Raw genomic sequence first — 72,089 nt, forward strand, 5'->3', positions numbered from 1 at the left:
GCCGAAGAGAGCAAACCTTCGCAGGCCATGCATGGAACACGTTCTACAACGTGCCGCTCTGTGTCCATCAAACTGAGGCATAAGTGTTTAGCCTCATATGCCTGTAATGACACACCCACGGCCTTCAGACCTGAACACAGCATTACAACAATAGAGCTAGTATTTCCCCGGAGGAGCTGTCACTAATAGCTCTATTAATACTGTGTGTCAATTACTGTAAGAAGTACCTAACATATATTATGTATTAGCAGTTCCATCTCAAATTGATAAATCGCAATCTCATAATCATCATCTCATTTTGAGTCTAATAGGTTTCATCATTTCCCTTTGAGTTCTAATAGGTTTTACTAGGACAATTTTTTATGAAGTGAATTAAAATATAATGTTAGATAAAAAGAAGAAAGGTAGGTTGTATATTATATAAGTGCATTTGTAAATGGGGTAACTACCTACTTAGACACTACGTATTAAAAGTATTATTACTCATAGAGCCTTTGGAGAAATAATTATATTATGTGATTTCAAGTAACATATATTTCAGTTCAATATGTAAATAACCAAAAAATAATGTCAATCATAACTATATTTGTGTAATTATTAACTGCTCTAAAAGAACAAGTTTTTAATTTTCATAAATACTAGGCCTGCATATTACTTCATTGGCATAGGTATGCTGCTAGTATTGCGACCTTATGTTTTTACAAACCTGGATATTACGTAAAATATGAAATAATCCTACACGTAAAATAACTACACGTAAAATATGAAATAATCCTCTATGTAATTTGATATTATTCTTATAACGACATTAATCTAGCTGGGTTCTCGAAGTTTAGCCCTGATGTCTTTTTTCGCTAAATTTGGGACAGCCTTTTATCTACTGCTCATAAAACTGGTCATTATTTTTTCGGGTTTTCGCAAGTCAGTTTTATTACTTTTAAACTATGTGATGTGTCGCTTATTAAAAAAACTTTGTGTTACATTTATTTATTCTTTTCGTTTAAGCTAAACTCGCGCAAAAGAATTTTTAATTTATTGCCAAATAAATGTCCAATTTATCATTGTACCTAATCCTATATATCTTAAAATAATACCTAATAGGACAACGCTCTTAATCCCTCTCGTAGGCTTAGAATGATTAAATTGAGAGAGAGAAGACCTGTGTGAAAAAGATAGAAAATTGTTAGGTAAATTATTTCTTTAGATTTAACACATTTAATGCTTCTTTTTTCCTACAAAGGGCAATATTATAATATCACTAATTGTGCGTCGCGTTTTCTGCGGGTTGACAAACAAAAAAAACAAACTTTTCAACGTCATAATACTATTACTTGTACAGGCGATGAAACTTTTTGTAAAACATTTCAAAAATCGGCTCAGAATTGAAGTTCCAAGAGGTATGTTATATGCGTGTATAATATACTAATTCGAGCTTGAATTACTTATCACCTTTGACCTCGAACTTCGCAAACATAGCCAATCGCATATAACCGCCTCGGGGACCTACCACGGTCTCATCTTCTCTAAAAACTTTTCATTCCTTATCACAAAAAATAGGGAGTTACAACAAATATAAAAAAAAAACTTATACTACGACATTATACACATCTCCACCTAGCCCCAAAGTAAGCGTAGCTTGTGTTATGGGTACTAAGATAGCTGATGAATACTTTTTACGAATATAAAACACAGAACTACTTATAATATACAAAAAAACACTCACTGAAAAACATGTTCATCACACAAACATTTTCCAGTTGTGGGAATCGAACCCACGGCCACGACTCAGAAAGTCGGCCGTCAAAAGTATTAGTCGAGTATTAGTGGGTAATAAATTTAGGTGAACAACCTTGTAGGTTTACAGGAGAATTTGGCCTCCATCAGGAATGTTAACAAAGAAATCTAACGCTATATGAAGATGTGTAGATGCATGTATCAATTATAGACACAAAAATAAAAAAAAACACAGTATGAGGAAACATTACGGAAACGGTAAAATTTTTAAAAGCATATTTAGAAGACTCAAACGAAGAAAAATCTCTGTGTCAGCTGTATCAAATCCATTTATTCTATAAAGTCACTTGCCAGAAGAAATGCAGTGCTTAATGTGTTTTAAGTTGTTATAAAGTGACTTCAGTGTCGCTAATTCACAAGCGTTTTGTAGATTTTCTTGGATAGACTTGGCAAGAGCCAGAACCAAAGCTTGCGTCGTTTTCTAGAAGTTTTCAGCCGTTAATTTAAGGAATTTCCGTAACATCATATCCAGTTTAGAAGTATTAGTGTGCTAGACAAGGATTTTAAGCCCGGTGTTTATTTGATGACAAGGGAGTTCTTGACTGACGTGAAGCAGTGATAGCCACTGGGCTCCCCGAAAGTAAAGAAGACTACTTTACTTTCGGGGAGTCAAGTTCGTGTCCCAACACATACCTCTAATTCTCATTTAAAATATCAATTGCTTCAACGGTGAAGGAAAACATCATGAGGAAACCGTGCAGGAACCGTTTCCTGCCTGACCGTTCTTCATAAAGTTCTCAAAAGTGTGTAAATAACAAAAAACTATAGGAAATGAAAATTTAAACTGATTTTTATCTGAAAATAACTGGGTTCTGAGGTAAGAAACATAAAAAAAAATTCAACCGAATTGATAACCTCCTTCTTTTTTGTGTCGGTTAGACAGAGCCACGGCCTTCCGGAACTGCGCTTATTTGGTGTCTGCCCTACTACTAATTGACGTTTGATTTTTCTCATTCTCACTTCTACCATCGGATACTACTCATTCCTGAAACGCGCTATAGGTAGAGCTTCCTATAATGTAGAGACCTTAAAATCAAGAGTGAATAAGCATCTTCTAGGCTAAACATGCTGTATCATCAATTATTTCTATCACATGTAATTGCAGTCTGACACTAATATAAAATTTCAACCTCGATTATATCACGTTTTCTCAAACACTCAAACTGAGATTAACGTAGTTTATCCCTTGATTGAATATTTATTAGGTGGGTAAATGTTTTCGGGTCGGGATTAATATTGCAATTAGATTTCCAAGTTTTACTGCTAGCTTAAGAAAGTTGCTGGAGAACAGAACGAGGGCTTGCTTAAACGAATCTTAGGTAAATTTGTTAGTATTTTGTTCTTGTGTTATGGATGCAATCTTTATACTGCATAACATAATAATAATAAATGCTTTAATTTCAAATATATGACAAAAGATTTAAACAAAAAATACGGTGGAGATAAGCAAATAAAGACTATGATAATATAACTTAAAGAGAATTGAAATTACCATTAAATCCAAAAGAAAATATATATTATTTATTACTTAGATATGTATTCTTACTGTAAACATGATATACCTAAGCGTACGCAAATTGAAAACCAAATTGATTTAAATAATTGCCATCCTAATAATACTTTAAGCTGACAATTTAGTTTAGCGTCAATATAACAGAGTTAGTTAGAGCCAAATCTTACGTAATTTTACTGTGTGTCTTTTAAAACTTAAATACTTTTCAATCATTAATTTAAAAAAATAAATATCGTTTAACACTGTAGAATTCAGTTAAATAACTGTTTATTTGGTTAAATTATTTATTGGAAAATAATTAATAATTAATTAATAATTCGGCTTGGAAACAATTAAATTAATATTCGGTTTTAGGATAACATGAGATATCGAAATTGGTTCATCTAGAGATCTGTGACAAGCAGACGGACAGATAGACAGCAGAGTTACATTAATAGAGTTCCGTTTACCCTGTTCGTACAGAACTCTAAAATCATCTCTTTAGATAGCTACTTAACCTACCATATTGCTACATGACTTTGTTTTGCTAGCTAAAAAAGGAGCCAATCCATTCACTACCTTTTGTCGCGTTTAAACTCTTTAACTCCTAAAACACCTCCTAAACTCCTTAGTGGTTGTACAGAATATGTATTGTATTGCCACTAGCTGTGAAACTCATATGTATGTCAGCAAAAGTGCATACACATGTCGCTGCTCATATTATATAACCGCAGAAACGGACTTTGGCTCAACAACTTTAGCTTGGATTTAAGGAATTTTGGTTGGGAAGACAGCTTTGGTAATACTGCTTTAAACATAAATAATAATATTACATATTACTTCACATTATACACCTTATTATACAAGGTTTATATAAGTAGGTTCATGTTTTATTTCCTTTTATAAATTTTAAATGATATCGTTTACGGTTATGGCGTAATCATTCTGTGCAGTCAGCAATAAAGTATGACGCTATTGAATATAATCCAAATAAGGATCCTCTTCTTGCTAAAACCATTCTATCGTAGACTTCCAAGTTTGGATCATCACTCAACATCAACGTCAGGTACGATAGTGGTCAAGCGAAAACGCAACAAACACCGACAAAGAATTTGTATTGCCAGTCACGTACTTAGATAACTTCAAAATTAAGTATGGAAAATTATGAAGTTATGGTCGTTTAAATTCGGTTACCAAAATTTACTATTCAAAAGAAGTATGAACTGAGAAAATCGACAGCAAATTCAACGGAAGTTTTCTCGTTTTTTAGTAAAGGTAAAAATAATACGTTAATAAGTTCCAGACTTTTTTATTATTCACGTCTTGTAAAATATTACTTTAATGTCATTAAACCAATTTATACACAATTTTCAACGCTTGTCTCAGTCTTCTTACCCCACAGGTCAGAAAAAAAAACTTATCACTTGCGTATCGACGGTTATCTCCCGAAATTTTCTCTGACGGCTGTTAAAATACGCTTCTATTTTTTGCCAAACATTAAACTCAAGATTAGCCTAAGTATTCGGGCTATTAAGGTTGTCTGTTCTTGTAAGTTACAATGTGAACTTGGGTAAAGGTAGAGTACAGGTAGGTAAAGTATCTAAGAGCTTTACAGAATTCTACCTTATTTGCAGGAGCGTCGTGCTGTGATGAAGAATATAATCTTATCCGACACCTGATGCAGAGGTACGACGCATCTGTTCGGCCAGTGGAAAACTCATCACATCCTCTGCTTGTGACCTTCGGCGTCTCGCTGCATCACATCATCGATGTCGTAAGTGCTCATATCTTTATATTTTTGCATGCCAACCTGCAATGAAATGGCTCTTACAAAATTGGGTATTCGGCTAAGGAATTTTTAGTGCACAAAAATATTTTACTTGATTTACTGATTGATTTTGCTTGACATATTAAAAAGGTTCATTAATTTATCTCAATATTTGGACGTAGCGTCGATGGGAACGACATGATAGACTTAAAAACACAAAATGTTAACATCTATTTATATAAGTGTTAGTTGGTAAGGTTGGGAAATTCAAAAGTCGTGAAAGACAACTTGGTTCTCGATTTTTCGTGCTCTAAATAATAATCATCGACAATGTAAATGTAGATTACGTATAGTGGGTATATTCAAATGAACTGATTCATCGAAAATATCGCTTTGATCGCAAAAAACTCTCAATAGTAGGTACTCGGTTCTTCGTCCGGGAGGTACACAACGGTGCTCCCCGAGCGTCTAACAAAGCCAACAAGATGGACATGCCGTGGTGGTTTTTAGTTTAGGTATACCCTCTTTAAAGTCCTGCCCAAGGTTCGGAGGTAGCAATAAAGCTTTTCCACCACGCTGAAAAAAAAGGTACTCGGTTCTTGGCCTTGGATCAGAATTCTTCCTTAACTGATTAATGTAGTAAATTTGAAGTGCATGGAACACACTAAACTTTGTCACCCAAAATTACCACTTCACTTTTCGGCATCTTGTAACAATAATCGGTATTCAGGAGATTGGAGACTCTTTTGTCATACTTTCTCGTTACTTTCGCTACCTGTGCTTTTCAATGCATTTTTTTCTTTTTGAACTTTGAATCTGCTACTGCAGGCAGCTAGAGTAATTTGAACAGCAATATGTCTTCAGAAAAAGTGTTCTTTTTTTTTAAATTATTTTTTGGAAGTTCTGTAATAGATTCTATTAAAATGTTATTACCTCCCAGGTTTGTTTTATAGTAATAATTGACGGAGCAAGCAACTTTAGAGTAAGTGTAATACCATCGCCTATAAACAGAGCTACACTTGCAAGAAAAAAGTCCTGTGTCCATCAATCCGAGACGTAGGGGTTACGGGGTGCCTGTTATTAGACCAGCAACCACACCTTTCGACCGGTGCTGCTTGGTGGTAGAAATATGCTTGGTGGTAGTACTTAACCGGACAAGCTCTGTCTCAAAAAGCTCAGCTATTATTTATTATATCTTAATCGAAGAGAATTATTCTTGTGATTTAGTACAATAAATTGTTTGGAAATGAAATCTAAAATCAAAACAATCTTTAATTCAAATGTACCTAAAAGTAAAGAAATAAATTGAATATTTACGCATACTGAAGTTCGGCGTAGGTTAGTTTTGTAGCTTTTCATAACCGACCTAAATAAAAATCAAAATGTTATGTTTTAATTTTTTTTTTGCTTTCTAGTCGCTTTAGAAGAATTGCAAAATATTTTCAATCAACCGATTTTTATTTATTTCATTCCTATAACCTCTTGACTTTTTCCTGAGCCATTAATATCTCGAGTGCTTTTCACAACTTGAATGAACTGGCACACGTAGATTTTAATAACGTCTTGGTGTTTGGAACAAGAAACCGAAATAAAGCAATGAATTATATCAACAACAAAAAATATTTAATAAAAAAAACCGCATTTCTAAAATAACTAAAATGTTATTAATTAACGATATGGTCATTTTATTTATATGTATGGTTCAGTTTCAACAAAAACAAATATTTAAATATGATATTTCCGGTTTGATAGTAGATACCTACCTATTATATTTTTAGGTTGGTAGACTTTAAATATACATTTTCTTGTGACCTTCGTGTTCCGGTTCCGGTTATCACCGCCATCGCAGGTGTTCTCCGCTCTCATAATGAGCCAGCATGTGAAAACAAAAGAGCGTCTGAGATAGAAAAATCTTAAAGCTTAAGATATAACAGTCAATTTGTAAGACAAAATATTAATCCTAAACAAAAAGAAGATATAAACAGTCGACTTACAAGAAATATTCATAAATAAGTGTCATCTGCATATCGTTGGCGAAAGGTACTGAAGTCATTTGTAGGATTGAGTATAAGCTTTTATAATATGATTTCTAAGATAATTTTGGACCTACCAATGCATAAGTTTATAGAATATGTTATAACACATGTATTACAGCGAGATAATAAACATTTAAGAGTATTAATATATAATTGATGAATTTCTTAAAAACATTCATTTTAAATTGAATGTTAAAATATAAAATGTAAATTGTTGATGTTGGAAAAAGCAACTGCTGAGTTTCTTGCCGGCTTCTTCTCGGTAGAATTTGCCTTCCGAACCGGTAGTAGAGTCACGACAAGCAGAGAGAATATAAGGCTAACTTGAAATAAATGCATTTTGAATTTGATTTCAATAGTAATTATATATGTACCAACTGATGTAGAGCAGATAACCCATCGATTTATTTATATGGACCATAAATAGTCACGAAGCGAATTATTTTAATTTAATTAAAAAAAATTCTTGTAAATTTCATAACTTAACTTGACGGGAAACTCAAAATCGAATATTTTTTCTAGTGGTCGAATCCCGAGTCGGGCCAAAACTTTTAAGTATTGGGTTTTTCTGTTAAAGAATTCTAAGTATCCCGTGCCTCGGCGAGCGCGTTAAGCCGTCGGTCTCTGCTATTATCAATTACTTGTGAAAATAGTCGTTATAGCCCACCAACCCGCATCTAAGCAGCTAGGCGGGTCCAAGCTCTTCAACTCCTTCCCTTATGAGAGAGGAGGCCTGTAGCCAGCAGGAGGTAAAAGCAGGTTGAGGGTGTTATACCTTCAAATAACGCTTATTTCTGATTCATATATATATCCTAAAAAAAATTGCAACTTTAACTAATTTTAATGGCTTTTATATGTGTGTGAATTAACGTTTGTGTCTATTATTAAATTATAATTAAAAAGTGTTACATGATATTCAATTCTAGGCTTGAATTTCGGGGTTGAGATATTTTTGTAGATAAGTTCTGCCAGTTTACAAAGTTTTTAGATTTCAATTTGCCTAGAAATCCCAACGACTTCATCAGCCAACAGAGAACATAATTAAATTCCATTATTTTCTCTGGCGACTGATGAAGTAGCCATAATCCTAAAGGTTTGAAACTTTCCGAATATTTTCATGGTTTTACTATGTGTAAAGAACCATCTATGTAAAAATAAAATAATGCAATTGAATCTTGCCTTTTCGGGAAAATGCGCTATATTTGTGATGTTTTATCTATAAAGGTACATAAGAAACGTTTATAACTATATGTTACCATTACTGTGAGACGATGGTGATAACAACTATTGTAAACTTAAAACTAAAGGGTTCCAAACGCGACCTGGTTAAGAAGAGCTTACATAAAACTGGCCCGGTTTTTTTTCGCTATCACTATTTCAGTCAAATTAATATTTAGCTGTGAAGTTAGAGCAATCAGTACCAATGCTTCATTCATGTAATCTAAACCTTAATGTAATCATCCGTAATATAATAATAGCGTTTTTCTATAGGTAAGCGTTAGGTTTACGTTTTATATACTACTTTGAACTTATTGAGGGACATCTCAAAATACTTCATCCGGCATTTTGTGGTAAAATAATTAATAACGCTTGAATGTAGCCTATTTTTATGCAGTCTCGTAAACGGCACTACAGGTTTATTTATACTTCTTATATTTATATTGTTACAGTCCACTTTCTATCCTATATTTTTAACCGCGTATGCTACAGAGCTAAGTGTGCTCGATTAATTATTCATATGTGGACCTCATTGAAGCTATATCATGTAACGTTATTCTTAGAAAAAAATAATTTTAGAAATCGTAGAGCAATACTTTAGTAAGTTTACAAAGGCTTGTTGCAGCCTGCTACAAAGGTATCTAGGGCAGTGGTGTTGACTGTCTAGTAGATATCAATAGATAGATAAATAGCATGTTGAACTACGTATCGTAAGGTACATAACTGGCTTTTTTTTTCTTATTTTTTTTTTGTTGCTTTACCGATGGTAAATTACTTACTATGGCGACTGGCGATCCCAATATATTGTTACTTAACTCCTTTTTAACGACTGGAACGATTTGGATGAAATTTTGAGGTATATTTCAATGATTTCCTGGATTGTTTGAAAACACATTAAATTTACCCGGTAAGTGGCCTCCCGGATCGGTTTAATATATAATTGGAAAAAGGACTATTTCATAAGGTATCCTACACATACCTAGCCAAAGTATAACCACTCCAACATACCTTTGTGATTTATAAAATAATGAATATCAAAATGTATCAGACCTGTAAATCGAATCCGGTACATTCCATAGCGTGCACTACGTATAGATTATGTTATAAACCAGTGAAGACAACCTTAATTACATAAAATAACACAGCAATTCATCTTAATCCAGTCTTGACAACTAAATGAAGCATTTCTACCCCTAACGTTACTGTTTGAACAATTTTCAACAATAGGTAGGTAATCCATTTTCCAGTGCCTCATTACTTTTGCTTTCAAGCGAGTTCAAGTATATACATAATTTGCGATTTTCTATTCGTTTCGATTTAGTAGGTATAAGTATGTAAAATAACACAATCTGGCTGTTATACTTTTGGACAAATCTTCTTCTATGAGTCTCGCATTACCGTGGTGGCAACCGTACCAAAACGGGTCAACGGATTTTTATGGAATTTTCTGTGTAGGTATATTTTTTTGACTAGGTCGTTAATTGTAATGCCTAACATATATAGCATGTATATATTTATAGTTCATTAGGGTGTACCTATCCAAAAAATACTATATGTAGGTAATATTTTTTGGCAAAAATTATTTCTCGTCTGCAAAAGTACCTTATGTGTGTCTCTAGGATGCAGGCTATATCCAGGATTTAAGAACATAAAGAAACCGTGTGCACGACTAATATTGAAGCATCAAAAACCACTCCACTTTAGAATGGTTTCCCGAACAAACGGCTAGTCACTTCTTACCATTTAGCAGATGACAATAATTATTTTACTTCAAAATGCTCTAAGCGTGCACCATAAAATATGAAAGCTGGAAAAGTTTCTGAGCTAGCAACATTCTGTGGGTGTAAAGTGAGACGTGCGCTGGGCGTTTTCACGGTATGAAAAAAGCTATGCAAGTCTATATATATGAACTTTTCAACGCACTAAAGAATTTGCAAATAAATAAATAAACAAACAAAATTTGCAAGTTTGCAATATTATTGTATACAATATAATTTTAATTTCCGAACTTTTTAGCGTAATCCGCTTATAATCTTTCACAGATTTCATTCACAAATTATGGAAATATTCAATTCTTTTTTACGTTTTAAAATGTATGAAGGTAATCAATCTTCATCTCAGCCTAGCAGTAATCTCGAAATAATCTTATCTCGAGGAATCCACTTTCATTCGTAATTTATTTCTAATTGTCTCATTACTTCCCATTTTAGATGAGAGTGAAAAAAAATCACTTGGATATACACCACTTAAACACGTGCGTACCGATAAGTATTTTTTATTTGTTTGGTTTCCTTTTTTTTTATTGTACAAGATTATTATGGTACAACCATAGTCCAAACAGAAATAATAGTTAGACCACGATTCCTGAATGATAAAATGAACGTCAAATACTCCTTTTATTCAGAGGTTTCAGATTTGAGGAAATCATTGATTTAAAAGGTAAATTTTTTTGAAGTTGGTTAGTATAATGCATCTTGCTTGTGTGCCTTAGCGACGTGAGTCCATTTCTCCGAAAATCTGCAAGGATTTATTTTTAAAAATACTGAAAATAAGACACAACTAAACCAATCTTTTTTTAATAATGATAGTTTGCATCCTGGAGATGGACTTTTTATTCCTGGTACCTACTAACGGTTCTTGCGTGATTACTATTAAACTGAAATAAAATGCGGACTAAGTCGCTCGCAAAAACTAGTTTAGGTTTCTCATATATTTTAGTACAATAAAAATAATAATACCATTGTTCATAAAGTAGGTAATCGGTACGGTTTGAGTGTACTGACCTCTTTTACTAATCTTCGAGACGTGATTTTCTGAAAGGAAAATTGAACGTAATTGAATTTTAATTAAGTTCTTAATTATAGCGAATAAAATTGTTTATATTATTTTATTCGAAACACACGAATCATCTATTATTATTAAATATCTAATGTCCAATTTTGTTCACAACAAATCTTTAAAATAAAGTAAATTTACGTGTCCCGTGAATAAATAACGAGGGGTGTTAAAGTTTGACGTTTATGTGTGTCTGTGTGTTTGTGGTAAGTGTGTGTCTGTCTGCGGCATCGTTTTTCCTGATTTTGATTTTGCGTTTTTGAGGCACATGGCGGATTACATATTATTTCACTACTTCTTAAATATGGGTAAGAAATGAAATGGGCTAGTAGAATAATGTACACCATATTGAAAGACGGGGATTTGAAATTTTTAATTAATTAATTTATTACACTTGTCAGTTTAGTTTAGTTTAGAAGTTTGCGTACCTTAGCGCGTAACAGAATTGTTTCTCACTAATGTAGTTATCTGTATATTATGACTAGCTATTTATGTATATTATTATCAAAAATATTCATATGCAACTCAGTACCCATAAAACAACCTACGCTTACTTTGGGGCTAGATGGCGGTGTGTCTTGTCGTAGTTTCTTTATTTTTTTATTTATATCTGTCCTCATTAATAGGAATAGTAGTAATTTATTTGAATACATTATTTAACACATTGGTATGACTTGGCACTATTAGGAATGGATCCGTAGTCGAACATGCATTAAGTCCAGTAGGGCTAACATTCGCTGCATGAGTATCTTTTTTTTTTTTCTTTACCGTTGCAATTAATAGTATAATTCGTACCACTATTGCCAACATTGCAATCAATTAAATTAATTAATTTAAAATCTTTTTTATCATTATTACCTATTAGTACAGAGATGCAATCAAAATCCCAAACGGTGATTTAAGGCTACCCATTAATTGATTGATGTTTTAATAGTTTTTTGTATTTTCAAACTTAGCCGAAACGCGTTTCAATACAATAAAGAAAAAAGCGGACATTTGACAATTTTTTGTCGAACTCGAGTTTTTTGCCTTTCTGTTTCACAAAAACGAGTAAGTAGTTTTTCAGCATACTTGTCCGGAATCTGCAAACTCCTTTTGCAGATGCAAGACTAGTCTATAACAAACCTTTAGCAAAATATCAAACAGTCGCCCTTTCCATTATCATGCCAGTAAGTATGGGCATTGTCTTTCACACCATTGCCCAAAACGCCTTTGTGGCACCGGTAACTTCAACATTAACAGCGAAAACTTTGGGATCCTGCGTCACAGCCCATTGTCGTAATAGACGAAATATTAGTTTACCATCACTGTACAAATGATAAATTGATGTTGTCTCAAGAGAATTATTTCTTGCTAACAATTTAGATATCATCATCTTGACAGTGATAATAGTGATAATAATTAAATCGTTACACTATAATGATGAAGTAAGTATGCATTATTTAATAGATATATGGATAGAATTGTTACCATCAAAAGATGTAGCAACGGATCAAGGTATGCGATTTTTTTTAGTAATTATATCTATATTGTTTTGTTTAACTCCTGTTCACAATAAATTAGTTAATTTCAACGGGAAACCCCCTCTTCAGGCTGAGACACAGTAATCCTGCTTAGCTGCAAAAATAAACATGGCGGTAGTTCGACGGAAGAGGTCTGTCAGAAGCTCTGTTACTAAAAAGGTCTGTTTGCAGCGTGAACTCTTGTCATTTGCGTTTCACATCCAGTGGATGTCTACCGTTCTTAGAAGTTGGATATTGAACAAAGCACATTATCGCTAAAGAAAATCAGTTTTAAACGAACAAAAGCCAGCCGTCATTCATGAGATTTTCCTTAACTATATTGACAGGTGGTTCATTGTGTAAAGCGTGGGTAGGTATTTAAACTGCTAATTAATTTCAATTCAGCCACACGAGTTATACAGTTGCGCAGCTTTCCGTTTACGGGGGAACAATTCTGTGTAATGCGAGTCATTTTGGGAAAATATTTCATCGCACGAGGAATTTTGTTGGTGTGCTCTAATAAAAGTTACCGTACTTACCAAAGGAGTGAGCTTTTGATACAGTACCCTTAGTTAAAGATATGCTCGCTCGTAATCGTGGAGTCGTTTTCGAGTTTAGAACATTGGAGTATAATGGATTGTATTAAATCTTATATTCACCTACAATTCTTCAGCTCATCCTTTTGATAGTACAAACACTGAACAGAATTCGACTCTTAACGTCACATTAGGTTATGCAGTTGTGTACACACGGACAGTACCTTTCAAAGGTCAGAGCGTGAAATAGAAAGTCGGTATATCCACCAATCGAACACCTTAAAAAAACGTGATATAACGTCAGAATTATTATGCAGTATATTGTGAGCACCTTTCAAATGTCAGAACTTGACAAAACACTGTATAAGTAGATCCAACGCTCCACCGCGTTTAAAAAGGGAGCCAGGGTTTATCAAACGTATGACGGCTCAGGGCCAAATAGATAAAATAAAATAGCTAAACATTTTAATTCACTCAAAATGAACCTGCTAATTATTAGGGTTGTATCTTCATGAGTTTTCGCTTCCTATTCAAACTCCAATCTCATTCAGTCTCCGAGCCATCTTGCACATCTCCAATCCTGTCACTCGGGTTCTTAGTAAATAACACAGTTCTTCAAACCTCCCAGAGTGACTCTTGGCTTTCTTATCAGACGCCTTGGTTGCTAACCGCCTTGGATGCCTTCGGAGTCGCATCAAGCGTGAAACGAATATAAACTGCTAATTAATTTCAATTCCGCCACACAAGCGTAGCTTTTGTGAAAGAGCAGGAGTGAATTTTGTAAAATGCGAACCAATGTGAGAACGCACGGGATTTTTTTTCCATTTTCTGTTATCGCTTTTATGTATCTGGTAATCTTCCTGGCGCAGTGGTGGCGCTGTGTTCTCGGAGGTCCGTGGATGTCCTGGTTCGATTCCCGGCAGTGTCAGTTACGTGAGATGTTACCACCCTACCGACAAACACTTTCTGCAAAGAGATTAAGCATTCCGGTGTGATTTAGCGTGAAAACCGATTTGGGTTATAGGTTAAATATAACTTGCATAACCCATAGGCTAGTCCGCTATCATCCTTAGACTGCACCATTACTTACCACCAGGTGAGATTGCCGTCAAGGGCTAACTTGAAGTGGAATAAAAAAAAACCACTGACAAAGCTTCATCCTAAGAAGGACTAGAGCAGTACATAAAAATAAACAAGCGTCTTTATCAGGTCATCTATCCTCATCTCATCTCACACGAATGGGACGAGAAAATAGTATCCATAATTATCTCTTGGCGCATATGTGAAATCTGGATATGATTCCTATAAACGGTATTGGGGGCCAAACCAACTTTGTTATGGTGTCCGATTATAATGGATAGATAATTAGGTACGGTATCTTGAGTGTCTAACTCACTTTGTTTGGACGGCATAGTTAAGTTTGCTTTAAAGTCAAAACTTTCTTCATTTTGTGTTTGATTATATTGAGGTGATGGTGAATTAAATTCTTGACATAAAACTAAAGCTAGAAGGGTTCCGAAAATTATTCGCTCCAAGAGTCCATAGTATTTTATATTTAGTACTCCGCATTGTATTTTTTTATTGGCCTTTCCTTTTTTATTAACTTATTCATTTTACTAGCCCTATGAATGTTAGTCATTTAACTCTCTTGTCATACTGTTTTAATAAAAAACGGCACCTGGGTTAAAATTACAAATTATAATTTCTGTAAATAGATACTACGACATTATACTGTAACAGGTTTTTTTCTCTAAGCTTATGTTTAAATTTGCATTTATAAAGGCTAGTTGCTATCTCAAAAACTATACTAGTTGATGATTTAATTAGTTTGTTAGTTACTTTATTATATTATGCCTAAGTTCAACGGATTGTATTCGCATCTCTAATTTTATAGGACCTATTCCTTTTTAACATTGTGCATGCATTGTCCCATAACCATTACAAATCCAATTAGAATAGTAGTAGTAGTAGTTTTCCCGGTTTTCCGAGACACAGTCTCAACTAGTTCGGAGAAAAGGTACACTTTTTATTTGTGCAAAATAAAACAAAATTTGTATATATGTTATGTGTTATGTTTAAGTACTTTTGATTCTGTTTTGTTATTCTTTATGACAATAAAGCATTTTTTTCAATTTCATTTTCATTTTCATAGTGATAACGAATAAGGATATATTTTATTTACGGCGTCTGAGTCTCAATACAATACTAAAGTGTGTAAATAATACACTCATATTTATATCAAAATACACACTCAATGTCGTGAGCATTTGCTGTGAATCAAATATAATTTTAACATTTCTTGAAAACTATTTAATAAATTGAATAATATTAAGCACCACATTTTTAAAAAAATGCAAATCAATTAAATAAAATATCTGGCACATATTATGAAATTATAGTTACGAAATTTTTTATTATTTACTAACTTTACGAAAAAAATGTAACAATAGAGTGGTAAACCACTTTTTCTTATTTTTCAAAAGTTAGATGTGCGGCATATCCAGATTAATTCAGAGCTGATCTTTGCAACTTTTAAATGTTCAAGCTATTGCGTGCATCACGAGTTCAATTATTTGAAACGTCCTTTTTTAGATCCTTATTAGAAAATCTCTGGAGGGAAATTATAAACAACCTTTTTAAACCTCTCCCCTAATGTTATAAAAGACGCTCGGAAATGGCAATTTCAACATACTTAGGGCAGGTATTATGACTATAAAATTGAAGAAAGAAAACTCTGCATGAAGAGGTCTCCTCCGTTTTCACTTTATTGCACAGAAACATAATATTATGTATTATGAAAATTAAGCTTAATTTGCTATACTCCGCGAGAAGCAGGAGAATCTGTATGGGCGTAGTTTATAATTTCTTCAATCTTTATACTTCACACTTAACAGATCTTGGGCAATGTATCCTCTACGCACGTTTCGCTTCCGGAGCATCTTAAGGAGATGTTGACTTAGCAATGAATAAGTTTAAAGTTACGTACACTTTGTAATGAATAAGTTTAAACATCACACTATAAAGATTCTCCTGCTTTTCGCGGAGTATAACAAATTAAGCTTAATTCTCATAATATATCATGGAGTTCCGCAAAGTATATAAGTATAGGATACATTGCTTCTATCCAATAATATTATGTATACGCTTTGTAAACAAAATAACTCTATCAGGGAATAATTGTAAAGGGGAACTACAATGTTTCCTACTAGATGGAACTACAGTCGCTATAAGACTAAAATAAAAAGGTATATAATATACTAATTTCGGCATCGGCGGCAGGAAAGCCGTAGCTTAGTGGCCAAAGCGGTTAGGCCTCGATTGCCAGAGAGTCGCAGGTTCAAATACTGTCGGTTCCGTAATTATTATATGCATTTAAAAAAAATATATATTTGATATTTCCTCCACGTGTAGGTAAAAACACTAATCAAAATTATAAAATTGTATAAGAGGTTTTGTACGGTGACCAGTGGCGTGCAATTAATACATGCACGAAAGCACTTCCTACTCTAAAATTTATATATAACTGGTATAAGAGGAGGATTTTTGCCGTTCTATGCAATTTTTCTGATGTTTGCACGTGCACTGGGTTTCTTACCAGGGTATCCTGGTAAGAAACCCAGTGCACGCTGCTGACAGTGACCCAGTTAATTTGCCCACCTTAATCAACAGCTTATACTAGTCAACTGCTGGACTAAGGCCTCTTCCGACGGGAGGGTTTGTTATATAATCACCGTTAGGTATAATCAACGTTAGGTATAATCACCACGCTGGGCAGACACGTAAGTAATCGCAGTAGATAGTAGTAATAGCAGCGGATCTACTGCCAGTTCTCCTTTAAATTCCCTACTAGGGGTCCGAGTAGAATAACGACTAGTATTAATTAACAAAATGTAAGGGCTTATTCTGTTTTGTTATACTTTACAAATGGGTATCGGAATAATTATGCGGTAAATTAAGGGTGTAAGATTTCGTCAGGACTTCAGGGTGAATTACGCCGTTATTTCATAATTAGTCTCATAATTTTTCATTCATAATTAGTAGTTATATTTTCCTTAACACGTTCAGAAAATTGTGAACCACTTTATAGAAAGATGAATAAATCTATGTCTTACAATCGATGAAATAGATATACTATAAAGTTAGGTTATGGACTAAACAGATGGGACTTTCTTATTCGATACGTTTTTTATGAATGTTTAGAATATTTTTTTACCGTTTTTTTAGCCGATTTGTTTATTTAAAAGAAGATGCCTTCGAGTATGTTCCATTAATGCTCGTAAGTTAGCCAGTGTATCGGTGTGACAAGATGGATTATTTGGAAAAAACTGCTCGGAAACTATGGTGGATTCCTTCCTTTTTTTATATACATGATTTGGAACTGTGTTTCGCTTAAACACACGTGAATAAGCATGGTTTCTAAACTAATGCGTTCCATCTATACATAATATAAGGTTGTCTGGAGGAGATCGCTTCAAGCGATAAGGCCGCCTTTGCGCATATCTATTTTTTTACCTTTTGTTTTGTTAATTTGTGTTTTCTTTCTGTATGTGCAATAAAGACTTTCTATGTATAATATCTACACTTGTGGTGACGCTGTTGGAAAAACATGGTGGACATCAGTAGTTAAACTATACTTTATCCAAAACAGCAATCTTTAATTGAGATTAAATTGAAGCCTTATGCTTTCCTACAGATAATTAAAAATAAACTTGACTTTGCTGACGTAGCTTTTTCACCTTCAATAAAATAAAAAACTACAACTTCTTTGTAATAATTGTGCTATCAACACAATTATATTCTCGGGCGTGAAATAACTCGCCTAGTTCAATAAAAGGCATAATTGTGACTACTCTGTACAAAGCGTTATTTTGTCGTCTGATATAAATACGGTCATGAAAATAAAGCAGAGCAAAGATGTTTTCTTTACGCTACAAATAGAAATTCTATTCAATAGACAGACCTCAAAAGTAGCTTCAATTAAATATCTACAACGAACTTTATAGTCAGTCTAATTTGACATTTTTTTTGGTTCCTTGGTAAAAAAGCCATAATATGAAGCAGATACTAGGCTAAATGAAATTAGTAATTCAATCAAGGGAAATTGTGTACTATTTTATAACAAACCACCGGATGAAATCTTTGAGATGTCCCTCAATAGGTTTACAGTTTAAAGGAATTGTAAGCTTATAGAAAAATCCTAATATTAAGGATTACTTAAACGATAAACAGCTCGGGTGTGAATTGCTCTAACTTTATAGCAACATATAAATTGACATCTCACAGATGGTGATAACAAAAAAAAAGTGAGTTTGTTGTAGGTTCTTCTTAGACAAGGCCCGTTTGGAGCCCTCGTAGCTGTTGGCTAACGTTGTTATTACCATCACCTCACAATAATGTAAGCATGTAACGCTTCTTAAGTGCCTGCGATAGGTCTACATGAATGAAGAATTTTTGAATTTGGTCTTAGAATAATACAGATGTACTTACTTTTCACCTTGTAAAAGCAACTTAGTTTATTAATGTGAAAGTGAATTCGTTGGTTTGCTCTTTTCACGCAGCAACGGACTCATTTTGGGAAGTAGACTGTGCATACGGGCGTTCTAGTTAATGCGTTACTAAATTTTGAATAAATTACATAATTTACACGAAACGTCAATTTCATAAAAGCACGAAATGTAATTTTCAACCACATAGCGTTAGTGCGGAAATGTTATTAGGAATATCTCTGCAAGTTATATGAAACTCATATTATTAAACACATTTAAGGTATCTTTGTTGCTTTATATAAATACTTAAATAAAACTGTAACTGGAAGATTCCTGTACGTTTAATATATTTAAAAAATTTTGGCCAGGGGATGCTTTTTTATTTAATTTTTGTCTGTCTGTCTGTCTGTCCGGGCATCGCGTGAAAACTAGTGAAAGGATTTAAATAAAATTTGGTATCGTGGTAGCTGATATTCCGGGTCAACATATATGATACTTTTTAGACCGATAAACAAAAAGTTTCCTCCGGGAAATGGGATGAAAGTTTTTATCAATTTTACTTCGTAACTCCGTTAAATTTTAAACAGATTTTAATAATTCTTTTTTATTTGCAAGTGTTTACTATTATACATGTATTGTCTAATTTTAAGAAAGATCTGATAAATATTCTTGGAGATAAAAGGCATAACTCTTCACTGATAACAGCGAGTATATAATAACAAGGCATATGGGACAACGATCGAATGCATGCGTACCATCCTACTAATATTACAAATAAGAAAGTTTGTTAGGATGGATGTATTGATGAACCGATTTAGGTTAAATTTGGCAGAGACATACAATACAGTCTGGAATAGCTCATAGGCTTATTTTTATTCCGGAAAAGCAAAGAGCTCCTACAGAAAAGCATCGCTATTTTTTCTGCATTTGTCTTTCAAAATGTTCACCCAACGGAGTTTTAGATTGACGTGGATAGGCGTAGTTGAGGTTAAGGTTGAGTAGGTGGCGCTGCAATTAGGTTCTTGGATTCTTAAGATATTAAACCCGATAATAACCGATGTGGTGCAGACGAAGTTGCGCCGGTCAGTTAGTTTAGAATAATTCTATAAAGTATTATAAAAATTATATATACTTGTAGATTTAAGTCAGAAATGAATAATTAATTCAATCTAATATTAAATTAGATAGCAGATAGAATGAGGTAATGCTACCTATCCTTTTCCTACTCTACCCTGTAGATATGGATAGGAGTTATAAATTCAATCTGCCATCTAAATATTTTAGGTCGGGTTAGTCACTTTATCCTTGGTCTCCATCGTCACATCTTTGTTTATATTACATAATTTATTACATAATCATCAAATCTACCTTCAACCTCAGTTTTACAATATTTTCAATGGTTGTTTGATCGGATCAACTGATCTCAACACATTCACACTTAAAGTCTTTCTATAGTGATATTCTAGCAACGGATTCTTTGAACAATTATTGAAACCATGAAATTTTACCGTGAGATTGTTCGCATCTTAGAATTGTTATATTCATCATCATATCAACCTATTACCGGTCCATGGCATAGGTCCTTACAGGCATGGGTCTCCTTCTGCAATGAGAAGGAAAGTCCACCAAGTATATTTTACTGCTCGGCATCCTATCAGTATGGAAAAGGCGAATAATGCCGTTAAATCAAATCGAATTGTCCTGACTGGGAATAAATATAGCGTAGGGAATTTGGATTTAAGATTTGTGTATTGAAGATACTTTCTCAGGAAGATATTAACTCGGCAATGGATGCCACAGTGAAGTTTTTATTAAACTGCCAGTGACCTTTTTAAATCTTACTTTTAAAAAGTTCGCAATGCAGTTATCAGAGCTATTTATGATTCATTGCAGACCGGTTACCCATACTTTTCACTCTAGACAGATTTTGTTCTTATGCCACGTTTGTTATGGCTCATATTATTTTATGTGTGAAGCTAAACGATTGTGAAGAATCCGGTCAAGTGAGTGTCGGGTTTATAACTCAAACAACTTTAAAGCTCAATATTTCGCAAACGGATCCCTGTATCGAAAAAAGAGTCCCACTCCCCGCCCGACCTCGGCCGAGGCAATTTATGATTTCTGTTTTTCTCTGCTTTGGTCTGTAGACTGCTTTAAGCTAAAGCAGTCTACAGATAAAGACGTGCGAGCGATGTAGCATTCCGGTTAGATTTCGCGTAAAAACCGATTAGGGAGTAAGTATGGGTTTATTAACTGCCATACCCCTAAACAGGCTAGCCCGCTACCATCTTTGACTGCATCATATCTTACCATCGGCTGAGATTGCAATCAAAAGCTAAATGGTAGTGAAATAAAAAAAATTAGTTCAATCTAACAAACAAACTTCACATTTGTAATAAGTACTGATTCTCCTTCTTTTGTTATTGAATTTTGTGTTTTATTGCAATAAAGTAATATTGTTTCTTATATTTGGCAGGAGGAAAAAGATCAGCTGCTGACCACTAACTGCTGGATCACGCAGATATGGACCGATCATCATCTAAGGTGGAATACCAGCGATTTCGATGGCATCAGCGTAATCAGAATACCTTACGAAAGAGTATGGAAGCCAGACATTATATTGTACAACAAGTAAGTGCTTTCGACAGCATAAAAATAGCACAATTTATACCGTCTTTGTGAGATTGTATATTTTACCATACTTACGCAATCATAATTTTTAGACATACCCTTACTCATCTATCATATTTTGTATGTAGCTTTAAAAAACCTACTCAGAATTCCGAGCGCTGAACGGTGAATACTGCTATACGGATAAGCCAGTTTTGGGTTTTGTTATATATATGATAATATTTCTATAATGGTGTACTTGGTGTATAAATTTAATAAGTTTTTTAATTTTTTAAATTGATTTAACAGTTTAATTGGATACAATTTACCGATAAAACGGTGCAAACCAATTGTATGTATATAACACATTAATAACACATTAATAACATTACCCTTCACTCTAATATCGCTGTGTAGAAATTGTAGCTTCTACTTTGCCGTACCTTGATCAAGAAAATCTATTGTATTTGTACTTTTTTATTTTGCTGTGTACACCACAAAGATAATGACTTTGACTTTGACTATTGTACCTATACTTTAGTGCAGATCCAAACTACCGTTCTGCGGTGATCAACACGAATGTGATAGTGAAGAACACCGGTGAAGTGACTTGGCTCAGTCATGGGATTTATGTGTCAGTGTGTGATATCAATGTGGAGCAATTTCCGTTCGATGTACAGCTATGCACCATGAAGTGGGCTTCTTGGACTTATGATGGCTTTCAGGTAAGCAGTAAGTCTCTTACCGTAAACGCCTAAAGGTAAGAATTAAAAGACTTTTTTTTTTGTGTTATCATGATATGATGAAGTAAAGACAGTTTGTGTTGAGACCAGCAATGAATTATGACTCCAAAACATAGTCTCAAACTATGGGCCTGCCAAGAAAGCAGAGTTATGAGTAATCAAATTTGAGGGGCGATAATAAATTAAAATTATGAGTTTGTCAAACGGTTAATTGCGATTGTGTTTGGAGTTAATCGATTTTTTATGTTTTAAATAAAGAAAATAACTTTTTTAGTGGAATGAATAAGTTGTCTCAAGCATTTTCGTTATTTTTATCGGAATTCACCTTAAACAAACTATGACAAACTGTATAAATTAATGATCCGATGATGATAAAAGAGCATGTAGAAGAACCTGAATTACCGACATTGCTCAACAGGTTCTGCAACTGAAGCGAAAATGGGCGGGGTGTGTCACTTTAAAGACCGATGGAAGATTTAGTTTTTAAACCATTTGCTGCAGTTCTGATGTCGCACAGGAAAACTAAGCGTTAGTTTCACACCAGTTAGACAGACGGCATCAAATGTTATCAACAAGCAGCTCAACATCGTGGAATTAGGGAATTCCTCTAAAATAGGCCCAACAGTTTACTCACATCGGTGATAACGCTGCACTAGTGCCTATCACTTAAATACGCTAGACAGAACTCTACCTTTTTCTGGGAATGTATCTGAATACTAGTATTTAATATAGTAGTTAGTGGCGTTAGTAGGGTCTTGAATATGAGCGAACTCAGGTACCTTCAGGACTAATTTGACTAGTCATGACCTCTTAAAGTTAGGTACCTTGTTGTGCCAAATAACAAATAATATTAACTCATCTTTGACAAACACTACGATTAAGGTCAACACGCGAATTATGATGTGAAATTTGGATTGCTTCTGTGCACTGTTTGCCAGAATTAAAAAAATAAATAACAGCACCACAAGTTTTTCCGCGAATTCTGGTCTATTTTGAAAATTAAGCTTAATTTGCTATACTCCGCGAAAAGCAGGGGAATCTGTATGGTGTAATTTAGAATTTCTCAAATCTTTATACTCCACGCCAAACACATTTTCGGCAATGTAGGGGTACATTGCCGAAAATGTGTTTGGTGTGGCGCACCTTTCGACGCATGTTTCGCTCCGAAACCGGAGCATCCTCAGGACTTTAACAAATATTAATTGTAAAGTCTCATCACTTTTATGGGTTATGAGATGACTACATGAGTATGAGAAACAACACGAGTCTAGCGTAGCGTCAAAAAAAAAAAAACAATAATTAACTCGTTTTAACGCAAATCATAACACGCGTGAAGTTGTTAATATTCGCTTGTTGGTCATCTGTAAGAACTTCAACTCGCAATCTTGCATATTGTGTCCATACTAAATTATTAAATAATCTAGATCGTCTCTGCTAAATACATTAAATTTAGCCGAGGAGTGTCAGCCATCCAAAGCGAGAGATCTTCGTACACATCAGTCATTCTACCAGCCGGTTGCTACCACAGAGTCTACCTGCTAGAGTTACTTAGTGTTTGTATACACATTGTCATTTTTGAGCTTTTCGGCTTCTATGGTAGTACCGCCACTGTGTATAATGTGCCTAATGTTAGTTGTCACAACTATAGAATTACCTCTAAACGTATCACTACTATTATTGACCAATCGAACCAGTAGAATCTTTAATATCTCTTTTAACTGCTTCTATTAAAGGAACTCTAGATCTTTTATTTCGCCACAGATGCCCGGGCAGTTTACTTTAGCTTTCCAATAAAGCTCGTAGATAAGACAGTTCGTGTATATGAAAATACTTGTGGATATAGACACCGTGTCGTATTCATTAAATGCATACTATCCCTCACTGTGGTAGCCTACTAACCAGGTTCTACGTCAGGTTTCAGCCTGCCTTTCGGGAGCTTCGAGTTTGATTCCTGGCACATACCTTTCGAGGTCATGTGCGATTTCAAGTTATATCAATTAAAATATCACTTGTTTCAACGGTGTAAAGTCTGCCAAACTAAGCCAGCGTGGTGGATTACAGCCTACCCTCTCACTCTAGCTGTCCCAAAATATCATTAGACTACGAAGGTAAATTGCAACTATCTACAAGTTTATAATTGCTCAGGTGGGAATCCAGATATTTTTTTTCATATATTTTATATTTTCATTATTTTTTCCACCAGTCCGGGTGGAAAGCACCTCTATACTTTACCGCGGGTGGTAAAATATTCAAAATATTAAGTCAGAACAGCCAATAAAGTACTATTTTTCATGTATGGTAAAGAAACGGTTTCCTAGAGATTTTTCAAAACCTGAAACGATTAAATTATAATAAAACTGTAACTGGAAGATTACTGTACATTTAATATATTTTGAAAATTTGGACCGGGGGATGCTTTATAATTGATACTGAGTCGAAAACAGATTTTTATTTAATTTTTGTCGGTCTGTCTGTTTATCTGTCTGTCTGTCTGGGCATCACGTGAAAACTACTGAACGGATTTAAATATAATTTGGCATAGTGGTAGCTGATACTTGGGGTCAACTTATAGGATACTTTTTATATCGATAAACAATAAGTTTCCTTCGGAAAATGGGAAGAAATATATATTTTATCAATTTTACTTCATAGCTTCGTTAAATTTTAAGCTACTTTAATAATTAGAAAACGATCGAATGGATGCGTCTACTAATATTGTAAATGCGAAAGTTTAAACTGAAAATAACCGATTTGATGCAGACGAAGCTAGTCTAGAATAAATTTAATAAAAGTATATATAAAATATGACATAGCATGGAATATTGTTATTCATTTTATTGTATGGATACGAATTGCTTGATGAAGTAATTAGCGCTGCTAGTAGGTAATACTCACATTGGCTTTATCATAAGCCCTGAGTCTATACCGCCATAGAAGGTTCATTTAATATTCTGTTGCGTGTTAAAGGGATATATGAGTAAAATCCCTCATTAAAATTTTAAACGCTTTTTGATATTCACAGGATTTTTTTGTCATCATAATATCATAAATGGTACTTCTTCTAACCCCAGTTTTGTGCACGCATAGACGGATTTCCCCTATATTACTTTCTAGATAAATTTCTAGGTATTTGTGAAATATGATCAATATCAGTCCAGACCTACAGAAAAATAGCTCGACTGATATACAAAAAAAACATTTATTTGCCTGAGCATAAGACGTTCTTAGTTCAAAATTAGAGATAGACACTTATTTCTTTATGGAGTACTATCAACATCCCTTTTCAACATCCGTCCATAAAGGAATGAATCATGCTCCCAGCTTTGCCTATTGTGTGCCGTCGAGGCTTTAAATAAATCGCAAAGCCTATTTTCAGCGAATGAGTTAACTTACTAGTATCCAAGTAATGTAAGTAATTCAGCAGAACTGAACAATAAACAATACAAATTCGACTGAAGCGGCAATGACTGCTGAATTGAACATGCTGCGTACTGTTCGCTTTAAAAAGATTTTATGTACAATAGAATTTTTTGCCATCTCAATTTACTTAAAATTTTAAGTACGGTGAGTCATTTTGATAATTAAAAAAAAACTAAACGGCATAACAGCAGAAAGCACTTCACCGACGAGCGGTAATTCGAGCTTTAGTTAAATAAAAAATCTCTTAGCATCTCCAGAGGAAAAATGAAGAACACTGTCATTTATTAATGGTCTTAAATCACAGTGGATAAATTTCACTAAAGTACTGTAAAAGAATGCCCTCATTTCATGAGAAAGAAGTTCTTACTTTATGAAGTTCATTATTTGAAAGTAGGAAGCTGCTTCATTAACATTGCATTCAGTATAAAATTGAAAATTACATTATGTAATAAATATTGTTATTTATTAACCGTAATCCTAGCATGTTAACCTGTCGCTGCCAGTTCAGCCCCGAAACTAGGAGCGAGCAAACCGGGTAATCTGCCCAGGGCGGCGGTTTAAGGGTGTGCCAATCTCGTGTTTACTACAATAATTTTTTGTCGGTATTACGCCTAGCACTGTGAATATATCTTATAATCGATTATTCATTTTTTTAAACGGACAATTAACTTTGAAACGCGTGCTTTTGTTTATGGCAGGGGAATTCCATTTGGTTGAAGCCTAGAAAAAGAAAATCCAAAAAAAACTAAACTGATAGTATTAACTATCCAGTACAAAAGTAATTATTTAAATCGGTTTTCAACACACACACTTCTGTACTGTTACATCCCCCGCGTAGCTGGCCAGTCTCTCTAGATATTGACCCCATTGTCCATAATCGGTCAAGGAAACTGTTGTGTGTGTGGTAAGGTTCTTAAAACAGGTCGAAGAAAGAGTTCTACTGACTAAAATATAGTTCCGCTTTATTGTGATAGTAGACTTTAAAGCAAAAAATCAAAAATAACGTTGTTGGTACTTAGATTTTTATTTTATTTCCATTAAAAAATCTTGAACTGGACATCTCGAACTTTTAAGCATCGGAATAAACTTTTGGTACAGAAAGTATGACTTGAATATAAACTTAAAGAAAAGTTGGAGATGTTGAGATCTTACAGCCCATTTGTAAGTTCTATTTATACAAATATCATGGTTGAGTTTATCCAGCTCAAAACTTTTTTAATAAAATTATACAAGGTAATCTAGGTAGGCGGAGCTACTCTACACCACTTGTAGAAAATTTTACTTTTATTCCCGGAAATCATAGTACAAGTTTACTAATAGGTGTTCAGTTTAGAGATTTTTTTTATGATTTATCTGATAAAGTAACTAAAAAATGTTTAACCATGACGAATTGAATTTAAAATTTTAATTCAAAAATTATTTTATCTTGGCATATCATGCACTTTTTACGTTCATACATAAATGTTTCCATTGTTGTGATTACTTCATTCGTTAACTAAATACTGATGCTAGGCGGGTTCCAAACGCGCCCTAAGAACACAAACTTAGTCGGGTATTTTCTTTTGTTATCACATTTCCACAATAACCATTTGCCATCACATCTAAACGAGTATGTGAATCATTTTTTTAATATAATATGACAGTTTTGTCTTCTTTTTGTTGCTAATAGATGATATTATGGTTGCCATCGCGTATTTTTTTTTAAATAATAATAATAATTTTTTTTTTATTGTGGTAAAATCCCAAAAAGTAAACACATAAACATTAAACATTCATAATTAATAATTTAAAAATAAATGAATATATTCTTTCTGTTATAAATAACACTGAATGTCTATTGATCGCAGGAAAAAGTTTTTGAACAAAAGTGTTCTTGAACACAAAAGCCCTTTTTGATGACACTAAAAGCCTATTAATCCTTTTCTAACTTACAACGTATTTTTTGCGTTACCTTGCCCTTTTTCCGAAGAGGCAGCGGTTTTTATTACAATTCGAAACTCGGTACGTTTTTTTGGTGCTACACCTTTACAGGGGAATGTCTGAGTATCAAATACGCTTTTGGTGTAACTTTTACGAACGTCAAATAAGTATTCCACATTTTTTACGAGTGTAGGTGACACAGACAGAGTTCAGGGTGAAGATTACTGCAGACGGGTCTTTACTCGTCGTGGGCATATTTCTGAGCCGAGTAGGTATGCCCAATAATTTTTCAGCTTTTAGAACAGTTTAATTTTAACAGAGTCATTACATATATTAAAAAAAAAAACATTGGGGTTCTTTGTTATAGCTATGAACCAACTTAGATCAGGTGATAAAAAAGAGAACATAACCTTTGTTATGTTTAACGTGGGTTAACAAGCTTAAAAAAAACAAAAAAATTATCATCATTTGTTCACTACAATGTAAAAAAATGCAAGCACACTAGAGAAGTTCCATCCATAGGTCTAAAATCCAGATACATGAAGCTTTTAACCCGTCTTTACCTCAGTCTTTGCCAAATCCGACCATGCTGTGCTAAATACAATTAAAATATTTTATCAATAACCATAAATAGCTTTGTCCTGACTGACTGACAGACAACCCGACGTTCTATAGGCTGAACGCAGAAATTCGAAATTTTTGAGATTTTTTTAAAGATATATCTATAACACTAAATATGTGGGATTAGGGCACGTTTTAGGTAAAAAAACAAGGGACATTGTGTTTCATATTTAAAAAAAATTACGCCCTAAAGCAATTAAATAGGGGCTGAGAGTTCATAATACTGTCCAATAAACAGTGTTTAGCTGTGTTTATAGTTGGACACAGCGAAGTATGGTTGGGTTCAGCTAGTTTTGAATATTTCATGAAAATTCTGCAAACATTATACGTCATCTAAGCGTTTTCGATAGAAGCTCGCCTAAATCAGCTCTACCGTATTATATTTCGAAAAAGGAAACAAAATATTATTTTATTTTTAAAATGTTTTAGTTTAAATCTAAGATCGACGTAAACGTATATACCTATCGATCTAAGCCGATTTGTAGACGCGCTTCACTAGCAACTTTTATTTCCTTTTCAATACAAACGTGGAGATTCTTGTCGATCGTGAACATGTTTTGTACAAAATGAATTCAGAATATTACGTTACCGTACTGTTTAGTTCAGGTCACTTCGTTTCGTTATTACCACCTCTCGTTTCTAAGGAATATAATAAGTTATTGTGAAAACTTTCCTTAAGCAACTAATTTGAATTTTAAATTACTACCTCTATAAGGCGTTCTCGGGATAGTGTTTTCTTTTACGCAAAGAGCTTTATTAGAATTATTCTCAGCACTGTTAACTTTGTGGGGAAAAAGATTCCATATTTAAGTGTAGGTACACTTTCAACTGGATGCAAATTAAAAATCAAGTGTTTTCATGCAATAAATTGAACATTAAAATCATTAACCTCTTTATTAAAAATAAAATCCAAAAGCGATTCTCTATAGCGGAGTTCGAAAATACGTTCATACTTTAGTGGTTGAAAACTTGTTTGACTGGAAGTGATGTTGATCCATTTTCCTACATTTAATGTATTTTGCTCATTTTCTAATTTATCACAGAATATGGAAGAATAAATTAAAATTTAATTTTATACACGTGTTTCGTGGAAGCAAAACAGGTTGCTTGTACGGGATGACTTGTGTGAACACTGGCGGTACAATTAAATTCTGGGGTCGTTGAATGAAGACGCTTCGTGATTTTTTTAGTAACACACCATCTTATTAAGTTCTAAGGTGACCGGATCGCTCGTAATTACCTTAGCCAGTAGAACAACAGGCCATATCGAATGACAAAAGATAATTTTGCAATCAACTGACTAGAATGATGAAGGTGAAATGTAGAGACTGAAACTCCCTGATGGCTTAAAGTACAGACCTACAAATACAGGCTTAATCGATTTCGTCATAAGAGAGAGGGAGCTTAGACACTCAAGACTTCTCTAATGCGGTTGGTGGAGTTGTGCGATTGTCATCAAAGTCATTATAAATTCTTCTCACATTGGTCGACCGGGTTTGTGCACCTCATTAACTAGGTTTAGTTTCTTCTGTGTTTTTTCTTTTCTTGTTGTATCTTATATTTTATGTGCAATATATTATATTCTAACAAACCTTCGTGATTGTATGGTATGAGGTTGTATAAAACCTACCTATTTTTGTTCCATTACAAAATTAGCCTTTGACAGCAATCTTAACTGATATTAAGTGATGCTACAGTCTAAAACGGTAGCGGGCTGAACTGTTTTGGATTTAGCAGTTATATCAAACCCATATGTATAAACGGTTTCTATCCAGCACAGTATCGATTTGTAAGACCACTACGCCAGGACGAAGTCATAATTCCTAAATTTAGATTTAAATACATGTTAATTAATTAATTCTTTACTTTTAGTTGGACCTGAAGAAACAATTCGATGAGGGTGACACCACAAATTATCAAACAAACGGAGAATTCGACTTGGTGAGCTTCGAAGCGATCAGACACAATGAATACTATTCGTGTTGCCTCGAGCCCTACCCCGACATTACCTACGTTATAAAGCTACGTAGACGCCCTATGTTTTACGTCTTCAACCTCATTCTTCCTTGTCTACTCATCAATGGAATAGGTAAGAAACATATTTCAAGGAGGCATTGGAAAAACAGTTATTATCCTAACAAGAATTTCACTCTAGATATGAAATATGCCTACTTATCTTAATATATATAAATCTCCTGTCACGATGTTTGTCCGCGATGGACTCCTAAACTACTTAACCGATTTTAAATTAAATTGGCACACCGTGAGCAGTCTGGTCCAACTTAAGAGATAGGATAGCTTAGATCTTTAATTATAGTTGCAATTTTATTCTATTGCAAATTATTTGTCTATAATTAATTGACAGTCACATGACAGTCATACTACTATACTCATTTAAGGCTTAGCGATACTGAATACTTTAAAAACAAAATCAAACGCAGACGAAGTCGCGGGCCACAGCTAGTAAAATATATATAATTGAAAGGTCCCTAATTTATTAGTAACGTATCAAACATGTTTCTAACTGAGAGAATGATAGCACGTTGAATAGACTGAAATTGTTTTAAGAACGTGTATGCCACACGTTCTTTAAAAAAAATCACTAGCTTGTACCATAAGCACATAATGGTTGTTTAGAAGTATCAAAGGCACCTTTTACCAGTCGATTACAATAGAACATTTTCAACGAGGTGGGAAGAAGACTTTGGAACGAGTGTTTCGGTCCTATTTTTTTTTTTTTTTAATATTCATTCTGTTTCTTTACTAACAGCCAAAATAAGTATATAAAAACAATCGAGATAAAATAATCACAAGTTTGTCGCTAAGAAGACTTTGGATGTACAATTTAATTTGTGTACGTAACGTAATATGATAAAAGAAAATTACTCAAGTTTTGTATTAAAAAGGTGATTTTCAATCTCCATTTTATTAGCCGTGCATTATTAAGCTTTGAAACGAAAATATTTCAATAACAACCCAATTATAAGTACAGTGCCCTTTACACCATTCTTTTTTGACATAAAAGAGATAATTAAAATTAAATGCACTTACGTGGTGTTTACGTGCATGTAGGTAAGATACCAGAGCGAGTCTATCATGTTTGATAAAACTTCTGACATGGGTGAAATCCAATGGAAAAGCAAGTTAGAAATAAAAGCATTTTAATAATTTTCCATATACAAATAATAGAATGCCGTGTGGTTATGGCAGGCCAGGATACAGATTTCACCACCCCTCCTCTTCCCTCTATTGTTGTCTGACGAGGTTACTAAAGGAATATAACCGAGATCGGGCAGTAGCGTCCTCCTAGCTACTACTACCATCCACTGCGATCACCAACCCGTCTGCTCAGCGTGGTGATTTTAGGCAAACCCTCCCATTTGGAGAGGCCTTTAGTTCATCGGTGGACTATTACAGACTATTGATGATTATAATTTGTTTTATAATTTCCGAAATTGAGTAGACCCGTTTTGTTTAAACACTCCTACTAATTAGATTTTTGTTTCAGCTCTACTTGTTTTCTATGTGCCATCAGAGTCTGGCGAGAAAGTAACCCTTGGTATAAGTGCTCTCCTGTCAATGACAGTATTCCTTATGACAATACGGGATACGCTTCCACCTACAGAAAAGACACCACTTATAAGTAAGATGATAAAAGTATGTGACTTTGATACTGATCTCAGACTGCCGCAACGCAATTTACAGCTGCTGAAAATGCGAACGACGAATCTATAAACAAATTGACAGCATTAAAAATGTACATCCTGATTAATATTTGCTGTACTCTGTATTCCGTAATGTGTCCATAAAAAATATGTTCTTACTGATGCATTGGTACCATAGTTGCGTTTTAGTTTTAAAACTGTAATGCTTTTGTTTTAAAACTAAATCAAACATAAAATAGCTGCAGTTATATATAAAACTTTAAATAAATGCATGATTCTTACGTATAATGTGGTTCCTCAAATCCCTGTGACTATTTGGAGTCCTTTGCGGCAGTGTGCGACCAATTACTAACTATAACTTTTCATAATATTATCTAAGATAGTAATATTATTGAATTTACATATTGATCTGGGGCATTACTACTGTCGCCCAAAACCAGTATTTTTATAAAATTGTTGACGTTTGTTACAGAATTATAATCCTTTTATTTAGGACGCCAAGATATGTCAAAAAAAACCGTCATTTTAATAGCGATTATAGTGTTTTAAGCGATGTTAGTAAGGCTCTAAATGTTTGAGGTACCTTAATGAGATACAATCATTTGGTTTTATTATTTTTAAATAATTGGAATACCTACTAATAGCTATAATACCAAACGACACAAAGAAAACATTACACCTAGTAGAAAACGCCCTTGTCATTTCCGATAAAATAATAAAACATGAGTGGATCACTTCCAATATGTGCCAGAGTGATAAGCGATGTTAACTTTGGGACCCACGTAGAAAGTTTATTAACCTATATTGTCCCTTGGAGTTCTTATCCTAAAATAATAGTACTCTAGTTAAATACTGTATTTGGTTTCAGGTCTGTACTATGGAGTCAGTACGTGCTTAGTTTCGTTTTCAGCGTCGTTGTCCGTTGTCACTCTCAATATATCTTACAGGCAGGTTTAAAATTTTTAGTGTTAATAATAATAAATGTTCAATTTTTTTTCTTTAAACTTTTCTTATTTATATATTTAAATATAAACCAGTAATCATTTAGGTCAAAAAAACGTGTGACAGAGATGTGTACAAGATATTTTATTTGTACTAATAAGATTTACTACACATATTTTACTAACTCGAGGCAAAATCGACATGTGCGCCATCACTTGTGGCTTGTGCGATTGTACAATTAATGAAATCGTAGGAATGGTTCTGCGCGCAACAGAAACCTCTTTCGCAGAAACAGCACAATGTGTATGCATTCAATATGCTTTCCCAAATCAAATGAAAAATTGATATGTTAGACCACGGGACTACAGCCATTTATGCTAGGTGCTTTAGTTTTACGAGTTTTTTTTTATTTACTTGTAATTAGCGCTAACTTAAACTACCCGAGGTAGTTAAACTTGTTTGTCCACATCTTAGATCCTACTAAAACATTCATGACAAAAGCCATAAACTCATGTTTCAATTATAAGTTAACCATTTGGTGCGTATATTTTACATTTAAGGAAGATCCACGACAAAAAAGGGGTTAAGCTCCCAAAATAATCCTTTTAATATGCAGAAGGTTTATACATAATTCTACCCAAATTTCTGACTGGGCATTGGAGGAAAGGAGAACATTTTTATGCATAGGCAAAAATAATTCATCCGTCCAATATTCTGGGTTTTTTACCCGATATAATAAATGCGGTGATAGCCCAGGCCTAGCTCGACTTTGTTTTCGGGGGGTCGAGTTCGAATCCCAGCAATTACCTCAACTTTTCTAAGTTATTAAAATATCTCTTGCTTCAACGGTAAAGGAAAACATCACGAGGAAACCGGCATGCCTGAGAATTCTACATAATGTTCTCAAAGGTGTGTGGAGTCCACCAGTCCGCATGGTGGACTACGACCTTAACCCAAACTCACTTTGGGAGGAGACCCGTGCCCTGTAATGGGTTGATATGATGATGATGATAATAAATGAAGGGGAATCTTTTAAACACATTAAAAGAACCATGACATTATTGCATCCAAATGACAATAAATGGTTGCAAAAACTGGCTCTATCGCAACTTTAAACTTATTAGATCGTCCTTGTTTTTGATACCATAGCGAAAGTATCAACCAAACTTTTCTTCGCCTTATCTTAACATGTATCTATTTTCAAGCATGCAATTATCGTTATTTATTCCAGCATATTTGTACAGAAACTTACCAGAAAATTAAAGAATTATTAAACTGCGAAAAAAACTATGTTAGTGGGCTAATATATTAAGTTAAGTCAAGAAAATGTGCACAATAGTGAACTTTATAAAATACGTGAAATGACATACATGTGAACGTTTCATAGTAATATAAACTGTAGGTACATCGAACCAAATCAGTAGAAAAACGGCATGTTTCCCATAATTTCATATATACCCTACTTCATTCGTATAATTTTATTAACTAAAAAAATTCACAGTCGCAAAATACGTGCTTAACTTTAAAATCGGTCTCGGTCGGTCGGTGATCCATGAAAATGAACATTTGTTTCTGTATTCGTCAATGCATATGTAAATTATGTTTTTGGAAATAGAAAAAAAAACAAGTGGTTTAAAATAAATGAATAGTATTTTTTGACGATTATAGCAAATTAAGCTTAATGTTCATTGTTCATCATGGAACCGCCTGATTGTATGCAATATTTATCTACAGGAGGTATTTACGATTAGGAATCAAACAAGATAACATTACGCCTGTATCCTCAAATCCTGAAATCCTGTAAAAGGTTACGCAGCTGTGTTCAGCATATGGGGATACATCCATTTTGTATCACAATTAGTACTCCTATTAGTTATAAATTATTTCGCAACTGGAAGCTAGTGTGCTTCACACATAGTATTCAAACTTGATTCATACAAACTTTATTTGACAACCGATGGGCGCAGTGGGCAGCGACCCTGTTTTCTGAGTCCAAGGCTGTGGGTTCGATTACCACACATGATTCTCAACTAGAAAATGTTTGTATGATTAACGTGAACATTTTTCAGTGTCTGGATGTTTATCTGTATTTTATGTGTTTTACTGTACTGCATGCCTGAGAGTTCTGCATAATGTTCTCAAAGGTGTGTAGAGTCCACCAATCCGCACTGGGCTAGCGTGGTGAACTACGGCCTAAATCCCCTCATTATATAATGCAATTTAATTGTTGCTTTTTCAAGAAAAATAATTCATAAAAATATTCATCAGTTATCTTAGTACCCATAACAAAAGCTACGCATACTTCTGAGCTAGATGACGATGTGTGTATTGTCGTAGTATATTTATTTACATTTTAGTTGGTAAATATTTCAGAAGTTGGTTTTTTTGTTTTTTTTGTTTTAAGTTATTGTTACCTGTCCATGGTGGGTGAGGGATAAACATTGAATGTTAGTATAGCGGCGGGGTATGGTTTTGTTCGTAGAGGAGTGAGAGGGCAGCCGGTGCCGGCACTCGTGCGGGAGCTCGTGCTGCAGCGCCTCGCGCGCCTTCTCTGTATCAGCTTCGACACTGACGCCACCAAGGTAACAAATAAATTGGTTGTCTGTAAAGCCTACGAATGGTACGGATGATCTATCGGTTTAAGGATGATAATTTTACATGACGTGCGTTCGAGTAGAACAAAGATACATGTCGCCGATTGTGCCTCTCTATCTTTTCGTAGCTCAGCTGAATCGTGACAATGACTCATGCTTTTTCCTGCGTGAAGCCAGCTTTCATCGAATTAAAAGACGTTATCACGTCAAAAAGTACACGAGGGCTTCGAAGATTCGGAATAAGAACACCTGATGAATCTTGTAAGACTTTAATTTCTTACAAGAATATCAATTCCAGTAGCCTTAGTACAATATTTGGTCGCTCTTAATCGAGAAATCGTTTTCGAGTATCAAACTCTGTTTTGTTAAAGTAAAATGGGCCTAATGTAGCTCGTTTTAGAGAGTAATCGTAAATCCTGTACTTCTGATATTTCTTTTACAAACGTTCTGTCATATTGCATACAAAATGTGTTTGCAATATGTACATACTAACATAGTAGTGAGTTGTGATGGCGATAATTACATTCGTAATCTTAAAACTAAAGCTACGAGAGTTTCAAACGCGCCCTGGTCAGAAGAACCCCACAACAAACTTAGCCGCGTGTTCTTTTTGTTATCACCATCTCATATTGACATTTGAAAATATTTAAGAAGCATCCAGGTTAGAGCAATAGTTCACGCCTAAGATTTTTTATCGTTTACGTAATCCTTTATACTATAAAATAACTTTTCTATAAGCTTTCGCTTAATACAAAATTTGAATTTCCTAGATATCAACCAGTAATTTATTGTAAAATTGTATACAACTTCCTTTAAATTAATTGCTCATTTTGTGTAGTCTAGTGTATTGCACTGCGAGTTTATTTTTGTATATATACTACTAACGATGAAATTATTGCGGTCACATTTTCTCTTAAATTTAGATATATTTTGTGAACATGCATTCAAATATCACCACTGAATGTCACCACTGAAGTATATTATTTACGCTGGTCTAGCTGTCCTTTTAAGTAGAAAGGATTCCAAACAATATAGGGGTCAAGATGACAGAATGACCAATACAGCAAGGAAGGCTCAAACGAAGACCCAGATAAAGGAGGATGCTGTAGAAGAGGATCTACAAAAAGGTTGAAATTTAGGAAAAGGGTAGTGAAAGAGAGAACCTAATAAAGAAAAGTAATAGAGGGGGAGTACTACTTGTACCGCCGCCGAAGGAAGTAAGTAAGAAGTAAGGCTGTCCACATACAAATGCAAATTACAGCTTAAATTGTATCCTCATTGAAAGCGCCAGATGTGACATATGAGTGTCTAGGGAACGCGTTAATCCATTGGAGGCAAAAACAAAGTGACAGCAAGATAAGTTGAGCATTTTGGGAGCGAATTTTCCTAATATTCTATTCATCCGTAGCGTTTCCCCAAATGTGTGTGTGTAAATAAAACAATACAAACGCTTATTTTTATATTTGTATTACACGTCAATCATTAAGCTGAAATTCAGATTTTTGGAACGACATAATTTTCATGAATGTCATAAACCTGTAAGAAATATTTAAGAATTTGTGTACTACGGTTTGCTTGAGTAAAGGTACACATTCATACAGGTGCGAGATTTCTCGCGGCATGCCTACAATCTTATATATTTACCAAAGAAGAAATGATCTACTCGGTGGAAATTTTCTCACGCGTTATTAATGCCACACCGTCTACGCGCTACGCCTGTGCCTTCAATCCCTTTATAATAAATGCTCACTATTCATAAACGACGAAGTTGTATTAATACATTATGAATAGCACTTGTGCCTATTCACAGTGCCTCCCGACAGCGAGAGCGACGCACACCAAGATCTTGCAAGTAAATATTACACGATCTTACAGTTCGCAGAAATAGTCGGCGCGCTTTAAAATCGGTCGGCAGCTCATGCTGAAAAGAAAGCGTCGGCTACTTCAAAGACTCAAGGAAGTTAAAAAATGGTAAAAGATCTAGGCGTAGTATTGGATTGTAAACTAACTTTCCGAAATCACTATGATAACATTATAAAAAAGCTAATCAGATGCTTGGTTTCGTGTTATGTAATACTATAGATTGTAAAAAACCAAAGAGCGTGGTGACTGTATACTACTGCTTTGTGAGAAGTGTAGTAGAATATGCATCAGTTATGTGGTCTCCATATTAATAAAAATACCTAGAGCATCTACTTAGTAGTAACTCAATATTTTTTTCCGCCCTGAAATACTTCGTGCTCATTTAAGGGCGGTCAACGCGTTTTCAGACTACTCTTTTTTTTTTAATGATAGATTTACCTACGCCAACGTGACTGTGACGTTAGTTCATATTAAAACTACTGGCTACTTACGGATGATATAATGTTTCAACGTTACTGTGTTTGTGGTAGATATTTATCACAGTATTTGTTATACCAGGGTGACAGCAACGGCGTGGCGATGAGCTCTGGCGTGCAAGTGAACCCGCGGACGGGCTCGCGACTGAAGTCGGAAGTGCAGTGCGATGGGCCAGCGCCCCCCGCCTCACCACGCTTCGCCCGCCACAACCACAACCACCTCAGTAAGGCATCCGGCAACCGCATATTGGCTACTAGCCCAGCCTTGACATCTATAAACAGCAGATTTTCCGTTGGGAATCACGGAGACATTGGCTTGCTGCCATTCACTGTTACCATATGGCCGTCTAAGCCACTAAACGCTAATTGATTCTTAAACATAAGTAGCTATCGAACATAAGTAGCTTCTTAAACATAAGTATTTATCGACGATAATATGATAGTGATATTTTTTTTCTTTCTTATCTTTTTATGTAAATAATTAACTATTAACAACACGTAACGTTAACAATATATTTTTGTTAAGGTATGTTTAAAATAAAAAAAAAAACACGTTTTTTATAATATATAATAATATATATACCAAGATAAAAAATAATACAATTTTGATTATGAATGTATATTATGTTCGTTATTTTGTTAAATATATTTAAAGCATACTTTAACATTACATTGTTGTTTACATAATTCCGATATTTATTACTCTTCAAGAATTTTTCGTAATATCGTTATAATTTACTTGAACACTGTTGATGCATTTCGGTTGATGCAATTAACTTGTTACGGCAGACTACATGAAACTATGCAAATTAAATATTTATTTGTTTCGTAAAATTAAAATATTTTTTTATTACAGATACCTACATACTACATACTTTTAATTGTCGTTCGGTACTTCGTTAACTGTCGCCCACAATTTCGAATTGCAAAGTGAAAATAACGATTCATGAAATTCATGGATGCACTTGTTACCCAGGTTTAACGATGTACTAGATTGGCATTTTATTCTATATACTTCTATTTTTGCACTTTATTGGATGAACAGTGTCAAAGTTATTCATTCAATGTGTTGCGTTCAATTGAGAGTATATTGATATTCTCTCATTTGAACGCATTAACTAAAACCAGTCATTGATGACTTGTTTTAGTTAAATGACGAATAAACTATTTGTAATTGTTTAAACTATCAGGTGAAAAATTTGTTAGAACTACACTGACAATGAAATAACATTACCTAGATGTTCTTTTCATTAATCAACTAAAGCTTTTATAAAAAATCGACGCGTCAAAAGTAGCAAGATAAAATTGTGAATTAAGTCGGAATTTCAGCAAAGCACTTGAATACGCCTCTTGTTTTGAAATTGAGACGTAACCTAGGAACTCGAAAATACGCTACACGTACCTACGGCTGGGTTTTGTGAAATGTTTCATGCGTGCATACGACGCAGACGCATTTCCCGTGTAAATAGCGGTAATAGCCTAGTGGTTAAGACTTCGGTTTACATTTCGGGGAGACCGAGTTCAATGCCCGGCACGCGGCTCTCACTTTTTGGAGTTATGTGTGTTAACAATTAAATATATCACTTGTTTTAACGGTCAAGGTAAATATCGTGAGACAACCTGCACTCCGCAATGTTCTCAAAGGCGTTAGAAGTCTACTAATACGTACATTGACAGCGTGAATCGTGATAGACTACGGCTAAAACGCAAGTAACCCTATAGTGTGCTGATATAATGGGTTGATAATGATGATTTTGAAGCTAGTTTAAGTGATAGATTATAGTTTAAGTCGATGGCCAAGGAACCAGCATTACACAGCGCAACGGGAAGCGCTGTTGTCAGTTGAGTTGGATACTGGAGAACACTGAAAATCAGCGCTGAGCATTATTGACAGCATAATGTTAACTTATATTGTATTTTTGTTTTTTTTACCTGTATCTAAAATAATAATAGAGCATAGCAGTAAACATATTTATTATATATTTTTTTAAATCTCCCGTTTAAAAGGGGTAAATGGAATGACACGCGGGTTTTATTATTATTATTATGCTAAATAATATAAATACGCGTTAGATCACGGTCCAGCATCGGTCAATGCGGGTCCAAGCGAGGCGCTGGTGTCTTCTGTTTGTGTGGGCACGTGCTCGCGTTGTGCGTGCTGTGGTTGCACGCTACGCGACGCAGCCGCGCGACACGAACAACGCGTCGCGGCCAGCGAGCGCCTCGAGCGTGCAAACTTAGAATGGAAACAGGTGAGTTGGTGGTAAGAAGTTAGTTTAACGAAGAGCGTTTTGCGATAGAGCTCGTTCGGGGAAGTCCATGGCGGACTTCCCCGGACGAGCTCGGCCATAAAGAGAAAACCTTTATGCCTGAAAGTTCTCCATAATGTTCTCAAAGGTGTGTTGTCCTTCAATCTGCACTGGGCCAGAGTGATGGACTATGGCCTTAACCCCTTCTCGCTGTGGGAGGTGACCCGTGCCCTGAAATTGGTCGGTAATGGTTGACATGATGAGATAAGGACTTTGCATGCAGTATTTTAGGCAAATTTTTAGAGGGTACAGTAGGACCAAATTCAGACAAGTTTGCGGGTACCAGTGAACAATAAGTAAAGGCTGTTATAATATTACTATCGGACTAGCCACAAAAAATAAAGCGACATAAATCTAGGTTTGTGGCTACGTGCCCATTCATAGAGAACGTAACGTGCCATTAAATCAAAGGTATAATATTTTATTGTTTTTCTTATATTGCTTATATGACAAAATTCACGTTAATCTCAAAATTATAACTGAAGGCTATAGTGTACATCTTAATATATATAATTCTACTGTGCGTGTGTATGTCACGGAACTCCTCCTAAACGGCTGGACCGATTTGAATGATTTTTTTGTATGCGTTTGGGTGGCATCCTGGATGGTTTAGATTCACAAATCAGCCCGAAAAATGGCGCTGTATCTAGGTTTATCTATACTGCAACTAAACGGCTGATTCAGGTACCAGTCGGATTTGAAAAATTCTTGCAGTGTTGGATAGCCCATTTATCGAAGAAGGCTATAAAGTATATACCATCACGCTAAGACTAATATGAGCATAGCACAAAAGAAAAATAGATCAAAATCAGGGTTTTTTCTTTCTTTTGAGAGCTTACGTTACGTGCGCTGCGTAAACGGTTACAGTTTTGATAAAATCACGTATGAATTTTTTTTCTCCTTTATAAGTTCTAAAGAAAGCCTGGGACAGCATATGTCTCTCTTTTAAGGTTGACGTTTAAGCGGACGACGTCGCGAGGGACCTCTAGAAAACTATAAAATAACAAGTCTCCTCAGTAAAACGGTAAATATTATTTTGTATCAAAATTAGTTTTGAAGAGCGACTTCATATATGAATTAATATGTAATTAAAGGTCGCAGCGGGGTGCAGTATAAAAAACGATGTTAGCACAAATATAAATTAATTAATCAAAAAGTTACATTGCTCATGTTAACTATACTCGGTCGATTTGTGGCACGAGCTCCCTAACCTAGGTCTTATAATTATTTCCTATAGGAAGCGTGGTAAAAAAGGTATTGAATCGCAATTCATAGCTAGCAGTCGGAATCCGCTGCGCTGACATCTCGAACTTGATGTGATATACTGCGGGTATGCCTTATACGTAACAAGCGTTAAAAGTGTTTATTTTAGTTGTTTAGGTGAGAGGAAGAAGATTTTACAACATGTACCTACTATGTATTTTTATTAAACTTTATTTCCAAAGCGAACTGTACTCAAGTGGTAGTACGTAGAGCTTTTTGTGACAGAGCAGATTTCTGCTGCAAAGCAGCGTTATCACAATGCTGTTCCGGTCTGAAGAGCCTGGTTGCCAGTGTTATTACAGATACCTGAGGCTTAACATCTACCTATCTATGAACGCAGGGCGGCAAGTTGCAAGACGTATTCTTTGCATGCCCTGCTCATTGTGCTCAGTTTGCCCAGTGATAGGCGATGATTTTCCACTTACCAATGTTGGTCCTTTATTTGGAAAACTGTGCAATAATGCTTTTATTTTTATTTTTCTACGTAGGTGGCTGTCGTTGCAGATCGCGCACTTCTCGCCGTTTTCGTGCTGGTGACCACCATCGCCACTGCTGCCATCCTACTGCCCCAGCTGAACAACCTTCACGTCGGAAATACGCCATTAAAGCCTCCTACTTAGAGTTGAGTCCTCGTAGTAAGAGAGCCTGTGAAACTTAGGAAAATATAAATTCTTATTTCAATGTCAATGATATATTTTTTTTTAAGTTGCTGCTCACTTTAACTATTTTGATGCGGTACTGCATAGGCTTGCCAAGGCAGCTGCTAATGAACTCTCTTAAAACATGTATGGCGGCCAAGGTACAGTCAGACAGACATACAAATGACAAAACAGCCGCGGACGATCTGATCTAATAAAATCTCACTGGCCCCTAAGCCAGACGCAGGGTACGCCCATGTGTGGTAGATAACTTTGCTCAAAATAAATGTACACTATTTTCACGTACATACTAGCATCTAGCCCCGGCTTCGCGCAGGTATAACTTAGAAAAAATATATAAAATAACTAACTGCCTTTGATTAATGCTAATTGAAAGTGTGTTTGTTTGTTTTTCGTTCCTTAGCGCCATAACCAAGCAACCAATAAACTTGATTTTTTGCGTACAGTTTGTTGAAAGGACGGGGAGTAACATAGGTTACTACTTATTCCACGAAAACAAACTGTTCTCACTACATTTGTGAAAAACTGTAAAAAACTCTGACGAAGAACACGGACAACAACTAGTTTCTTTATAAACAATATTTGTAGCTGGTTCTTCGTTACGCAATACTAACAAGTTTTAATGGCTACTGTTATTGATATCTTACTAACTGCAATCAACTGTGTCAGATAGAGATAATATCTATCTGTCACAGTTCATTGCAGTTAGACAACATAACAACATATTATTTTAACGCGGGGTTTTCTGAAGGGTTTTAGAAGAACTACAATTCCCTAGTACATTATTCTTAAAGTTTCACTTCGTCGACGTAAGCCACGTAAATTTATTTTCAGCGAATTGGTTGCAAAATATTTATTGCTTACTTAAGAAAAACTTCAGTAGGCTTTATTATATTTATGAACCATGTAAAAAAATATCTAAATAATGGCGAAAGCCGCAAATACGTTTTAGAAAAAGGAGGAGTTAGATAGCGGGAAGAAAGACAAATGAGGAAAGCGGGAAAGCGACATGTTTTTCATCTACTATGTAGAGATTACATTTTATTTAGTGTCCGCCTAATATGTGACATGTAATGAAGGTAAATATATGAAAGTAACTCGTGATCTGGAATTAGTTTTTCGTTTTGGGTCTATCAATTGTGGGGTAAAGAATATAAATATATACTTATTAGTCCAGATACGTTTTATGTATAGTAAAAAAACTAATATAAATAACCCCAAATAATATAACCGTCGAAGATGAAGATGTCTTTGACTCACAAACACGACATCTTCCAAATAATTTATATAACATTTGTAATGGAAGTCAATTAAAGTTATGCATCCAAAGTTATTTGTATTTGCATTATAAATCAAAGTGAATGCTAAAAAGTAATTGTGTGCCAAAATAAAAGCTTTTGTTCTTGGGTAAGGAAGCTGTTTAATGATAACAAAAAAAAACCCACGATGTATTATTTTATTTAATTAATATGCGTAAATTACGTAGAACTGATTGTTTTAATTAATAAATGTAAGTAGGTGTCTATGTCAATTTGATATTTTAATTTCAATTATGAAGATTTTATTTTGAGCTTGAGTTACTTGTAAATAAGTATCTTAGAATAAGTAGGTACCTTAAAATAAGTTATATTCATAAAGATATTTACGCGATAAGAAAAATATAGCGTTTTCGAAAGAAATTGGGGCCAATTCTGTAATACCAGCATACATTTCTAAACGAAATTGACAGGAGATAAATATTGCTATCCCTTCCCAGGGGAAACGTCGCGATAAGGACAGCACTACTTTAAGATCTGGGGGAGCTCTTATAAGGGATTTAACTTAAAAAATTGCTACGCCTTGACATGGCCTCATGACTGTGTTTAGTATAAAAATCTGTAAATTTCGCTTAGTTTAGAGTTTTCTGGCATGCGTAAGATAGAGTTGGCACCATTTATCATAACCAAAAACAATATAAGAAATAGAAATATAGTATTATTCATTGATTCTTTAACTATTAAGACAAAAAAAATAAATGGGAAATTACAATATTTGGTCTTTTTAACCACTCGGTGCAAAACTTTTAATATTTTTTCTGGGTTCAAATACAACTTCATCTGCGTAATGTTTTTAATGTAAGATTTATTAAATAGGTACCTACCTACCAACGCATCTGCGTATCTTACAACTTTTAAAATAGTCATTATTATGTATTTAAGTAATTAAGCTCAAAATTGTTGCCAAATGTTGAATGTAAATAAAATAGTTATATCGCTGAAACTCTTGTCAATGTACAAAGTTAATAATAAACGTTGTTTATGAAAATTAAAAAAAGTGGTTTCTTTTTGTTTTTTTTTTAATACAATAATCTTCAACAGCCTATAACAGTCTAATGCTGGAATAAAGGCTTATCACCACATTAGGCAGACGTGATGGTGACCGCAGATGTTAGTGGTAGCACAGAGGACGCTGCTGCCCTTTCTCAATTATATTTCCTTGTACGCCTCGTACGACCTTGGTGGGAAAGCCCGCGTAGCCCCAAAGTAACATAATAATACTCAGGGGATAGAAAATATTCAACAGTCATCTTAGTACCCTTATGGGTACTTGAATAAATGATATACATAAATACTTATAATTTACATATAAACACCCAGACACTGAAAAACATTAATGTCGGAAATTTAGCTCATCTGTTTTTAATTTAACAAACGATCTGCCATAAGCCCGGGCTTAAAGTTGTAGGCAAATCTGGGTTTTAGGATAATACGAATAAAATTAATTTTAACCTGATGTTAAAAATTTCGATACTCGAAAACGACTCCTCTGTTGCGTGCGACAAAATCTTGTACTAAGAGTACCGAGCTCTTACTTAACCAACTTGGCTGCGTTGTGTCCACACTAAGTTATCTATTTTAGGGATACTGTGAATGCACATTAGCCTCTGGGGAACCAAACACCCCATCCGTTCCGATTACGCTTGCAATGCTTATTCGAGCCTTACGTATACAGGGGTGTGAGCAGCTAAATATATTGTACCTACACATCCGATCTGGCACCATATGTGGCAGCTGGCTTTATACCACTATTGTGTCACTTGTAGTATGAGCTTTACGGTTCGAGATACTTTTTACTCTTCAGCTGAAGTCGGAGTTTAAAGGAAAATTACTTTGTGAGTAAGTTAAGTTTCACAAATATCAGTATAATTTTATAATACAACAAAAAATCACTGTAATTCCAAATCACCGTGCCAAAACCCTTACCCACTGTTCAGTACTCAAAAGTATAAATGGTGCCACTCTTTGGTTTGCACAAAAAATACTTTTGGATTCTATGAAAATATATTAAAAATGGGATATAACGTTCAATGTAACAAAATTATATTATATTTTGACAGTTCTCTTTTGTTGCATGTAACGCTTTTTTGTGTAAAAATGGTCTCGACCACGACTGGCTTTAATAGTTTAGAAGACTTCTTAGTTCTACCTAGTTGTATAATAAACTAGGAAGGACTACCTTTTTGTTATCTATGCTATACGTATTATTTATATGTATAATTAGATAATTATTTCTAAATTATCTGAATTTTTTTGAATTTTGAATATTATTGTAGGTAGCTATTTTATGTTTTGTAAAGATATTAAAAACGGTATCAACCGATTTAGTGCAGACGAAGTTGCGCGGGTCAGCTAGTATATAATATGAATAGGCTGCTTAGAGCCATTTAAAGAAACGAATCTATACTTTAAAACATTTACAGTAGTTTATGTTTGAAGTCGTTATTATTAAAAGGATTTTAATAGTAACGTACATATTTTAATACTTTGTAGTTTTTAGAAAATATCATACTGGTTTAAATAGTTTAGATGACATTGACGTGCCTGTATTTTGGCTGTTATTGGGTAGATATAACTAGATAATTATTTCTAAAATGACTGAATTTTATTGAATTTTAATATAAAGGTAGAATATAGAATACATATAAAGAATATTATATAGGTAGCTATTGTTATGTTAACAAAATATATTACACTTTAGTCACTGACATATATAGATATATATTTTTTAAATATACTACTACAATACACACATCGCCTTCTAGCCCCAAAGTAAGCGTAGCTTGTGTTAGGGGTCCTAAGTTGACTGATAAATATTTTAATGAATTATATACATTAACTTAAAATATATACATACAAACACCCAGACCCTGAAAAACATTCATGCTCATCACACAAACATTTACCAGTAGACATTTACCATCGAACCCACGGCCTGGACTCAGAAAGCAGGGTCGCTGCCCACTGCGCCAGTCGGCCGCCAATGATATTACGTCAATGACTTTAATATATAATAAGAATAGTCAGCTTAGAGCTAGTAAGTTTTCAGTTTGAAGTCGGTATTATGAAAAAGGGTTGTTCTTATTACTTAAGGGACCAAAGAAGTTCAGAAACGATGTTTAGTAGCTAAATCCCTATCCCTATTCCTATCCCTACTAATATTATAAATGTCAATGTAAGTTAGTTTGTTAGGCTTTCACGCAAAAACTACTTTACCGATCCGCATGAAACTTTGTACACATATTTTTGGAAGTGTTAGAAGTAATATAGGATACCGGGATTTTATCCCGACATTAAGCTCGGTTCCTTTGGGAGAGGGGATGAAAGTGCTTGACGATTTTACACCATAACTCCGACAAATTATAACCGATTTAAATAATTATTTTTGTGCTATAGATGTTTATAAAGTATGTGTTTAATTTTGCCCAACTTGTGGTTGGAGATAGAGAACAGAACTCCTCAGAGGACAGCAGCAAACCCCTCATTTAAGGCTTAGCGATACTGAATACTTTAATTTTTTTTTAGAACTGCAACTAAATTGAATGCCACATGAAAAAACCAAATTCAAACGCAGACGAAATCGCGGGCAACAGCTAGTATTTTATAATTTTTCGAAAATATTAACGTAACAAGCAATAACTGGAGCTAACGACGAATGGAATAGTTTAAGGAAACCTTTAGTTTTTGGTCAAATAAATAGAAGAGGTCAGATTACTATCGCTTTGCCGGGGGGCAATAATCATTTGACCTCTTCAAAGCCCCTGGGTAAGAATTGATTACACGATGAAAAGAACAAATTAGGAATAATACATTTTGCCATCCCTTTATCCCCTTTATCACATAGGAAGAACGAAAATGCCGATCGACGTGCACTTCATATATGCATAAAAGCACTGCTTACCATAAAGGTTTTTTATAGGGGCATTTTCATTTTATATCATCCTGTCGTTCTATCTTTGCAGTCTACCTGCTACAAAAACTTTTACTGTATCAGCTTAAGCTTAGTTTAAAAAATATATCGATTAGAAATAAGTAATAAGGACTCTGTACAGATTCACTCTGCATGCAATTCCGGTGATTGTATTCCTGCTTTAGCCGAACATAAAATTCGAGTGAAAAGTCTTGCGTCATCGAAATGCCGGCGGTTTTCTCACCTATCCTCCCTTCGTTTTCTCGTTAGATGTGATCCATCAATCATATTGTTCTTGAAGGAGGCAAGCCCAATTTAGTTTTGAGATAACAATTTTTATTATAGGTTAGCGCAACGGGGACAATATCCAAAAGTCTTCGCCAACAACATCGTACTGCGTCTTGAGTGTCAGTGATAAATGTAGCCTGTCACAGGCATGCCAGGAGATATTAGTATTTCATGTTTATATTCATTAATGTTGGTATCGTCAGGAATTCCATTTTTTTATCGTTTGCAAGGGCCAAAATTACCTGAAAATAAAAATACCTGAAAATTGTTCAAAGGTTCAACAATAAAAATTATTGGAAGTTGCGTTTAGGAAATAGAAGAAGGAGAAGAAAAGAAAGAAGGTGTAGAAGAATGACAAGATTAAATAAATAAATAAATAAATATACTACGACATTACACACATCGCCACCTAGCCCCAAAGTAAGCGTAGCTTGTTTTATGCGTACTAAGATAGCTGATGAATATTTTTATGAATATAATACACAGTATACTTGTAATATACAGATAAATACCCAGACACTGAAAAACATTTATGTTCATCACACAAACATTTACCAGTTGTGGGAATCGAACCTACGGAAACTACACTGCGCCAGTCGGCCGTCAGATCCCTTGAACTGATAGTTTATAGTCGCCAGTTTAAATTATCATACAACTAAGATAATTTATGTCAGTGTCCTATCGCAGTTTGAAACACAACTGAAATGGGGACGCTATGCTGTTACTTTCAATAAATTTCAGTTAGAGTATCGCAAAAAATTGAAGTGGCTTCCTATTAGGCATCGGCGTAATCTGCATGTCCTTTCAATCCTGTATTCTACTCTTTTTCATCCTTGGACACCACTCTACCTTAAGCAACGCTTTCATTTCCTTTGCCCGTGTCCGTCTGAAGGATCTCAGCGTTCTGCTAGGGAGAATATTCTCCGAATGATGAAAAAATGTAAGTCTCAAAGTTACTCGGAATCCTTCACAATAAAAGCTGCAACACTGTGGAATGCACTCCCTGACGATATTCGTCGCTCTAAATCCTTAGCTATTTTCAAAAGCCGTGTTAGACATCACTATTTGTCATTATAATTTTGTTGTTCGTATATGTGTACTTATGTATCTATAGTAAATATATATAAATATTTGTTAAAATAAGATATAAATAAATATATATATTATATATATTTATTTATATCTTATTTTATTTATCTCTTTTAATAATTTATTATATTAGTTATTAGTAGTATGTACTTAAGTGTGTAAATTTATGTATTGTTTACTTTAATTGCGATTTCCCGTCTCTCATGATTTATTGTGTACTATCGTTAAGGTTACCTGGCAGAGATCACTTTTAGTGATAAGGTCGCCTTTTGCTTTTAATTTTTTGTTTAACTATATTTGTAATTTCTCCTTTATTACGCAATAAAGATGTTTAAATAAATAAATAAATAAATTTTATGTCCAACTTTAAATTTCTGCTTCTCTTCAAATACTGTAATTATATTTACAAAATAGGTTCAGTTCTTGTAATTTCTCAATATTCTCTCACAATTCACTGGTGGACTTAAGGCCTCTCGCGGTTTTCCCAGAATAACCCCGTTGGGCAGACAGATTGGTGATCGCAGTAGTAGTAGCACAGAGGACAAAGCCGAATTCTCCATTCGGTTATTGTAATTAAATGTAACTTAAAACAACATTGCGTCTATTTCAGAAACTTAGGGCCTCGCTACTCTAGCTATCCGTCACTATACAATCCTCTCTACTGGCTGAGGGGGGGTTCAAGTTGTCCTGATACCCTCCACGTTAGCATTGGAGCCTCAGCTAGCGGTCAGGGTGGTTTAGACGTCCGGGAATTACACAACACCTACACGGACATAACGTTGTGGTTTCTACTTTGCCCCTTTAGAAGGGGGAGTCCCACATAACCTACTGCCCAAGGGTCGGAGGTAGCCATGAAGCTTTTTCACCTCACCAAAAAAAACACCACTAACATGTGAATTTTTAATGTATTGAGGCAACTAGACATTCAAATTGATACGAATCCAGATTTTTAAAGTTTTTGTGATACATTATTTTTGTCTCAAATTATGTCGACCTTCAAAGATAGCCATAAAAGTTGTGGAATCTATTCGCATGTTTCGCAATGTCTGATTTCTAAAATTTTAGAAACTTACCAGCAACAGTTCCATAACTATGAAGGTATGTGTACCTTAGCCACATCGAAGTTAGGAAAATGTAGTTCTAAGTTTTCCCAGAACTTACTTTCCTCTCAAAAAATCTTTTATTTCTCTAGTCCATAAATTTCTAGAGTTGAAACACGCTTTATGTACAAAGAGACGTTTTATGGAGCCTGAAACAAACCGCCTCGGCGTTAATCTTGAACGTCTTTGAAGTTTCAAACAATGACTGCGTAAATTATTACGTCCTTTGGCCTCAGAGATGTTTCAAAATGTATATGGGCCTCCAGCCAGGACATTGTGCTTCATATTCAATAATAGCCAAATTGACCTAAAACGATATTTTTATACTGCTGTACCGCAATGAACTAGTGTATAGGTACCACTGCACGAGGCTGTCTATCCGTGTATAAAATTAATTTAAGAATGTTTATATAGTTCTAGCTCTTAGCCGTGAAACCCAGTTCCTCCGAAAACCATGCTGATTTTTTGGAGTTTTTTTGACACCGGAAAATCCGCTTGTATAGTAATCCAGGGTATAATCGAATGTCAATTTTAAATTTCAGTAAAATCCGTTGTGCGTTGAGTATTTTTTAAGGGTAACAAACATCCAAACATCCTTACAAACACGTAGAATTGTAATAGCCTTCGCTTGCATTATAGATTTGATCAATCAAATCGAGTTGTCTTTGGTAAAAGTAAGGTTATTAATATTATAAATGCGAAAGTAGACATGTTTGTTCATGTATGTTGGTTTATACGTAAAAAGTGCTGCACCATTTTTGATAAAATTTGACATTTATACAGTTTGTATCCTGGAGATAGACGATCTTTATACCGAAAAAGCATCTAGTGGATTTGGACAAATATCCTTCGTCTCATTTTCTTGCATATTTGCATTAAGACATATTTCTATAATGCATTTGAGAAATGTCGCTGGGGCCGTTAATTTTACCGGCATAAAAAATATCTTGTCCGCCTCCTGTGACAATTTTTTTGTTTAACCAAACTTTAACGTCAATTTTAGACTTATTGGCTGCTGTTTAAACGTATGCTCTTTCAGTGATTAAGTAATGCTAATACAGAGTGAACTGAATTGATGCGGGATTCCTAAATGGAATCAGTTCATTTACTGAAACGGATTGCTTAGTGATTGTCTATTTCCATATTTAGCATCGTCATTTGATCAGTATTAACTACTTAGATAATTCTATAAACCTAAATTTACTGTAAGTGTAGTTTTATATAAAAGACACCAGTGAAATGTTACTATTCTGGAAGGACAGACATTCACCATTCACCATAGGTAAAAAACACGGAAAACAAATTACAAAGATTAAATTTGGAACTTAGTTTATACGATTTGTTGCCTGGCTGTCAGTCGTATCATAATCGAAATCGTATCTAAATGCTATTTTAGTGAGTTGTTCATGTTAACGTGAATTAGATTAATATGAAATTAATTACAAGTGAATTTTGAAGAGTCAAAAAAGAAAGAAAGTTTTTAATTTTAATGATTGGAGAGAGCTCGAGAGCTTTCTGATATATATTTTTAATTATTAAAATGTCTTCCCTTCCCTCTGCAATTTGTGATTTTAATCTTCACAATTGCTGTACCAAATAAAAACAACTATTATATTCAGCGCATTTTGTTACCTTATTATTTGATTTCAAGTAGGTAATTTTCATATTTTATATCGAATATCGAGTTTTATAGCCAGTGAAATTTATATTATTTATATTATTATTATTTATACTCTTTATTTGTACACCACTCAGAAAAAAGAGATAAAAAAAAGAACAAACACATGAAGAATGAAGCAAGATACAAAAGGCGGCCTTATCGCTAAGTAGCGATCTCTGCCAGGCAACCTTTGGATTAGGAAAACTAAAAATATGTCGAGTAACAGTTTAATTTGTTACCACTAACAGTTCCAAAAGTAGGTCTTCCACAGAAGTGATCTTTAGATAATTCGATAACATACTTCAAGTCTACATTTTTCAATATTAATAATTGACGAACCAAGCCATCAACTTGATGGTTAGAGGACAACCTTGGCCTTTAAACATGACGATAGCAAAGCCGTTTTTCTAATAGATTTCAAATTATTAATAAAAGACTCATATAAACGTAGGATTGCCCTTAATATACCAAAAAATACTATGTACGCAATCTGAAAAGATTATTAGAGAAATTATACGCACATTAACAAGCAACGTGATTCAGTGAATTCGCTTGAAACCAATCAATACACTTTCATATTCCAAAATAGCATCGGAACGCTTTTGATTAATCATACTTTTGATCCGTTTGTTCCAAAGGCAGGCACAGTATTTTAGGAACGGATTACATTAATTCGATGAGGGAAATTTCCGCACGGTCATTTAAATATTGTAAGTTATCAAAGTCGATCCGAGGAATTTGTGTACAAGAATTACGGCATGGCGTCCTTTTGTAGTCTCCTCATCATACTAGATCTCCCATGTGATGGTCAGGCGACATAAGATCGACATAAGTCGTGGGAAGATGCTCGATACAAGCAAAACAAAACCGCAGCAAAATTTCAAAATTCATTTATTTCAAGTAGGTTTACTCTATATCTGTTTGTGGTAACTCTACCACAGGTACGGCTGGAAAATTTTACCAAAAAGAAGCCGGCAAGGATCTCAGCAGTTGCTTTTTGCCAACATATAGTCACAAGCGGAGCCGGATGCTTCCAAGCAACCTTGTCTTTAGAAATTCATAAATTATATACCTAGTAACATCGCTGTAATAACCATTTAGCGTGTGAAAAACCCTATAAAGACATATCCCTATTGTATCCAGCAGTGGCCGTCCTGTGTTTGAGATAATGATGACGTGCACCCTTAAGATTGGTGCCTTGCTTTAGTTCCGGGTGGACATCGTCGAGAAATGCATGTTCGATACAGCGAGTATTCGCTCGCAGTCTCGGTTGTGTGAAAAAAGGTTTTCGCCAAGCGCGGCGGTGCGTGAGATACCGTGGGGTGTATCCACAGAATTAAGAACATACAGAACCCTCATTCAGTCATTATTGAATGCAGGCATTGTGTCCAAAAACAGTTAAACAGCCCGCGCACATCATTGTTCAAACCCGCGGAATGTAAACGTGGAGAACATTCGAGGTAAAATAATAGCTGTCAACTGCTAAATGGTATGAAGTGACTCAGCGCCCGTTCGGGAAACACTACTAAAGTGAAGTGGTTTTTGATGCTAGAATATTCGTCGTTTACAGGGTTTCTATACGTAATCAAGTAGAAAGGTCTGAAAAATTTTATACCATCCATTCGAAACATTTCATACAATGTTTGTTGACTTTACTTATCACAATTGTATGTGTTTAATTCGTATGCCATACACCATATCCACGATCATGCGCTCTCATCTTATTTTTCGTCAAATAACCTTCACACAAGATTACGTAGGTACATACATCAGTTTTGATAACTAAGACGCAAGATGAGAAACACAAAAGTAGGGCACAGTTATAAAAGGGCAAATATCAAATCTCAGTTCTTTGAGAAGTTGTGCTACTGAAATGAGTAATTTAGTAAAAACGAACAACCTTACTATTCATTCTTGCAGTTGCTGCTGAATAATTATTATGCATTCAGTCGTCGTGGAGAATTTAAACGCACTAACTGCTGAGTTAAACACGAAGTAAAGGAGCGAGGCGGAATCAACACAAAGTTGCAGTTCTTTTATTACGTCTGGGACCACTATAAGTAGAGTTCCTAGGCTCTCAAAGCATAGATATCTTGTTTTCCCCAACTGCGAAAGAAGGACGGTTATATTTTTCAATAAGTGTAAGAATGCATTTTTGTTTATTTTTTAGGCACGCCCTGAAGTCAAAACGGCTCGTCGACTTTTTATGTGAGTGGTGTCAATAGATTCCTTAGTCGTGACACCAAAGTAGAACGTTACATTTCGTTGCAAAATGATGATATGCCTATCAAGTGAATAGTTTCATCTATACCTACTAATCTAGCGGTATGGCAGCGATGATATCCTAGGGGTTAGTTTATTCAATAAATCAATAACTTTAACGTTAAAATAAAATGTCGAGAAGAAACCTGCACACCTGAGTCCTCCATAATGTTCTCAAATGCGTATGAAGTCTAACAATACGCACTTTACCAGCGTGGGGGACACCCTGGCCATTCTGAGAGGAGACCCGTGGCTTACATTGGGCCAGTAAGGGGTTGATAGTAGTAATGTAATACTTATCTATACTTCTAGTTACTTGTAGTGTCATATATACGTGGTCACTCACACAGGCTTTATAAGAAAGCTCACAGTTACTCAGCCACTGATTGAGTACCTCTACGTGAACAAATTAGAAATGAGGAGATCGGTAGAAGAACCAGAGTTCTCGAGAAAGCTCATCGTGTCGCGAAGCACAAGTAGCAAAGGGCACATATATCGGAGAACCGATGAACTTTGGAGTCCCAAGGTGCTTGAATAGTGACACCGCGCCGATAAACGCAGCTATAAGACGTCCTGGAGAAACTGGACGCAAACGGCACAAGACCCTGGAATTTAGGACCAATAATAGACTATCGGTTGTTATAATAAAATAAAATGATGATCAATTAGAATACCCACGTATTATGTGCCTTTATTATTTTATTTTATTTCCATTGAAGACTAAAACCATAACGTGACACAAAATATTTTTCTAGCGGAGTTATGAAATAAATATGTATCTAGTATCAAAATCAGAACAAGAGATTAGGAGTAAAATAACGGACAAAGCATCACATGCTGAAAACTATGAATACAATGCATATCCCAGTTTCAGATTTTAATAACAATTGATCTGCCTACGTTTCTATTCATTTCATAAAAGTATATTTCATTTCGGTTTTTCTTTTATTATAGAACACAGTTTTTTTGTCATATTTATTTAAAGGCGACTTTCAGCTTTTATATAATCAAACCATATACATCAGTGGCGTGCACAGGGTATGCAGATGATACAAAATTTAGAAAATACCCAGAGTTATAAATACTTAAGGGTAAGCTTTTTATAACTCTTACAATGCCTATTCTTAAGTTTTGTTTAACTCGTACTGGAGATTTTCTTCATTTTAAATCATCTGCATATCCTGTGCATACCCTCTACGCACGCCACTGATATACATTAAGCCACAAGTTTAAATGTTGCTAAACCCATACTTCCATAGTATCTATAGGTACTAATAATTATTATTATAAATGTGTAAGTGTATTTGTTGGTTTGTTACCTATTTTTAGCTCAACCATTTCCCGATCTTGATAAATTAGGCACACATGTAGCTGTAGTAGTATCCTGGAGTCGGTCATAGCATAGTATATGGTTTGCCCACTTAACTTATATCGGTGAAATTTTGCATAGAAATAGTTTGCATATTTATCCCGAAAAATAAAGAGTTCCTGCTACATTTTTAGAAACCCAAAACGCTGATGAAGTCGCGGGCAATAGCTAATTGAATATTTACGTCAGAAACATTTTTATAAAGTTTATGTAGCATATTCATAAAAATTAACTATTTTATATTCAATTATTTTAAAATAATCTTGATTTTAAAAGTGGATTTTTGGATGGATACATTATCTGCAGATAATAAAAAATCGCAAAGAAACGATCTCATCTATATTCCTTCAGGCCCCAAGGAAGTCTCAATTACTCGTCTACAGGAAGCTTTTGCTATGATTAATTTCCGTTCTACCGGCAAAGCCGTATGAGCTATTTAGATGCGATATGACGTTCTACAGCAACCAACTAAATATTATATTTCTTTAGTATCTTTGGTCTAGTGGTAAGTATCATTATGATTTTCAGATACGTCAAGATATTACCAGTGATTGATTTGTACGTTTGCAATTGATTGAATGGACCCCACCACCGCACCACGCCGCTTGCACTTGTCGCATCATCATCATATCAACCGATTGACGTCCACCGCCGGACATAGTTCTTTTGTAAGGAGTTCCAAATACAAGTCTTCTGCCGCTTGGGTCCAGCGGCTCCCTGCAACTGTCCATCTCTTCGCGGATCTAGTAATGCGTTAACCGGTGCGAGGTCGCCATTCCAGCAACTTGGGATCCCAACGGCCATAGGTTCTCCGAGGTATGTTCCCCGCCCATTGACACTTAAGCTTCGCGACTCGTTGAGCAAGCACTTAAGCAAACGATATAGGCTGCTTCTTATACACCAAACTATCAATTTAATTTTCTTATGTTTTAGCAATTAATAGAACATTAGAGACAAATTAACTAAGGTCAATGTTGAACGAGGAAAAAAAGTCATCGTGTAAATTTTGTCTTTGCTCAGATTTTCATCATCGTCATCTTCTGTAACCCATTAGCGGCCCACTATAGGGCACGGCTCTCCTCTAAGAATGAGAATGGCTAAGGCTGTAGTCTGGCCCACGGCCAAATGTGGCTTGGTTGATTTCACACGCCTTTTAATAACGTTATGAAGGGCTCTCTGACGCGATAGATTTATGTCAAACTTCTAATTATTTTTACGCGAATGTTACTTAAGTCTGAACAATGTCGATGTTTTATAAACTGTATTGATCTAGCCTGGGAGTCTTTAAGATAATTAAGTATAATAAAATATAACTAAAATATGAAATTCTTGTGTCATAGTGTTCGGCAACGGCTTATGATTTTTTGAGAAAGTCTGTATAGTCTGAGAATCCTTCGTAATGTATTGTTTAAACCACCAAGTGGTAACCCTTAAATATGTTTTTTTTAACTATTTTTTATTTTAATTTTTTTATAATTTGAACCCCCAAAATAAGCGCCGACAAAGTCTGGGGCAACATCTAGTAATATTATAGATTTATGACAGCAGTCGTGGATTTCTTATATTAAATAAATACAATGCTCTGTCACCAAATACATCTGAAGCTTACAAACCCGTATTGGAGCAACGTAAAGGATAACATTATTAATTTTGTTACAAACATGTCATAAACACATTTTGTTTACACGTAACCAGCAATTTTCGTAAAACATGTCATCAATTTAATAATTTTTACTGAAAAGATTACGTACCTGTAGAAAAACCGGTTTATTTTTGCCCACTACGAGTTCGCCCTTGACTGCAATCTCACCTGGTGGTACGTGATGATCCAGTCTAAGGTAGTGCCATAATCCTAACAAGCTAACCTGTTAGGGTTATGACAGTTATCTCAAAACCGTATCCCTAATCAGTGTGTTAGCGGCATCGTACCGAAACGTTAAATGAATAAATAAAAACGGAAAGAAAATTTTAAATTTTAAATGCATCGCGGCAAATCTTTGTGCGTGGGGTAACTAAATTAGCCACGGCTGAAGCCAAAATAGTGCGCAAAACGAGGATATGATTATATTAAAAAACTTCTGTATCCAATATGAACAAGAGTACCAACATACATTTTCAAATATAAAGAGCTGTAAACACCGATACAAAAGACTGATATTGTTCCCGTCCCGTACGAAGCTGACCTTTCATATATGCTTTTTGACCTGCTACAGCGTTATTAATATATACTCGCCTGTGCTACCTAGTAATTACCTACCAGCCAACATATACTAACAATTTAATAACATGTGGCTATTTTTAGCCTTTGATGACTCTACCGTTTGCAAACTCTTTAAAATACCACCCAAATAAAACCGTATCATACATATTGTGATAACCTAGTGATTAGGGCTTCAGTCTTCCTTTCGGGGTGAATTGAGTTCGAATCCTAACACGCACCTGTAACTTTAAATTTATTAAAATATCACTTGCTTCGAAGGAAAACATCGTGACCTGCTTAAATGAGATTTTTCCGTAATTTTCTCAGAGGTGTTAAGACCTTTATAAATAAGAGTAATCAGGGAGTTTTGTGGCGGCGGCCATCTTGTTCCGATTTTCATCAATCTTAGCTATTACCTCATTCAAACAATAAAAAAATAAAAAATACATTTTATTGCTAATAGAACTTGCTCCTGAAGCGGCTATAGAATATTTTTAATCGCAGGAAAAACAATCTATATTTAAAATACTGAAATTAACGCGATGAAATTGCGGACAAAACCTTGTTTAGTGTAAAATTATATGCTTTATAATTTTGAAAGTGCTTGGAATTATATGCTTTATAATTTTATAGCTTCAAAATCTCCGTTACCTTAAAGATTGGCTATACAAGTTAAGGCCAGAAATACAAGACAACTTCAGTACAACAAGGAGTGTATAGACAGCTTATCCGAACATGGCGCTTCTCGTGTTTCAATAGTTAGATTAAACAAGGGTTTATGAAAGGGTTTTGTTTTAATCACATTTTCTTATATAATGTGGACATGATAATGGTACCTCGTCCAGATACAAGTCCAATACACGTTTTACACATACTAAACACACACACACACCATTCTTACATTCACACCTTTACCTGATCACATTAACGTAATTATCCGCTCACCCTTCCTAAAAACGAATTAAAAAAAATATTCTTTCTTTAAAGGAAAAGGAAAGGAATGTAATTTTACATTAGTTGGACTATTTTTACTTAAAATATTTTAATGATTTGCTTGTTGTGACCAACATATTTACACTGGAAAATCGGATGGTTCCAGGGAAATGACGATACTTGCCGCACAGACTAACCTCGTGCAAGTGTTAAAGCCCTCCTCTATTATGGCAAGGGTGTGTTCTCATGGGTCGTTCAGTGCTTGGAATCCTTTGTCTCTTTGACACTCTAAACTGAAGGTGTCAGGAGACAAATGTGGCGGGAAGCTAAGTGATCGGTGGGGATGGGTTCAGCTTAGATACTCTAATATTTCGTATGCATATAACTATAAAAATTAGTGAATTGGGGAGTAAATATTTCTTGTTATTTTTATTTCTGAAAGGCCTAGTACACAGATTAGCTCGATTTTGTTTCGGTTTCGTAGACTAATTCTGGGCTATTTCACACTTCAGCAAATTTCAGAAGTAAACCCCATTTGAGCTCCGCTTGTCTGTTACCGAGAGTGAGTTTATACTTCCCTGAAACCTCCGAGGTCTTATTTATAAACGTTGCATAACGTCAGAATAGTTATGCAGAATTTTTTCACATTCTGACTTTTAAAAGGTCTTCAGTATGGGATCATTAAGCGGTGATAGTCGAGTGGGTAATTCTTCGGCTTCCCTTTCAAGAGGATCGAGTTCAATCCCCGGCACGCATGTCAAACTATTTAGAGTTTGAAATATCACTTGCTTTCTTCTTCGTCGTTTACTTCATTACTGAAGGGCGTGTCCGGATTCTAGTTCCTACGTAGCGATGTTTATCACAACCTTCCATACTGTTCTATCCTCGCCCATTTTGTAGCTTCTGTGAAAGGGAGGCCTGTGAGCGACTTTACCTGGTCAGACCAACGACGAGGTAATTGGCCACGTGGTCTTTTATCCTCCACCTTACCTACCAGTTTATCCGGATTACTGGGCAGGCGTCGAACAATGTGACCAAAGTAGCTAAGAATATTCTTGTAGCACAATGTGGAGAGCCTGGTGTTAACACCAGGATCAATTGCTTAAACGGTCAAAAAAACATCGCGAGGAAACCTGCATGCCTGAGAATTCTCTATAATGTTCCGAAAATTGTGTTGGCGTGTGAAGTCTACCGACTTGCACTTGTGACCAGCGTGGTAGACTAAGGGCTAAACCCTTTTTACTCTGAGAGGAGACCCGTGCCCTGTAGTGGGCTGGTAATGAGTTAATATGATTATTTAAAGGGTGGATAGGCAAATATCTCAAAGGCCGGAAACATATTGGCGGTTTCTGTGGTGCTGTTGATGTTCATGTTCATTTCACATAAAAAAAGGTGCTGTCAGTTGAAGTGTGATAATATATAACGATAAGTGTGATAATTTTCTTTTTGTTTTTCTGAATGATGTGTACAAATAAAGAGTATAAATAAACAAAAAATAAATTGTTCCGACGCCATGCACCGTTTGTCAATAAAGAATTCTGCACTAAAAATTATATCCCCCGATTATATCCCGACAGGGGATATAATTACCGTGTCCACATGCTCAAGCACGGGAACATGGAATAGGAGAAGTTTACCCCCGTTAATTATTACACATTTATTATTTGAATACTATTTCCACTTGTGCGCCAGTGTTCGGAGAGTTGATAAAGCTGTGGGAGAAGATACATTTTTATCCTTTCTCTTGGGAGATACTTGTCCCATGCTAGCCGTGCTGAGTGTTCTCTGCACATTGGTAAATTTATTTTCGTCGGAATATGTTATATGTAATATATCCACGTAAGTGAGAATCACTTGGGTGAAATTGCATTTTGTCACTTTGTCCGTCTGTCTGTTTTTCAGAGCCCTAAAACTTGTGTTTTAAGGAACGTAGTAACTCAAAATTTACAAATATATTGTAACAATATGGTGCACAGTCAAAAATATAATAGGTAATAAAAATAAATATTGATTGAGGGTCTAATGTAAATAGAACTAACATTTTGTTCAAGTTACATAAGCTTGCGGCTTAACGATACGCCACGAAAATAACTGTATAAACAGAGCCCAAAACAATTTTTATTTTTTTCCGGCAGAAGGTATTATTTTAAATGCACTATATGAAACATTTTAAAAATATAATAATTCCAAGTTTAATTGAAATTCTTAGTGAAGGGTTGTAATATATTTGATAATCCGAGTTATTCGAGAGGCTCGGAGCGGTTATTGTGTTTCACAAAGTGAATGTTTTTCGCGCTACACTTCTACTGGAGCGGGAAAATTGAATTACTAAGATTTTTGTTTTTATTACGGGATATTGGTGGGAAATTGAATTTTTTTATCATCAGCTACATAACGGTTACTATGGAAAGAAAACAGTTAGGCTGACTTTTTCATTGAACTGCATTTTTATGTTAATTTACAAGCTGGTTTTTTTTTTAATGAATATTGACTGAGCTATGAAGCTATTATGTAAAAGGTTAATATCAGTTAAGATAGGTAACAAATGCATTCTTTAAAATTTCGGTCGAACGATTACGGGTTGTTTTTTTTTAGAATAAAAAATGTTTTGTTGTGTGGTGACGGCAGAACAGAATACACGTCTTGTCGCCATCCCTCCTCTTACCGATGGAAACAGTACCAAATAATTATTTAGGGCAGAGGTCTCCAAAGTTGAGATAGCACCAATGAAATCACCAAACTTCGTCAGGAGACGGCATGCTGATTTCGATGGCCGACTGGCGCAGTGGCTTTGCTTTCTGAGTCCAAGGCCGTGGGTTCGATTTCCACTACTGGAAAATGTTTGTATGGTGAGCATAAAAGTTTTTCAGTGTCTGGGTGTTTATATGTACAATCTAAGTATTTATGTCTATTATTCATAAAAATATTCCTCAATCATCTTAGTAACCATAACACAAGCTATGCTTACTTTGGGGCTAGATGGCGATGTGTGTATTGTCGTAGTACATTATTTATTTATATAAAAACACCCTAAGAAGATGAAGGTTTTTAAATTTAAAATTACTCCGTAATGGGTTTAAAATTATAATTATAAAAACATCACAGTTAACAGTACATAGCGACGTGCCAAAGGACGCTAGGCATTCTAGGTTGGAACCATAATTATTAGCGGTTAACTGGTATAATTGATAATAGACTGCTCTGAGAGGCACAGAGCGAAAGTAATAGCTGTCCAGAGTACGTCCATTGTCCCGGTCACTGGAGCTGCTAGCTAATCGCTAAACATGCAGCATGAGCAAATCTAATAAGTTTCAAGAATGTTATTCTTGAAACTTATTAGATTTTTAACGAAGCAATAAAGTGTTTGTTTTTATTAGAATCAGGCAGTTATTATCCGGCCGCCGAAAGAAAGTGTTCCTGACTTTCCTGACGTCTGGCCAACAGTTCTAACATTTTCGTTTTGGAAATTTTGACCCGTAGAACAAGCCTCGCGGACGGCTGGATAAGTTGATAATGAAGAATCGAAGGCTATTGTGGAAGTGGATCCATCATAAGCCACGTCCGAGCCAGCTGCGGTGTTAGTGAAAAAACTGCATTATTCCACTCAAAAAAATCTTGAAATCATTACCGCGAATAATTGACGATGTTGATGTTGACGAAAAACACAAAAAAGTTTTTTTTCTTCAAGCAATTCACTTACTTCAGGAAAAAAATATTGTCCTTTCACAAACCAAATTTATTTAATTTTAATGCAATTCAATTTTGCTTTAAAAAACGGGTATTAAAATGTACAATAAAGGTAATGTAAATTACAATGTTGCGAATACCTATAATTCTTTTGTAAAAAGCTAAAAACGCTATTTTAAATGTAAAGAAGCTTATTAAAGGATTTCTCATTTAAAGTTTCAAACTTCTGGAACCCTTTCGGGATATATGCCGGGAATATAATCTGGATTATTGGGGTTATATTCCCATATAAGGTATTCGGGCTCATTTAAGTAGAGTGGCGGTATTTCTTCACTGGGCTCGGTCTCAACTCCAACTAGCTTCTTATTTCGTTCTAATAAATGGTCTACCTTGGCTTGTGTCTCCTCAGAAATATCTGGAAGAGGTTGGATAACTATAGGAACTGATATTTTAATTGCCTTACTAATATCCAGACTTAAGTTCCTTATATGTGCCTTGTACATAAAAATATCTCTGAAGTTTGTTGTTGTGCAGCATTAGTTATTCAAAGTAAGTTATTTCCGGAATTCAAGACACTATATTTATTGGCATAAGGCACGAAAGTAGTTTTCTAAAACATGCGGTCCCGTGTCCATCAACTTTTGACGTAAGCGTTAAGCCTTATGTGTCTTAAAAGTGCAGGTCTTGTTTTTGATTCCCGGCAGGGTCTACCTAATTGGGAATTCCTTATCTCCGAATTCTCTGGTCTAGTCTGATGGGAGGCACCTAATTACTTTCTGATAAAGACAAAGCGATTTAGCGTTCCGCTACGATGCCGCATAGAAACCATTTGGGGTGCCATGCCCAAAACCTATAAGCCTACTACCACCTTAGACTGCATCATCGATTACCACCAGGTGCGATCGCAGTCAAGGGATAGCTGGTGGTATAAACAGAAACAGTTACAATTATCGGTATTTAATAAGTACTATCCGTTGGTTGGCCTAATTAATATACTGGTAGGTACTACTAAATGGGTGCCTCGTGAAATGAGCGACTCGCAAAATAGACTATTTACACCATTATGATCGAACCATAACGACTCTTATTCCATACTCGTAAGCTATTGTTTATATATTCACTTTAAAAAATATATCGGTGTTTGCACGATACAAAAATAATAATAAAAGACCGTGTCTTTGTAAAATGCCCTAATGCGCAATTGCGTTGCGTTGTTGATCCTATCAACTAAAAGAAAACACTTTATTTGTTTTTATATTTGTTACAAGGCATAAAACTTTACTGAGGAAAATAAGAAGACGAAAAGACATTTAAAAGAGGATTTGTATAAGGTGAGGAAGTGTATTAGATACAATGATTATTATGAGACTATTTTGTGTGGTAAAAAGTCAAATAAAAATATTTTAAGAATCCTATTACGGTTTAGGGCTCGGTAAATATTTCCTTCAGAAGCCGGCTTAAAATAAGCCCCAACGACGGATCATAATCACGGTGTCATTTAATATTAAGCCTAGTTCAAGAAACGAAACTGAGCTCAAATGTACCTATTATTAACATTTCTGAGATGGATTTTAGTTCTTAGCTAGATTTTATATTTACTAATACAGCATATTGTTGGCGGCTCATGTCACGTGGGATAAAAATACGTATTGACTTATATATTCGGACTTTTACTAAAAATCAAAATTCAACTTTCGGAAAATCATTACCACATGATTGTAAATCATAATTTAAACGATGTTCAGTATTGTTCATCTTCGTAGTTAGTAACCGTCATCATAGGACCAATGTATAGTACAGTAAAAGCCTTCTCGGAGTAGCGTATAAAGTTAGCGCGTTGGCTAAAAATTCAATGTTCGCAGATAAACTACTGCCTTTCTTCTATCTTCTAGAAGTTATTGTATATAAATTTGCCGGTGTGTTACAAATCTCGAAAATGGTTACACCAATTTGTATATTTTTTCTGTTCTGTTTGTCAGAATGCTGGGATGGTTTAGGAAATATGACATGAGGTAAAAACCAAACCAAAATAGTTTTATGAGAATGGTCACTCAGATTAGGTACTTTAAATAGATGCCGTTCTTTCGGTGGTCTAAATGGTGGTCGAATTTAGTTATCAATAAAGAAAAATCAGAAAAAACATAATAAGGAAACCTTCATGTCCGAGAGTGCCCCATCACATTTTTAAAGGCGTTTGAAGTGTACCAATCCTCTATTGACCAGTATGGTGGACCTAAGCCTAAACTCTTCTTATTCTGAGACAAGACTAGTACCATGTAGTGGCCCGCAAATGGTCTCATGATGATGATGCTGATTTTTTTTTATAACGCTTTCTTAAGCGTTTCTTGCTAAGCTTACACTGCATCAAAACCTACAACAATATGTATTTATATAAGAGTACATACTGATCATCGATCAATGAACTCTACAAAATTATGCCTGAAAATAATTTGAAATGTAAGAAATATCATCAATCGAATCAAATCATTTTGAAACTAGTAAATACTAACGTGTACTACGCAAATCAACTCTCAACACCCTCTTGTTTTGTTCTAAGGCGCGAATCAGTGTTTTCTCTGCTTCACCGGATAAATTGTTGGCCGCCATATCTAGTCTAGTCAAACCACGATTTAGGGTTAGCAAACCAGCCATCTGAAAGAGAAGTTGTTAAAATTTGACTTAAAACTTGGCTAACTTTTACATAACGACAGTAATAACAAAGGAAGCTAACATGTTCATGACTTAAATAACTTTTTAAAGTAGTATATAAGATATGCTATACAGATATTTTTCTAAACGAAGTTAAACGTTATGTACCATATACTGACCTTTTCTGCAGAATGCCCGCTAAATCCACAAGAGTTCACAGTTAAAGTCTGAGGTTTTTCCTTGCAACGAACAAACGCTGCGGCGAATATGGTTGCGCATTCCAATGACATTGGATTCAAGCTAAAATCTTAAAAGTAAACATGTCTAAAGATAAATTAAAGAATTTTTAAAATGACATTATCTTTCTATGGGCTTCTCTTTTTATATACCCTGATAATCAGTGTTTATGTAAAACAAGAAAAAATATTTTGGTAAAAATCGACAAGTTGATATCGATACTTGACGATTGCTTAAGGATGATTACTGATTACTGATACTGATTTTGACATTATAAAGAATGCCTTGATACCTGTAATAAATAAATGTAACAAATAAATTAGCAAGAATTGTATGTATCGTTTTACGTTTAAGTTCTATGCCAACCATTATTAATATCTATTATTAAGACGAATAAAGGTCAGCTAACCGTAATTGATCACGAAATCAATAAAAGTCAGGGACAAAAGTACGGCCTGACTTGTCTGCGTTTCTGTTCAAAGTACCTTACCTAGTAATTCAATAGGTGCAGCTGGTTTCATTTGCAAAGCATAGGCAATTCCTTGAACTCCGATCTCTTTGAACCTATTATTCGCTATCCGAACTCTCTTCACATTTTTATGCATATAAATGAAGCCTCCCAACGCTTTCATACCATAGTCTCCAATTTTACAATGATTAAAATCCAATTCTTCAATCGATTCTTTTTTAACTAAACTTTGTAGAATTATCTTTACCTTAGAACAGTCTAAATTGCTCCTATTGATTCGAAATGTTCTAAGATGTTGCAAATGTTCAAGTCCTCGGCACAACGACTCGCAGTCACTTATAGAAAGCTCAAAGTATCTTGTCAAGTATTCATCTTCGAGATTATTCACTCCAAAAATCAACGATATTTCTTGTAAATTGTAAAGCCGAATAAGCACTGGTTCTAACGGTATGTGGTCATAAAGTTTAGGGACGCTGAAGTCGCATGTATCCTCTACTGCATCATCGCGTGATACAGGAGGTCTGGGTTGACGAACCATTTGCAGTTGATTAAGACCCAATTCGAAAATGTAAGGGCTTACCTGTAGGTTAAAACAGTGAATTGCTTTTAATAACAGATAATCGTTATACAATTTTATTAATCAAAATATTGTCACTTATACCAATTTAGCTAATTCGACAGCTTCCTCCTCTACAAAAATATCAGGCTTAACATTTTCCAAATAATCCTAAAGACATGCGGATAAAAACTTCCCTTTCCAGTAAGAGACACCAATTTCCTTTCTAGAGGGAAATTTAGAGTAAAATGACCTTTTCCAGTACTGTTCATCCTAAAATATATCATAAACATTTTATTTCATTAGAGTTACTCACCAGGTGAGAGGTATGAGTATGATGAGATTTTAAAAGTATTACAGAAATAAGCAATAAGTTACTAGAGTAAGTGATAAAAATCTTAAGATTAGAAGAGACATTAGACAGGGTACATGCATTGAAGGAACAATGGACATTATTTGATCTAACATGGAATAAAATAAACAGCACCTTGAGACTTCAAGTAACCTTGAGTCTTTAGGTACTAATTAATAAACGCCGGATATACCAGTGTTTTAAAACACCCAGCTCTACAAACTAGACGTACAGAATCAAGGAAATCGCGAGTGGTGTTTAGAAATAGTAGCCCAGACCGTTGATTCCTTCAAGGGATACACGTTCACTGTCAAGGCAGTTGTGAGGATGATGCCACATCATTGCGATGAATACTAAGAGAAAGCTATTAGAATACCTTAATGCAAGGTACTGTGAACTTGAGTGGTATGTTAGCAGGATACAAATCCATTAGTAAATCTCTATCTTTTTGTAAAATCTTTCGCAGTGGATTGATTCTGTTAAATATCTTCGAAAGCGCAATTGCGGCAAAATATGTGAGAGGCGCTGGTGTGAAATCATCGTCCCATTCAAAGTTTTCAGCTACAATTTTTCGATCAGCTTCTGCTAAGGAAGCCTTCATAATAGTTGATGTATTGTAAGCTTCTCGTGTGTTTTCAGATACTACATATGGAACTTTCATTTTGAAGTACTTAAGATTGAGATTATTACAATTTAGTACAGTTTCTGTTATAGAGCACAAATAATAATTATTAATCAATGTGACAGTAGTGACAAACATGTATTTCAATTCTTTTTTGATTTGACAAATCGTATTTGTAGAATTGAAACTTTTTAAGTTCTCAATAGAGAATAGGTAATCGAAAAAATAAACATTAATATTAATTTATTTGTATCACTCTGAAATTTAACTACTTAAATTAGTTATTACCAAAAGCTCTATAATTCAAAAATCGAATATGGAAGCGAGTTGGAAATCCTGCTACATATATAGTGCAGAGATAAAAATTTCACAATCGCAAGGTCCATAATGTACCTACTTTAACACTGCAGTAGGTAATAGGTAACACTTGTTGTGTGTACCCAATACCCAAATACATATTTAAATGATCAACAATCATCAAATAAGTTTTAACGAACTGCATTGGTTTATTAATAGAAGCATACGATCTCTGGCCATGGATTAAAATGGATCTTAAGCACATGTTCACCGCGGCACCATACATTTCTTGTGTGGGAATGAATAAGCGATGTTTGTATAGTAAACACGCGTATCTCTCGTGTATTCTCGTCACTCTTCGGGTGCGATCGGATCAAAACAATGCTGTTCGCTTTACTGGCCACTGAACTGACTGTTATGCTTCGGAGACGGGGAACCGGCATAATAATATTATTTTATCAGTGGACGCCCGCGACTCTGTTAGCGATCTAATTTTTCAAATAAATTTATTATTTATATAATAAATAAATATTTCACTAATAAAATATGGATCACAATAATAAATCCGGCGCAAAGACCCAAAACACAACGCAGATTGGAAACTACAATCCATGGAACTTATTATTCAATTCAAGACGACGAACTGAAAGTGAAAATAGCGCCAGTTCAAATTCGAGTACCGACCAAACAAGTAAGTTTAATTTCCTATTTTGTAAATACAAACCCCTTTACTTTATTTAATTAAGTAGGTAGTCTCGTGCGTTTTTACGTGTTAATAATTATTACGCCGCTTATGTTTGGACTTTGAACTTACATACATATCCGGGTATAGCTATGTAGGAATCAAAGCTTTTAAAACTTTGAGCCATATTGTGAGTACTGAGTACTGAGTACTTAAGTAGGTACTTGTACTGACCTCGTTTTGGTTTACACGATTAAGTAGGAAGGTTTCTACATTATGGTAATCTGACCTTGGGCATCTGATATCTTAAATTTTCAATGTAGTTTTGGTAGGTAAGTACCTCGTCTGGGAAATATACAACGGATTCCCTGGATGGTTGTTCGGGTATTTAAGAAGGGGAGGGGAGTCTCACGTAACATCTGCCCTGCCTAAGGATCTTGGTTGCCACAAAGCTTTTCCACCACGGCATTAAAGTAAAAAGATAGGCAGGTACCTAATAAACGTATGATTGAATTTATTTTGGATATATTTAAATGAAAACCGTTTTAATCTTATTTTTTTGAAGTTAATCTAAAAACATTCGCCACTTGTGTACAAGAAAAAAATACAACAATCTAGGTTTTTCGTGTCAAAAATAAATATATTATGACAGCTACCAACCGACCTACAGACCTACGTCACTGCAGCTCATAACATATTCCTACCAACTCGCATTGAACACGTAATGATACTTAATTTTTACCACGTTTGGTAATTACTGTCAAATGTAAAATATTCATGTCATTTCCGCATGACCTACCTACCTGTCAAATGCGATTTAGTGTTCGTCTTAAATTAAAGGTTTTAAATTAAAGGTTTGTGTGTATCTTCCTACCTCTGTGTCGATTGCAAATATATTACAGAACTAGGTAGGTTGTAGGATGGTAGTAGTAGCATAGAGGATGCTGCTGCTCGTACTTCGTTATATTCCCTTAGTCGCATGGTACGAGACCTGCGGGATGAGGAGAGGTGTTAACTGGTGACAACTGTAGTCCGATCTGCCGTCACCACACGTTACTATTCATAAATTGTTCCGAAGAGACTTTACAGACTAACATGTTGTAACAAAAACAGTAATAATAAGATATTAGAATAAGATATTAGATTAATATCTTTGGTGTTTTGACATATTTTTGTGTGTCTGCTTGCGTGTGTGTGCGTATGTGTATGTTTGTGTTTGTGTGTGTGTGTGTGTGTGTGTGTGTGTGTGTGTACGGGCGTGCGCTCCTTTGTGTTGTATATGTGTGTGTGTGTGTGTGTGTTAGCGTGACTTGTAGTTATATAGTGTGAACTTTCATACCTATAATTATGATTTTGCCTATAATATGTAGGTATATTGTGTCTCGACGACTCTGCATAAACAGGAAGACTTGGTTTTACGCAACAACAAGAGACAATAAATATTGTAAAGTTAACTTTGTTTCGATGACAGATCATAACAAAAATCAAGTTAACTTACAAATCAAGTTAGTTTTACGCTATTCTATCTATAATTTACTATAATAGATGATATAAGCGGATATTCATAAAATTGAAATTAATTACGTATAATCAATCATCATATCAACCCATTACCGACCCACTACAGAGCACGGGTCTCCTCTCATGAGAAGGGGTTAAGGCCGTAGTCCACCACGCTGGCCCAGTGCGGATTGGTGGACTTACCACACCTTTGAGATCATTATGGAAAACTCTCAGGCATGCAGGTTTCCTCACGATGAATTCCTTCACTGTCGAAGCAAGTGATATTTTAATTGCTTAGAACGCACATAACCTAGAAAGTTAGAGGTGCGTGCAGCGATTCGAACTCGGCCCCGTGAAAGTGAAGTCGAATTCCTACCCACTGAGCAATCATCGCTTTTTATGTATAATCCATCAAATATTTATTAGGGAGTACCGTCCTCAGCATTTATTTCGCTATAAAGTAAAAGACATGCTAAAAGCTATAAAAGGTTAGTAATAAATAGAGCATACTCATAACTGATCATTCAGATATTTTTAACTCTTTAACTTTGCAATAAAGTTGGTTTTACAACGTTCTAGTACAACTATTTCTTTCGCGGTAAGTAAACAAAAAATTTACCTGAAGACGAACGTGTCATGACGATTGTCACGTCTACCAGAAACTGTACCAGCCTAATATGCGCTTCATGAGATAAATATGTCCGTTACGTTTATTTACATACTACATTTATTTTAGTTTGTACTTCGGGTCGTAAAAACTAGGTAGAAAAATAGGGCATCTGCGAATTTGATATCGTACACAAAGTAAGTAAAGACATATTAACAAAATCGTGTATTTGCTAATAAACACATTACACACTGATGCAAGATTTTGCCTGTTTCGTACGTATATTTATGGTTTCCTGTTGATTTAAGGCTATGAATTCAAGTAAACTTTACAGGAAAATAATACATAGACGCAAAAATAAAACACGATCAATAAATTGAACTAATAATGATTCTTTAGCATTTAAAATAATAATAATATATTAGGAAGCGGTGATAGGGCACTGTGCAGGGGCTCGATTTACTTCCGGGGGGCCGATTTCGAATCCCAGCTCGCACATCAACTTTTCTAAGTTATGTGCGTTTTAAGTAATTGAAATATCACATGCTTCAACGGTGAAGGAGAACATTGTGAGGAAACCTGCAAGCCAGAGATTTCTACATAAAGTTCTAAAAGGTATGTGGAGTCCACCATGCCGCACTCGGCCAGCGTGGGGCCGGCCTTAACCCCTTCTTCCCTATATACCCGGGGAAAGGATATAGATTTATCTTCTCCCACAGCTTTATCAACTCTCAGCGCACTGGCGCACAAGTTAAAATAGCAGGTAGACACTTTAATTATATGCCTTGTCAGGCGAGTAATTGAGGCCTATAAAAATGTATGCGATTGTTAGCGTAGTTACAGACATTAAAAGTGCAAGAGAGTTCATGGCATATTATATCTCATTTCTTAGCCCTGGAAATCTATTCCACGCGAGCATAATGAGTTACGATTCAACAAAAAATATGACATGACGCGTTGTCTCTCTTTGGCTTTACGTAGACATGGCCGCTCTTTATATTATTCTGCAATGTAAAGTATTTCTGAAATTGAGATTTCCTTTCACTTCATTATGATCAAATAGCATCAAAGAAATTAAAGTTTCAACAGATTACGAGACGAAACGCAAGCATTGCCTTTTTCAAGTAGGTAGGAAGCTAGAAATAAATGTTTGTACCAATAGTAAATTAAAAGTTACTGAATAATTTATATAAGATGACTGTTAATTACCGAGGTTTACCTATGTTAATGTAAAAACTCTTTTTATATAAACTCATTTAAGTGTACACCACAAAAAGGATGGAACATCAACAGGTGAAAAAAAACTAAGGAAAAAAAGCCTACCAAAGCCGGCTTTATATCTTAGTAGCAGGTAACCTCAAGATTAGGAAAAAATAACAAAAAGGTTAGGAGCATAAAAACATGCATAGGTGTGCATTTTTCATAAGATACTACATAGGTGAACCAGATTAAACACATTAAACAAAACTACAAATAAACGTATGAGAAAATAATAAAAGTAATACATACAGTAAGATACCATAAAAACTTAAATATGAGTAAGAATACCATTAATAGACATCTTTTTCTAGAATCGATTTTTGGGTTTAAAAAGATAAAGTTGGGGGATCTCTACATTGTAAGTTATTTGTGGTAGGTAGGAAACAATGCAAATTAGGCCTCCCGACTCCCGTTCTTCTCGTTTGCATTCGCATGGGGACTGTCAACGTCATATAAGGTTGAAATACATTTTGATCTCAATTTCGACACGCTTTTATGCAAGCACTGCTCTTTACATCAAAAGGTGTTCCTTGCTAAAAAAAGCTAGTTGAATCATAATTGGTACTTACCGCTACAGAAACTATACCATCTAGATGCTTGGTAATCTTCTACGACTCATTATCCGTTCTAATATTATAAACACGAAAGTGTCTGTATGTTTGTTTATTCGTTATACTGCACCGAATTTGGCACATCTAAAACCTGCATCCTGGCGATGTGCATGGGATATTTTATCATCCCGAAAAACTTTCCCGGGGGATTTAGAAATAACCTTTGTTATCTATGCTCGGTTGTACAGCTAAACCTATTCTCTTGCAGCGTAAAAGAAGGACTAGGTATTTGCAAAAGTTAAACACTGTGTTCCAGTTGAAAAGGCAAGTCGGTCTTTACCAGCTTATATCGAGTATTTTTCTTGTCCTTCAAATGTAGGTTATTCGTTTCAAATTGAAATATGTATTCCAGGTACACAGTTCGGGTCACTTCAGAGGCAGACTAGCAAAAATAATGAGGAATATCTGTGGATGATGTAAGTATCCAAATATATCTAGTTTCATATTTTATTTATAAGAAAGACCGTAGGCTCAAATCCCACACATTGGACTAAACAATTATGTTATTCATAATTGTTTTAGCTTTATGTTTATTGGAACGGGAGAGTAGAATATATGTCTTGTAAATGGTGTCTTATTATCCTTATTCATTAATAATCTTTGTTACAACTGTTTTTAAATTAATTGAATAAGTAGGTACGTATTTTAAAGACGGACGAGCAATATGCTTACTAGGTG

General features: G+C 34.9%; 2 protein-coding genes and 1 long non-coding RNA gene across 3 annotated transcripts in view; 2 read left to right on the forward strand and 1 right to left on the reverse strand.

Annotated features, from left to right (window-relative positions):
- The first annotated feature begins 4,949 nt into the window (after window positions 1-4,949).
- Window positions 4,950-41,761, forward strand: LOC120632349 (neuronal acetylcholine receptor subunit alpha-10-like). Its single transcript, XM_039902205.1, has 10 exons — window positions 4,950-5,060; window positions 21,144-21,298; window positions 21,819-22,002; window positions 29,854-30,070; window positions 31,490-31,624; window positions 32,515-32,593; window positions 35,071-35,170; window positions 37,604-37,745; window positions 39,595-39,773; window positions 41,582-41,761. The coding sequence occupies exons 1-10, from the start codon at window positions 4,965-4,967 to the stop codon at window positions 41,711-41,713; spliced, it is 1,419 nt and encodes a 472-aa protein (XP_039758139.1). The 5' UTR covers window positions 4,950-4,964; the 3' UTR covers window positions 41,714-41,761.
- A 19,943-nt stretch (window positions 41,762-61,704) lies between these two features.
- Window positions 61,705-66,550, reverse strand: LOC120632830. The gene is made up of 6 exons (XM_039902859.1): window positions 66,206-66,550; window positions 65,583-65,750; window positions 64,943-65,501; window positions 64,395-64,522; window positions 64,077-64,218; window positions 61,705-61,981 (listed from the first exon to the last, which is right to left on the reverse strand). Exons 3-6 carry the CDS (start codon window positions 65,457-65,459, stop codon window positions 61,785-61,787), a joined length of 984 nt encoding a protein of 327 aa, XP_039758793.1. The 5' UTR covers window positions 65,460-65,501; window positions 65,583-65,750; window positions 66,206-66,550; the 3' UTR covers window positions 61,705-61,784.
- A 570-nt stretch (window positions 66,551-67,120) lies between these two features.
- Window positions 67,121-72,089, forward strand: part of LOC120633829 — a 13,991-nt gene continuing 9,022 nt past the window's right edge. Inside the window, exons 1-2 of the long non-coding RNA XR_005659206.1 lie at window positions 67,121-67,439; window positions 71,764-71,827. This is a non-coding gene — a long non-coding RNA (uncharacterized LOC120633829). The remainder of the gene's footprint in view (window positions 67,440-71,763; window positions 71,828-72,089) is intronic.

Source organism: Pararge aegeria, chromosome 2, assembly GCF_905163445.1.
Source record: "Pararge aegeria chromosome 2, ilParAegt1.1, whole genome shotgun sequence".
Taxonomy (NCBI): domain Eukaryota; kingdom Metazoa; phylum Arthropoda; class Insecta; order Lepidoptera; family Nymphalidae; genus Pararge; species Pararge aegeria.

Bases quoted from the DNA above. Each gene is read 5' to 3' on its own strand.
- LOC120632830 (XM_039902859.1), bottom strand. From the start codon at position 65,459: ATGGTTCGTCAACCCAGACCTCCTGTATCACGCGATGATGCAGTAGAG. The intron at 64,523-64,942 runs GTAAGGTACTTT...TTTACTTTTAAG, and splicing joins TGCACCTATTGAATTACTAG to ATTTTAGCTTGAATCCAATG. The intron at 64,219-64,394 runs GTCAGTATATGG...CTTCTCTTTCAG, and splicing joins GCGGGCATTCTGCAGAAAAG to ATGGCTGGTTTGCTAACCCT.
- LOC120632349 (XM_039902205.1), top strand. From the start codon at position 4,965: ATGCAGAGGTACGACGCATCTGTTCGGCCAGTGGAAAACTCATCACAT. The intron at 32,594-35,070 runs GCAGGTTTAAAA...TTTTGTTCGTAG, and splicing joins ACTCTCAATATATCTTACAG to AGGAGTGAGAGGGCAGCCGG. The intron at 37,746-39,594 runs GTAAGGCATCCG...AATACGCGTTAG, and splicing joins CCACAACCACAACCACCTCA to ATCACGGTCCAGCATCGGTC.